The 72,089-nt window shown below is 33.0% G+C and overlaps 4 protein-coding genes and 1 long non-coding RNA gene across 5 annotated transcripts; 2 read left to right on the top strand and 3 right to left on the bottom strand.

Moving 5' to 3' along the window:
• Positions 1-2,355: 2,355 nt before the first annotated feature.
• Positions 2,356-15,051, top strand: LOC121123510 (uncharacterized). Its single transcript, XM_040718637.2, is given in 6 exon segments — positions 2,356-3,005; positions 11,005-12,668; positions 12,738-13,035; positions 14,243-14,259; positions 14,261-14,368; positions 14,430-15,051. Coding segments are annotated over 6 exon segments (2,544 nt in total). The 5' UTR covers positions 2,356-2,719; the 3' UTR covers positions 14,601-15,051.
• On the bottom strand, positions 7,690-8,712 carry LOC121123512 (uncharacterized). Its single transcript, XR_005866019.2, has 3 exons — positions 8,582-8,712; positions 8,221-8,517; positions 7,690-8,151 (listed from the first exon to the last, which is right to left on the bottom strand). It is a non-coding gene; the product is annotated as an uncharacterized lncRNA (long non-coding RNA).
• An 8,026-nt stretch (positions 15,052-23,077) lies between the features above and the next one.
• On the bottom strand, positions 23,078-24,980 carry LOC121123511 (uncharacterized). The gene is made up of 2 exons (XM_040718638.2): positions 23,988-24,980; positions 23,078-23,932 (listed from the first exon to the last, which is right to left on the bottom strand). The coding sequence occupies exons 1-2, from the start codon at positions 24,973-24,975 to the stop codon at positions 23,178-23,180; spliced, it is 1,743 nt and encodes a 580-aa protein (XP_040574572.1). The 5' UTR covers positions 24,976-24,980; the 3' UTR covers positions 23,078-23,177.
• Positions 24,981-29,130: 4,150 nt separating this feature from the next.
• Positions 29,131-36,434, top strand: hob (bridge-like lipid transfer protein family member hobbit). Its single transcript, XM_040718419.2, has 10 exons — positions 29,131-31,624; positions 31,681-31,866; positions 31,917-32,059; positions 32,119-32,571; positions 32,636-32,924; positions 32,983-33,032; positions 33,097-33,524; positions 33,589-34,687; positions 34,761-34,997; positions 35,057-36,434. The coding sequence occupies exons 1-10, from the start codon at positions 29,276-29,278 to the stop codon at positions 35,940-35,942; spliced, it is 6,120 nt and encodes a 2,039-aa protein (XP_040574353.1). The 5' UTR covers positions 29,131-29,275; the 3' UTR covers positions 35,943-36,434.
• Positions 36,435-36,933: 499 nt separating this feature from the next.
• egl (Egl_like_exo domain-containing protein) lies at positions 36,934-56,452 on the bottom strand. The gene is made up of 6 exons (XM_040718420.2): positions 54,825-56,452; positions 54,555-54,635; positions 54,090-54,334; positions 39,600-39,797; positions 39,447-39,530; positions 36,934-37,568 (listed from the first exon to the last, which is right to left on the bottom strand). Exons 1-6 carry the CDS (start codon positions 56,073-56,075, stop codon positions 37,118-37,120), a joined length of 2,310 nt encoding a protein of 769 aa, XP_040574354.1. The 5' UTR covers positions 56,076-56,452; the 3' UTR covers positions 36,934-37,117.
• Positions 56,453-72,089: the final 15,637 nt, after the last annotated feature.

Here is a 72,089-nt window from a genome sequence, read left to right as displayed (position 1 = left end):
CTTAATATTAATACAAGGTTAGACCATCATACAATTGGCCTGGTTTGAATTTTCACGTTGATGTATCGTGCCGACTGCTAGGCAAGACAGACATATTTTGATAAAATCATAATCGACCAATCATAGCTATGACGTTACTATAAGTAGAATTTTCAATTTGATGCTTCATACCAACTGCATGGCAAGAAAGACCGATTTTGACAAAACAAGCAACCACTCATTGACTATGCCGTCAATATTAAAAAGCGTGGTGGAAGTCAAACATCAGTCGTACACGCGTTATGGTATAACCTTGTCTTCCTGTTAATTTTGCATATCCCCTTGATTATATTCCAATAGCACTGTTAATCATTGGCATCAAGTAGTATTTAATGGCGGTGTTAAGTCTTTTTGTTTATTTATAAAGTCATTTGATGGAGTTTAATCAAGGTTTATTGGAAATTTTGACCATTTTATGTATTTAAAAAATCAATTTTGAGTCCCTCAGGATAGCGAATCCTTCTCAATCATGATTTCAGTGAGGAGCTGTTTGATGTACAAGAATAGCCACAAGGGCGCCCTCTATACAATCAAAATCTGAGAGGATCTCAAATTTTAAAGTCGAGGTAGTCGAATTTCTCTACAAAAAAAAATTTAAATTACACCGTGGTATCATTTTCTAGTCATATAACCTTTGCTTTGAGCTTTGATTTTTCACATTTCATAATGATGTTTTCAATCATAATTATCGTTTAAAATCCTATTGAGTTTTGCTGCGATACTAGTAGTGGACAAGTCATGTCGGACGTTAAACAGACTCCTTTATATATTACACAGAACTTGTAGCAGCATGATTAAATTACGAAAAACCTGATTTTTATGGAATCAAGAAAAGACCAAATTCGGAGTAGTGCTACGGAAGAAGTTCTTCTCCAAAGACACCTCAAACTGCTTAGTCCATGGGCTTGATGTCAGGGCTGGAGAAGGGCCATATGGCTATAAGTTATTGTTACTCAAAAAGTTTTGGTTTTTCTTAGCTGTATATGACTTTAATGACTTCTAGTGTAGTATGCCAAAGGTCTCTGAAGTTCTTTCGGCACGGATACAGGCGCAGAGGAGATCGGATACACGTTGCATTTTTTTGTTGTTTCTCCGAGATTTGTACACTTAGAGACACGAGATTAAAACAAAACTTGTTTACTTTAGCTCAGCCATTGTTTGGGTGAGTATTGAAAAATCGTATAAAATACAAATAACAGGATAAAATTGTGATTAAATGCTACTCCAAATTTTGGATCCCCATTCTGTATGTTTCAATATAATGCAGATTTATACATTTTCTTTAATCTGATGGAACGTCCATGAAATTAAGGCCTGAATATATAAAACAATTTGAATTTATTTGTGTTTATGTACACCTTTGTTGTGTCTTTAGGGTAAACGGATTTGAGTATTTTATGCATTTTGTTAATATCTAGAACGGGCCGATTCTTCACAAAAAAAAAAAAGATGATATGCAAAGGGCACTTTTATATGGTCGAAGTACAAACATAAGTAAGCCTAAATAGGCATGAATGTACCTATCTAAATAATATTTACCGGCCGTAAATATGTAGACAGATTCTCATATTATTAAATATACCATTAGTCATGCAAAAACTTGTTAAATCATGGGGCTCATAAAAAAAACCAGGGTCTACTTTTTTTTATGGCTGGTATAATGAAATGTCTTTTAGTTTCATTCCATTTGTGACATTTTGTTTACTGCAGATGAACGGTGCTAGTATTGCAGGAAAACTCAAGAGGATTTTGAACAATAATTATGAAGCTGAAAACTTTATGAAATGTTAAGAATCCAAGCTCAAAGCATACAAATTTTAAAAAATTTAAAAATAAAATTTCATTTTTAAATATTTTTTTTCAAAAAATTTAATTTTTTGCGAAAAGTTATGCATTGTGTAATTTTTTGCTAGAAACTAAAATATTCAAAAAAGTTTCCAAAAAATTTAATTTTGACATTTTTTGTAGATTGCTTTTGTAAATCCAAAAACCAAACCCCTTCCCAAAATAACCCTGCAGACGCCTCTGATTTATCATAAAATTGGTCCATTGTAAAAAGTAAACATATCAACTTAAAGTCCTCAAGATGGCGTCTCCTTCAATTATGACGTAATTTATGACTTTGATATAACTTAGGGGTCAACCCACCTTGCACCATCCCCACTATGATCACTAATTACTGCACTACAACATACAAGTAAAGAAATTATTATTTAAGTCATATTAGGGATCTCAACCCAACCTTGTGGAACGAACCAACAAGTACTCCGGGTCTGCGTTTGACTCTTACAATAATAAAGATTATATTTATATATTACTGTGCGGTGAATGATGATGGTACAACCAAGAAGCAACACACAGGAACATCATTCTCGTCAACCCAGGCGCTTCTTCACCCAACACACACATACAGATTAATAATAATAAGAAAAATAAATGTACCATGGCTCGCCGACAGCAACACAAAGGTACACTGCTGATATTACCAACTAGGAACCAGTTTAAACTAAGTTATCGAATCGTGTACATGTCACACAAAATACTTACGATATCCAAATGGATTGAAGTTGTGAATTAAATAAGAAGTCCATGGATATATGCATACGTCATCCGCGTATCAACATAATTCATGAAAATACATTATTAAATATATATAACATCAGTGTCTGCTCCTCCCAAGATGCCGAAAATATTTCTGCTCCGGGATCAGATGCTGGAACAGCATCAGGAATTACTGGAATCCCATCAGGGGCGGAATAAGGGCTCTTCTTCCTTATGGCTCAATAAAGAGCCCCCCTTATTCCATTATTTCGGCGGGGAAAGGGCTTTGGATAAGGAAAAAGTGGAGGAAGTCAAGGAAGTAGAGGAACCTGAGGTACTGAGCGGTCCGGAGGACGAGCCTCAGGACTTTTTTGACACTCCGTGTTGTAGTCGCATCCTTCATCATGAACAACATCATCACATAGGTAAGTTCGTATATATATTGTAAGAGTTTGGGGGCTGGTAGAGTTAATGGTCCCCCATTGTAATAACGTGGGGACCATTAATTCCTGGGGAGGAAAAAGAGTGTTGCTCAGGTAGAAAGATAGAAATAGGTACTCCCGAGGAATTAAATAACAAGAATTATATATCTTATTATAATAGTGATAAAAATAGTTGAAGGTGAACGAACAAATGGTTTATGTGTAATAATGGTTGTGTAGTTATTTGGGAGCTTCTCTCTGAGTCTCTTAATCTCTCTATCTATAAATAGATAGAGAGAGAGAGAGATTTATAACCAATTTGCTCAAGTAAATATTATTCTAATTATAAATTGTTAAAAACTCCCTCCGTCCTCTTCCTACTTTGAAGGTTGAAATCCATCGTTTTTCAAGGTCATTTTGAAGGTGGAAATAAAAAATCAAATCAAATTTTGGTCAAGGTCAATAAGGCTTATAAATCTGCACATGTAGTTTTTATTGTGTTATTTTTGTAGCAGGGTTTGCTTTATATATATATATGAATCAGCAGATTAAATAATAGGATGGTTCCTAGGAAGAAGAAAAAGAGGAATAGGGAGGAGGGTAGGCATTCTTCTTCCTCTCTTGTATTTATAAGCCTAAATGTAGTCGTCAAAGCCTCTGGTTTACCGTTAAGTTTGAGATTAAATAAAATAAAAAAACGCGGAAGTTTTAAAAGTCATAGGGAGCGGCAAAAATAAATAAATACGTATAATTGTAGAAACATACCATACGTAATATTCATAGCCCATAGGACGTGTAGGAAGGGTCGGAATAAAAGGAGGAATTACATATTTTGTTTGTTGCCCTTAATAATATCAAAAGGGGAGTTGTCCCCTATGACCTCAATCAGGATTGATATTTGTGTCCTTTGACCGAAATGATGGGTTTGGATTGCTTCATAATTAATTAATCCAAAGGAATAATTGATCCTTGGAGGAATGGTAAACTAAATACGCATTTTGACGGATCAATTAAAAGTGTTCAAAATAACGAAATAGACTGCCGTTTTAGTCTGACTGTAGTGTTGGATCGTCGGTCCTAGAACAGTCCTAAGGACCTATATGTAGGTCTTTAAGTCCTAGCTATCTTTTTATTTTCTTCACTCCTATCTAGAATGTTCTAAATCCACACGTCTCCTACTTTAAACATGTCCCTCCGCAGAGGGGGGAGGAATGGAGTGACTGGTTTTTTTTTGCACTGTAGCAGGAATTTTTTTCGGCAGGATTAAAAAGTTTTATGCGAAAATAGGGGGCAAATTTTTTTAAAAGATTTATGTTCCAAAAAAAAGTCACTTGGCTAAATTATGTAATAGAGAAAAAATTTGAATTTTTCAAAAGGTCCAAAAACCAAGCCCCCCAAATATATGTATATATAATCCTGCGTACGCCCCTGTTAAACTTCATGTATTTCGTCTCTGAAAGAGATTATGATGAAACTTCAACGGCTGAAATGACGCAGTTAGTAACTAACTACGTCATTTAATCAGTTGTACGTAGTTATAATACCTGACCAATAAGGACCCGTCCTAGCACTGACAAAATTATTAATCAGGACCGGACTGAAGTGCCTTTTTTTATTTTTTACAGACCGACCCAACACTATCTGACAAATATATAAAGATTGAAGGAAGAGAGACAAACCTGTTCCTTTTATTATCGTTTACTTGTAGCAGCAGCAGCAGCAGCAAAATACTTCCTTGATTGACCTTCACGGCATTTATGAGAAACTGGGGAAGTTGCAGCAGACTCAAGCGTGTAAAATACTGTATTCTCAGAAATAAGTTTTTTTTCTGTGTAATTTGCTTCTTATTTTTTACACACCAAAAAACAGCCACATACAAATATGTGGTGGTTTTTAGTACCATTTTTAATTTATTTGTCCTTGAAAATGCGTCTGAAGGTTATCTGAGTCACTCATGTAGGAAGAGCGTTCCTTTTATTATTGTAGTTGTTGAATCAAAATAGTGTGTCCAATTCTTTTTCTCTTTCTGTTAATTTACGTCATGCAACTTGTGGAAAGGCCCTAAGTAAAAAAGAAATTTCTCTTATTCACCTGTTAAATTTCAGAGCAATAAGTACATTTTTGGCGGTTTGTTTAGCCATGTACAACATGGCTTCATACACCTCTATTTTTTTCATAATAAGTGGATATACAATATGACTTTAAATGGATTTAAAGAAGTAGACGGTGGGGAACAGGTTGTTTCGTGGTTAGACTCTATTTCCGGTTTTTTTTTTTTTTTTTCTTCTTTTTTTCTTCATTCAATCTACTACGTAACGTGAGTGTTTTTTATCAGCATCTGTTGGATCGCAAATGCTCCCTCCGTAGTTGTTGGCTTTTAATAATGAGAAAAAAGAAAAAAAAGAAGGGTTTTAAACATGACTTGGAATGTGAATTACATTTATTTAGAGTCGAATAATGATGATAATAAATGCATCACAACTTTCTCTGCCAAATGAATATCAATTATTTATTGATGTTGTTTGTTCGGTCGTTATTCAAGGCACATGGCGGCGTTCGTCAGCATCAAAATAATCTTTAAAAAATCAAGGAAAGGAAGAAATCCCCATTTACTCATAGATATATTTGAGTCAGTTATAGACTTATGAATCACATTTCTAGGATGATTTAAGATACTCAAGAATTGTAGCTATAATTTAGAGCCTTTATTTGCTTTAAAAGATTTACATTGCCCCGGATATGTTGTTACCTACTAAATAAAATAAGTTAATTTATCATTATGTTATTGTGACGATCCATTTTGGCTACTTTAAGAGTGTCATTTGCAGCATTCCCAAGGGTTTACGCAGAATAATTTGTTGATAGAAATGAGTGATAATTCGTATATCAAGGCATTAATTTGCTAACATAAAAATATAGAGTGTATCTAGTTGTCATCTGTGGCAGTGTCTGTTTCCCCCCCTCCTAATCCGTGTTCTGAACGTTGATCGGTTTAATTAGAATTAGGTCTTGTTAAGCCGTGTACAATTACTACGCCCAACTGATTTTGAGCATCTGTTTCATCTCATATGAAAGGTCGCGAGATATGATAAAGGTAACGACATAATCCACACTCAATATTGAGAAAAATCCCTCTAGCTTCCTTTCATGTTGACGAGCCACTTATATATCAATATACATGGATATATGTAACTGAAAGAAGGCCTCATCTCTCTTTTTCTTTTCATTTCATTTCCCACGACTTGAAAAAGAGGAAGGAACTTTAATTTACAATATATCTTTTAAAGTTCCTTCTGATTGGCTCATAGTCAGAGTACATACGTACTACAACATAGACAAGGTATGAAATAAAATACCAACAGCAACGACTAAGGGAAATACATGTCTTAAGTCATTCTTCCACCTACTTCTTGTACTCGTAAGTCGTTCATGTAACCATAATGCATGGAATTGATTCCCTCATATAATAATAAAAGTACTCAAGGGGCCCCTAGGTCAAACCCTTTAGGAACATTCACTAAATACACTCTTAAATGCCTATAAACTACCATGTTGTGAGCACTGGTACTAGGGGTGCCAACAGTATCAGCACGATATAAGTATATATATATATATATAAAGGGCCCCATTTCAGGGGAGTTTTGATTATTCATCATCGTGTGTATACTTATGTACTAAGAAGATAGGACGACGCTGATGCGTGCCATTTACGCATCTTTCATTCAAGGACAAATTGCGTCAACGCGTTTAACCTTCTATGGTATGTATGTTGTTAATAATACATTATTAGGTCTAACGAACAAACTAAATAGGCGAGTAGAACTCCCTTGAAACAATGACCAGATATAATCAATTTTGAATCCTGTGTACTCAACTGGGCCCTCATTACCGGGCTAGGCTCCGAATAATACTTTTCGTCTTTGAGGTTCCCTATAACATTTTTAATATCTTGCAGAATATAAAATATGCTCAACTAAATGTTTTGTATTGCAAGGCGTAGAACAAGGATTACAAGTAACATAGGCAAACAGTTCAGGAACCCACTTTTCAAAACCATAATATAGCCATTACTTTTACATATTACTATTTAACAATGGTCTATGGTGAGTCATCCATGGTCACTCTATATCATGACCTCTAGCCCCATTAAAAATCGTGATTAAGGCACTGTTTAATAGTAAAATAGCATGGAACCTCTCCAGGCCCTCTTCAAAATGATATTCAAAACGTCATTCATAAATACTAGTGTTGGTTTTCGATTTGAAAACTCTAGAGCGTTATAATTTTTAGTAAACCAAACTCATTCCGTCATTTAAAGAAGTTGGGATATCGATGCTTCTGAATGAAAAGTTTGGTATATATCCGACGGTGTTTCATTTGAAATTCAATTAGACGGATTCTATGTATAAATTTTGATCATGTCAAATGTGTTTCAAAATTGTGAATAATGTCATATGGAGATAAATTTGTTGGATAAATCCTTTTTGTACAACTCATAAATCCGTCCATAGATTGAGACCGAAAACAATCGGTCTACAATTACATTTCTTTATACGCTCTGAAATTGTTGTCTGTATCACTGAAATATCGATGCAAATCGGTCAATAAAAAATCCATTAAGACCAAAGTGAAAAAAATTTGTGTTGTACCGAGTCTCAACACAAAATAAATAGGTACATATCGAAGCAAAGTTCCTCAGATTCTTATAAGTGGAATTAATTCTTACTTTGTATATAATATGTGATTTATATGAACATTCAACGATGTAGTACAAAACCTTCCAAGTCTAACAGAGTGATGATTTATTTTCCTCTCTTTTATTGTTCGTAATTGGATTCACAATCCAGTCAACGACATTTCCGCCTTTGCATATTATGTAGGTAATATAATGGAGAAAATTGTTTTATTACCTGGGTCTCTTTTTGAAGAAACAATATGATCATGAAATAATATATATTATATTCTGTGTATTGATTTAACTTCTTCGCTGATGCCTCAGCTCTCCCCATTTTTATCTCACTGCATCAATTAGACATGATTATGAATCATGATGGATTAATATACTATGAAATACTCTTCACAATGTCCATTATCAGATAGCATCATGCCCATAACATCATAAATGTTTCTCCTTTAGTGCCTATATAGACTGGACAAAGAATACCACTAATTATAATTTGTAAGTGACGTCATCAAGTGAGCAACAGATGCTACGTACTTTTTATCAATAAATTATCTAGAATCGGATATCACGAAGTCTTTTCTCTTTATTCCATGCAGTCAGACACACACACACACACGCCTTTCGAAGATTCTACATGATTTCGGATTTAGAGCAAAGTGCTTTGCACTTTAATCACGCTGAATTCACTCAAAGTAAACCGATTGTAACAAAAGAGAGGCCGGGAGGAGTCTTCATATGAATAATCTCATAGGATGATGCATTTTTGATGAGTTAGAGATGTGATTTTCGTACTTTATCTGCTCCTACAGCAGGAGCCAGAATTCGCACGCTCTTAAAAGAACAAATATAATTATTTAATGTGGATTCCTTATCTTTTATTTTAATGATGATAAACCTAAAGTATGATGATAATGATGATAGTACGTAATACGCTCTTCCACCAGAGGAATACGGCTATAATTAGCAGGCGCCGTCAGGAAAAGAAAATGAATTCTTCTTCTTTTTCTTGTAGTCCCATCAACTACGTTGACTGGAGTTCACTGAACCATTCTTCTTGCTTCGCGTTCCTCTCTCTTTTCCAACAACTTAACTTATGTTATTATTACTTACATGGTCTTTTCGTACTTTATAAGATTTATTTTTGTTTGAACGGAGTAGTAGTCTATGACGAAATAGGAGTAGCTTTATACGATAATGGTATTCTGAATAATATATATTTATCGTACAATTAAAGGGCATGCTCCTTATGGACATAGCTGTTTAACGTCCGACTTGCGTTCAGATGCATGGCGCTAGTATCATAGCAAAACTCAATAGGATTATACCATGATAATTATGACTGAAAACATTATCAAATGTGAAAAATTCAAGCTCAAAACAAAGTTTATATCACTTAAAAATTAATGCCATGGACTCGTTCGATTTTGTATATAGAAATTTGACTTCTTCAAAGTTTTTAAAATTTGTAAACATGTGAGGTTTTGATTGGATATTATTGTTTATCAAAGAGTCACTATTATTTTCATAGTAAGCGGCATGATTGTTGATGACGAAAAAATAGATTCTTGATTTGCATCAGAGTCCCAAATTGTTGTTTTATAGCCTTTATTGAATGTATACATTCTTTTACAAAGATCTACTGAGGAATGTACATTGTAGCACACAGAATCCTTTCCAGATAGTAAGTACATTAATGAGTAGGGTTGTAAATCATAAGTATTTTTGGTATGTGAAAAAGAAATCCGAAAATGAATATGGTAACAACCCTTCATTTTAATTTGAAGAATGCTTGAGAGATGAGCAGCTTAATTGTCAAGTATATTTTAGCTCGGTCCTGTTTTTGGAGTTGACAACTTGAAGAGTGAATTTTATTTTCTTAAGCAGATTTTCATTATTATCTCATTCTTGAGGAGTGAATTTCCTTTTCTACTAAATGCAACAAAAAAACTATAATTGATATAAACGAAACGGTGTTGAACATTTGTAACAGTTCATAACAGAGGCAATGTAACCTTGAGGGTTTGTTGCGGAGTTGTAATGGGACATGAGTATTGTTTACTTATATTAGCTTCTAAACAAAGTAACAGAGAGTGGCACAGTCTTGCGACAAAATAATACAGCTCCCTGAATGATTATATTATTTAATACAAAATGTAGGAGTACATATGTTACTTAAAAGGAAGGCGCTGTTTAAACTCTCTTCATAGGCCATTTTTTTTAAACAACTAGTTTAACTAAGAGTTACAGACTGTGGATTGGTTGTTTTTAGTTTTCTCATGCCCTATTGTAAGTCCTTCTTGGACTCAGATTATCGGAGTAATCAGGGGCGTACGCAGGGGTTGGCTGGAGGGGATGTAGCCCCCCTAAACTAAGGATTTTTTGCTTTTTACAATGAATTTTTTTGGTTACGATGAAAAAAATTTATAGGAAAATAAGAGCAGAAATTTTTTCCCAAATTTTTTTTAAATTTTTGTGAATAGCTGTAGATTTAACAAGTTTTTTTTTTTTGCAAAACGTTATATTTGAAATTTCATTAATCAAATATTATTACAAAAAATTAAATTTTTTAAACAGCTGTGGAAAGTTTAATTTTTTGTTAATAACTATGGGTTTTTGAAAAAAAATTATAAAAATTAAGACCCTCCCCCTAAAATATAATCCTGCGGACGCCCCTGGTAATTCTTGTATATTTTCTTTTCTTCTCGTCACAGCTGCTTGTAGCTGATCTAACGCTCATACGTCATGGCAGTTAAGCTTCTCTTGTCCTCCAAAAATTCTCAAAATAGCCTTGTTGATTTGTAGTTTTTTTTCTTTGTTAATATTCCCAAAATCCTACTTTATTAGGATCTCTGGCCATGAAATTTGATTTGAGCATCTATAACATGAACGAATCAAACACAAGTTTGTTATTGTACATCGAGTCCAAGAGGGACTACCACTTAAAACTCCCCATCAAATAATCAGTGTTACTCTTTGTCAGGCATGATAATACTTAGATGTTCTCTCCTCGAAAAGGAAAGAATAATTAATGACAGATTAAAAAGTTTAAAAAACAATGCTCAGTTTGACTTCAATAACAAAGCTTACGCCCTAAACAAAATGCTTAGGATTTACAACTCTATAAATGATATTAATAAAAAAATGGAATTTCTTCAACTTTGCTCCTTAATTTACTTATCACCATGCTCTAGTCCCAAAAGTAAAGTAACTTACGCCTTCAAAATAAGACACATATTTAAACCCATGCATTTTGTATATAATCACCCATATAATTAAAGCTTAATAAATTTTTTTTCTTCTTGAAATAATTTATTCTAGATGAGGATCTCGATTCCTATGAAGTCTCAACGCAACCTCCTCAATATATGATGGACGGTGGAGAGAGCCTTAGTCCATCAGAAAAGTCACCATTCCACAAATCATCATTCAATTTTAAGAGATTCTTTGATTTTCTCGGATATAAACGAGACAAATATGAAGGAAATAAATATCGTCAGAATGATTTATATTCTCGCTCATGGATATACAGTCGAGCTGGGTTTTTTAACTATCGGAAATGGAATATAATAATATACTTTCGACTATCTCCCAAATGCGTTTATTCATCTGGACCTCCGCATAAATCCTCTTATTCAAGTATATGGGCTGGTGGATATGTTTTGGCAAATGGAAATGGAAGTTCCTCCACTGGGAACTATTTTCAATCCAACAATAATGTGAATAATGGGGGTGGAACAAATGGAACATCTAATAATGGCTACTACAATAAACAAAATGGTGGAATTTCCAACAATAACAATAATAATAATAATAATAACGGTATTTTGGATTTTGATAACTTTGATTATCCGGATTCCCCTACTCAAAAATGGTTAGCAGACAATGCGGATCTCTCCCCCCTTACAGTTCTGGATAACATCAATTTAAAAACAGAGTTTCCTTATGCTTCCAATCAAATCGACATCGATAAGCCTCCAGATATCCATCAACAAAATATGCCTATGGATGGAGCACCCATTGCAGAAAACTTGCTTCAATTTGCTGTATCCGTTCCTTCTGTTCCTCAACAGCCACAACAAACAAATTCATCCTCTTCATCATCACCTTCCACAGCTTCCTTTTTGGATATTGGAGGCGATTCTTTCACTCAGAGCCTTTATGATGACCTTGGGGATATCAGCCTCAATGAATTTGGAAACAATCCCAACCATCAGCTCCAAATACAGTCTCTCAATATGGTTCCACACAACAACAATCACCCAGAAAACATTTTATCTACGGCCACAAACTCTAAGCCCATCACCCTCGAAAAAATAGAGTCCAATGAATCTCCATTCCACAACTTTATCCATCTCACGGATTTAGCCAGAATAAAGTCAACTGCAGCAGCGGCGGCCGCTGCTGTAGCTGCTGCTGCAGCTCAGTCACCTGATCTAATTAACCCCATCCATCCTCACTCTCAAGGTCCACCAGTCCCTCAACCGTCACAATCACAGCAGCACTTGGACCTGGCTAATTTACTTTCTTCTGGTCCTCCTTCAGTTAACACAAATGATTCAGTACTAAAAGGCTTGATGGAACCTATACCCTCATCGGCATTAAAAGGTTTAATAAAGGTTGAACCCATTTCAGGTTCAGCCTCGCCTCCCAACATGAGTAATACTCAAGGTATTTTTGATCAGAGTTTCATTAAAATGGAAAATGTTGATTCCATTCATCAATCTTGCTCATCTTCCACAACTTCTTCGGGCAATGACTCCGCTTTCTCCCCTCTATCGATGGTCCACTCTCCTTCCTCCCCAACTCCATCAAATGCGGGAAAAGTGAAATCTCCCTCCAGAAAGAAATCATCTTCGTCTACATCCTCCTCCTCCTCAAGTTTCACAATCATGACAGCAGCTTCTGGTGGTCCAACAAATGAAGACGACGACATCAGTAATATACCATCTCTACAAATGCGAATTCAAATCATATCACAAAGGGTAATATTTCTATCATAGTTATTAACAATTATTTTATATTGAGGCTCATTTTAAATTTTCAAATGATAGTTGGGCATACCACCTAATTCTCCTATCGAACTCATTAATGGAGGACATGGTATTAAGAATCCCATGTCTTCAGGAGAGGTTCCCGAGAAGATCCCTGTGGACAAGTTACCTCCAGCTCGACCAGAGTCAGATCCCTCGAAGTTCCAATGTCGAATCTGCTCAAAAATATTTACCCTTCAGCGATTACTAAATCGGCACATGAAGTGTCATTCAGACACCAAGAGATATTTATGTACTTTTTGTGGTAAGGGATTCAATGACACTTTTGATCTGAAGAGACACACAAGAACGCATACAGGTGAGTTAGCATTCATTATTCGTGGGTTGAGGGCCAAATTGTCGTAACTCAAAAATTAAGAATCTTAGTTTTATTGCCTATATGTCATCCCGGGAGTCTAATATTCAATATTAATATTTAAATACACAGAAATTCAGAGAGTCAGATATATAGAGTTCGGCAGTAAAATGTGGACTCCAGAGGTTGTTTATAAATACGTAAAAAAAATTATTTTCAAAAATAACAAAAAAAAATCTTATTAAAAATTGTAAACAAGGCCTTTGCAAAAATTATCACTCAATATGGTCACCTTTAGCGTCAATCACAGCCTTTACATGTCATCGAAAGGCCTTTTTCAGGAGTTGATGAAAAACTCATATAAAAGTTGTCCCGTGCAGCCACTATGGGAGCCTTCAGTGAGTCCACATTTGGGGGTATAGTTTTGGTGTTTTCTCTCTCCAAAGTGCCCCACACAGCAAAGTTCAACAGCTTAAAATCTGCTCTGGAAGGGGTTCACATCTATTTGTCTATTTACCTCTCGAGCCTCTTGGCCTTCATAACCTCTATCAGAAGGTGGCATGGAGTACTCTTGTATGAGAACAATCCAAAGTTGCCTTTCAAGGCCCTCCTAATGGTCCTACCAGCCACGGAGACGTCGTTGGCGAGGTGATTCACCTATTCACGATTTTGTAGGGTACTCCTTCATCTTCTTCTACAAGCTGAACAGGAACTTCAGATCCTCTTTAAATTGTACCCTCCACTTCCTGCTTTTCTAGAAAGATCTTTTCCATCTTGCCTGCCTTGAAACCCCACCTCTTACAGCACTTCACCATGTCCATAATCCTCAACAACTTAACGTCAACATCTAGGAGATCTGAAATGTGCTGCCTTTTGGTTCTTTACTCACTCATGGTGACGATATGACAAAATGTTTATTACAGTTTGTTTATGCACAAAAGATGGCTGAACCAGAATGTCAAAAATAATGACTTGCCCCTCCTATATTAATGAAAAAATTAACATTAATTAATGGTCCACATTTTACTACCCAATTCTCTAAGGGATAAAATTTTAGAAAACACAATTATTTATAAATAAAAATTGAATTTCCAAGCTGAATTCTATTAACTGTAAATATAAAGGATTTGCGATAATTTACCCCTCACTCCATGTTTTATTGTTTCTCGTAATTATCATTTCATTGTATCTACATATTGTACTCTTAAAGGTGTTCGACCGTACAAGGTGTAATTTATGCGAAAAATCCTTTACTCAAAGATGCTCCCTGGAGTCTCATTGCCTCAAGGTACATGGAGTTGCTCATCAGTACGATTATAAACAGAGACGCTCAAAGGTATATTTGTCTGAATATAATCTACGTATAACAATACCCTTATGCTCTTTGTCTTTTACAGATGTACGTCTGTGAGGATTGCGGTCATACAACGCCAGAGCCAGAAGTCCATTACATTCATCTAAAAGAAAATCATCCATATAGTCCAGCTCTTCTTAAATTCTATGATAAAAGGCATTTCAAATTCTCTAATTCCAATTTTGCGAGCATGCTTTTACAAGTGAATTCGTAGATCCTCTATTTCATTTTTAATTTTTTGGTATTTTCTTTTTATATATACAATTTGTAAAGCTAAGGCAGAAATGATTATTTTTCGTTTATTTTTTGGGCATATTTAAAATAAAAACACATCTCTCTATTGTAATTATATTTATAAAAATAACAAATATTTATTATTCTGATGATTAAATTATTATTGCTCCTCGTAAATGTTGTATGAAATGGGTTTGTAAAGTTGGCATTAATTGAGATTCATTGGATTGTCTTTTTTTAGTTTTGTACAAAAGGTGTACCCCTTGGACGACGACAACGTTTGATAATTGTTTGTTTTTTCATGAAGATCATTATATGTACATATATATCATATCAACATCCTTAATATCAATAATTAATTAATTATCATACATAATTTTAAAGAAGTAAATTTAAAGGTTTCTTTGGAAATATATTTATTTATATAAGTATATTTTATTAATTATTCGCAAGGCCGGTTTAAGGGGCCTTGGGACAAAAAAAAATGTGTGGAGTCCTTGTTATATCTTTTTGAAAACATATTTGACTTACTTTTGATACAGTATCAAATTTATTTTGGTTATTTAAATGACCTTTTTTTCTTAGAAAAGTTCAATTAATTATCCCTTACTTTCATGCCCTTAAAAAAAAACTAAAAAAAAAACAGCATTGCTAAGGATATTAAGAAATTAAAATTAGAATAAAGGCCGTAAATTTTAAGAATTATTCTTGCTGCGACTTGTTAGGTATCTTTGCAACCTTTTTTTAAAGGTTTCGAGAAGAAAGTATAAGACAAAGTATTTTTGACCATAACATGTTCTACGGTCGTGTGATTGAATATTTGTTCTTCTCTAAACCTCTTTTTAAAAAAAAGTATACAAAGATACATACCAACATACAGTGAGAATAATCCTTAGAATTTGACGGTCAATATTTTTTGTTTGATATGTCGTAGGCGTTTGTTAGTGAAAAAAATCATTTTTATTTTAAGAATTTCATGGCCTTGAAGGCCAAAAAATTGTTACTAGAACCGTTTTTGGAGCCTTAAAAAGCTATATGAAAAATTTCAGGAAAATCCATTCATTGGTTTTGCCGTCATTCCTGGACACACAACCATACATTCGCATTTCATATATAAATAGTTTTATTTGTTTATATTTTAATCTATCCAGCGCCCCTAATAACAAGTGGACCCATTGTTCCCTATGCCCCCTTAAAACTGGTCATTTCCCTCTTTTTGAACAAAACACAACATTAATTGATTCAAGTGAATGTACTTATGCCTTTAAGAAATGTGAACCATTAAAGGAAATAAGATTTTGAAACATTTTATTTATTTTGTCAGGAATATGTGCAATTTTTTTTCATTTTTACTTTGCATTTTTTTTTCCCCATTAAGAAATTATTTTATATATATATATATATATTATTGTTGTCAAGCATTAACTACAAGATACCTACAAAGCAATGAAATACATGCACTCTGCCATGAATGAAATCCATATGTTTGTAACCAAATATTTTTTTTTTAAAAGATCAATTGTATATATGTATACCTAATTATGAATCATTTATCAATTTACACACAGATAATTATTATATTTATTAATTAGTTATAGTTTCTCTTCCCTTTTATCATTATTTTAATTACCCATATTTTTGTTTTGTTTTTCTATTTTACGAAAATCACTAAGAAACCTTTAAAGTTAGAGTCCAAGCTCGGTTGATTGATTCCCGGAATAACTCCAGTTCTTGTGTATACATATATGTATATTTATGTTCAAAAAACTTTTATAAAACATATTGTTGAAATATACATATATATATATTTATATAAAATACATTTTTGTACTATATGGCTATTAGAGTTGTAGAAAGTATTACTTTAGAGGAGCTCGATCCATTTTGTAGAGTCTGCGACCATATAACCTCCTTTTTCCGAAAGGTAATAAAACTAGTTTTATGAATCAAACAAGGTGCATTTTTTGTTTCATAGGGATAGTACACATTTAAAGTTTTGTTGTACACAGTTTTAAAAATCATATAAGATAACTGACGTCCTCCATTCTCCAAGCCCCGAACTTCGGTACTTTTAATACCCGATAATTTTTCTTTTTTTTCCGGTTCCAATTGCCTGATTTGAACCAACCGCGCCAATTTAAAAAAATTGCATAGCAACGGATCTGATGGCATCAATTTCCTCTCTAGCATTATTACCCATGGAGTTTGTAGAGGGATAGTTATTTTAAAACCAAAAGATTCAAAACTTATATGCCAACATATCTTATTTTATAGTTATGGGTTATTAGTTGGTTAGGTGACTAGTTATTCACGATCCACAAAGGTCTTTAGAATGTTGAGTTTTCCAGAATAAGTCCGGTTCCAATTACTTGATTTGAATAAACTGCACCAATTTAAAATTCTTGTATGACACAAAATCTGATGGCGTCAATTATAACTATCTGGCATTATTACCCGATGAGTCATTTGCGTTTTTACATTTTAGAAATTGAAGCAATGAACTGATTTTCATGAATCATACCAATACAAACTTAGGAGCTATATTATAATTAGATAAATTTGATAAAATAATTGGTCAAATCATTTGTTGGCAATATTTATTTTCGACGAGAAACACACTTTATTGCATCTAACAACTGACTGTATTTTCAAGAAAACTTAAAAATCTCCCCTTTAGAATATAAACTGCTTCTACAACCTGATGGACACTCATTATAAAAAAGGACGTTAGGTTATCGCACCCTGTAGTTGTAAACTGTATTTTATTTTCTAAAGCTGTTATCGTTGTATTCTTATTCTTGAGGAGAGAACACACAGGGGTTGAGTCCCCCCCCAAAAAAAAAAAAAATTAAGGAACTTTTACTTTTTACTGGAAAATTTAATTTAATTTTCAAAAAATTTATTCCAAAAAATTTTTTGAATTTAATTTTCTGTAAAAGACTATAGATTTTTGAAAAAATTAAAAAAAAAAAAAATAATATTCGATATTTTTTATCAAAAATTTAATTTCTTTTGAACAGCTGTGGTTTTTTGAAATTTTTGAGAATAGTTATGGATTGTTGAATTTTTTTGTGAATAGCTGTGGATTTTTGAATGTTTTTTTTTTCAAAAAAAAGGTAATATTTGAAATTTTTTCAAAATATTCCAAAAACCAAGCCCTTTTCCCCCCTAAAAAATCCTGCGGGCGCCCTTGGAGCATATAAGTATAAAATGTAGCCATGAATATTTGTCCTCATGAATAATGAGGATTTGTTGCAGAATTACAAATGTTAGTGCCTGTTGGACTTAGAGTAGAATTGGGGATCGACATTGGAGTAATTCCAGCCTATATTATTGGTAGATACAGAGTGGGACTTGGGTATATTTCCTTCATCTAATGGCGACTTCAGCTAATATAATATAATGTCATGACGTCTAATCTACTCTCCTCAAAAGCATTTTTCAAATCGTCATGGTTAATATGTCATTTTTCCATTTCTTTTATTTCAATATACCAGGAGGTCATTTATCATATGTGTAAGACCGAATTTATTACTAAACCTTAGACGATGGAAGAAGAAGAGAATGAAGAGTGTAATAATACTGTACAAAAAAAATAGCTGCAGAGCCAAACCTGAAATGAGAGAACGTCACATACAACAAATGGGGCAAGATGGTAAGAGCCCATCCCACGATGGGAAAACAAGGCTCAAAGAACCTCAAAACAAAAAAATAACAAATTTGGAGTCAAAAACCCTTGCTCCATGAAAAATAATAATCAGAAAGTGGTGGTTGAGTGACCAAATTATGGGAGGAAAAACAAAATTTAGTTCAAATTTTAAAATCTTGCCACAATTTTAAAAAAGAGAACTAAATATGACCAAATTAAAAAACGAATTTAGAATCTTTTTTTTTTTTTTCTTATATCTGTAAATTTATAATCTAAAATAGTAGCAAGAGAAAATATTATTGCAAATTTTAAGTTAAGTATAAAGGATAAATGAATAATAAATTATATTCAAACAGGAAATGTATTATACGGAATAAGAATTTCTTTAGTAAAAATCGAAAAAAATATCAATCAAAATCTCGAAATATTGATCAATTTAGCAAACAAAATAAATCCTCGAGGTTACATGTGGACTCAATTTAGCGCCATCTATTTTTTTTAAGTAAAAAGACCCACAAAATTCAAAAATGACTTTTCTTTTGACATCATTTACTTAATCCTTTGGTTAGAACATAATGGATTAAAATGGATTAATAAATAATCCCTTTTAGTACTGCGCGCAGGTTATACCTTTTCAAACTTACAAATTTAGATTGTATATGGTTGCATATTTCATCTTAAACCCTGACATTGTACTTTATAGCAGTCTATTATCGTCGAGCAGACAAACTTTGCCTAAAAAATATTGAAAACTAGAAAAGAGTTACCAGGTATTGCTCAGGCCAAGGAAAGAGAGGGAAATCACATTTCCAATGGTCACTATTATTTCCATACCAATAAAGAACACACACACACACTGTGATTCTCTTGTTGCTTAGCCCAGATTTTATAGTATTGGTCAATACTTTTACATACAATCTTATCAGTTGTACGGAGGAATGTAATTTTGGGTTCCTATGAGTTCCAAGATTCTTCTGGTATGTCCTCGACAATGTCAACAATCATCAGTTTTGTTCATATAGTTGAAAATTATTTTTTAAAGGGTGATTTAGTAGAGCTTGTAGGTTTTATCCATGCCCACAATCCTCCTTAAATAAAAAATATTCAATAATTTTTTAACGTATTCCTCTCCCTGAGCTGTCAAATTGAAATTTTGAAAATTTGAAAATGGCGCTCTTTTTGTAATTGCTACCTCAGAATAATTTTTTTGACAAGATTATTATTTTATTCATAAAGGGAGAAAAATAATTATAAAATAATCACAAGTTCGTAAAAGACGAAGATTTATTGTGAGTTATAAGTTTAAGTCCTTGTTGGACTCGGAGTACAATTGAGGATCGACATCACTGTAATTTCTGCATATATCATTGCTAGATACAGAGTGAAGCTAGAGTTTATTTCCTTAATCTCATAGTGGTTTGTAGCTATTTTAACGAAACCTCTCCCCCTAAAAATTATTCAAATGGCCAGAGTGACCACGTTAATTTTCGGTTTCTTTTTTTAAGATACCGACGTTTCATATTACTTGAATCTCTGATTAGACATATTGCAGTGAGATTTACCGGCCACTCTGTACTCTTTTTCTTAGACTCATCCTGTACAGAGTCTAATATTTAGGGATGCAAATCCTGTGAATTTTGGGCATGTTAAAAAAAAGAAGAAACCGAAAATCAATACTGTAACCCTGACAATTTGAAGAATGTTTCGGAGGAGAGCAGTTCAGCTGCTATTAAAAGCAGCTGTTGAGAGGGATGAGGGGACAAGGAAATGAACAAGAATGGCTCCGATGTCGATCTTCAATTATACTCTCAGTCCAATATGGACATATAATTATAATTCCGCAACAAGTCTTCAAGGTTACTCTCGTTCTATTATGAGTACACACGAATGTTCAACGAGGTTTTGAATATAATTGAATCTATTAGAAAAGGTATTTTAATACTCAGGAGTTAAATAATAGTGGAAAAAGTCATTCCGTATTTTTTGCTTTATTTAATGCCTTATAAGAAGTATTAAATAAATTATTATTATAATAGTTATATGTAAGTATACACACAAACAAAGCAGATTTATTAAGTTTCTTTCTATTTCTGGTGAAGAAATTAGGAACCTTGCTTGTGTAAATGTATTACATAAAAAGTAAAAAATACTCTTTAAAAGTTGTCAAAGAAGTAATTGCTGGATATTACACGCATTTAACAATATCCAACCTAATAACGATGAATTTATTAAAATTGAATATATCAATTAGTAAATAATTCCTTATTAAATACTCCTATTAAATCCCTAATTTATTAGGTATAATATTATCTTTCGCTATATGATTGATAAGTGATATTATATTACTGGTTCAAGCGGGTGATGGTGGTTGGTTTGAGTGAGTAACGTCACTATGGGTCCCCTCATGTAAGAGCAAAAGATTTGGGAATTGCTGAATTAACATTTGATAAATAAACTGGAATATCCACTATTAATGATGAAAATCCATTGTAGAATGAGCATGTTAAAAAAAAGAAACAGAAAATCAACATGGTAACCCTGATAGTTTGAAGAATGTTTGGAGGAGAGAAGGAATAATGATCATTACGTTTCATTAGATCATCTACAATCAGCTGTGACACGTGAAGAAGGAGAAAGGATGTATGAAAAATACATTTGCTTGAATGACTCCGATGTCGATCCCCAGCTGTACTCTGAGTCCAAAAAGGACTTACAACTATGCAACCAATACTCAGGGTTACGCTCCATCTTTTATGAGCACATTCGAATGCTCAATCCGGTTTTGAATATACCGGGAGTCCGGAAATTCCTGACTGATTTCTAACTTCCAACTTCATTAAAATCTACAAGGACTAAAAGTTGAGATACAGAGAAATGTTTTTAATAAAAAAACTTCGCTTGGTTATAATCTATAATATATTTTTAACAATTTGGCCTTTAGCTTCCATAACAGCCACAACACGGGGACGGAAGGAGGAGCAGGTGTTCTTGATATAGGTTGGGTCCATCTTGGCCCAGGCCTTGTTGATACTGGCCTTGAGAGCTTTGGTACTGCTGTGGCGTTTTTTGCAAGCCTGTCTCTTAATGTGCGCCAAGATGCTGAAATCCAAGGGGTTCAGGTCGGGGGAGGAGGGGGGCCAGAAGTCCTTAGGCCAGAATTCCACATTCTCCTTCAACCACTTCTGGGTGTTCTTGGCTGTGTGTGCGGGTGCCCCATCCTGCTGGAAACACACCCTCTTACCAGGATACTCCTTCCTGATCCATGGGACCACCTTGGTCTTGAGCACCTTGATGTAGTCCTCCGAGGTGAGCCTGTAGCCCTCTCGGAAGAAGACTGGAGGCATGGCTTTACCATCTGAGCCAACAACTCCAAGTATCATGATGCTGGCTGGGTGCTTGGTCATGGACACATATTTCTCAGATCCTATATAACCATTAAGGCTAATGTAGCGATCATTTTTGCGGTTGAAGACTGGATCCACTGTAAAAGTTTTCTCATCGGAAAAAAGGAGAATTCTGTCCCCATTACTTTTCATGTTGTTCAAAATCTTCTTGCATCGGATGTATCTGGCCTCCATATTGGCCATGGACAACATGGGACGAGTGGTGCGGACCAAGGACTTGCCCCCAATGTCCTTGACAATGTTGGCAGCAGTAGTCTTACCCATGTTGTTCTTCTTGGCAATTGTTCTGATACTCAGAACAGGGTTTATCTTGATCTGGGCCCTGATCTTCTTCTTAGTGGCCTTTAAGACAGGTGTCTTACTTCGAGGCTTGTCTTCAAGGCCTTCCGCCATGTCCAACCTCCTCTTGATCCTACCAATGGTGCTGGCGGCCTCAGAGATCTCCTTGTGGCTGATTCCTGCACGAAGCAGAGCAGCTACTTCATGTCTTTTAGCCTCCATGTCAAAAACAATTATGAATTTCGAAATGTTATTGAAACAAAACTTGTTAATCTGAAAACGGTCTTTAACTTTTATTTACGCAACATTTACGTAAAAAGTCTCTGAAACCTCGAGAAAAGCCATCGAAGGTGCCGGTCAAGACTTTCGGGACACCCGGTAATTGAATCTATTTAGGAAAGGATGTTTAGTCTAGTGTAGTGTCGGTCCTCATTTATGAACGAAGACCGCGGTCCAGTCTAGTCCCACTTGTTGGTCCTTAAGGAAGGTAAAATCCATCCCTCGTGACGTCAAAGAGGGTGTTTTTTCCTTTTTTTAATTATTCCGTTACATAATAGAATATATTATAGAGGCAAGTAATAATTTAATATGTCCGTATTATAATGAAGAAAATCATATTTTTTGTAAGATATGTGTGATGATCTTAATACATATTTCATATATCTTATTTGCTTAATAATCCATTGATAATTTTATGAAATATTCCAAGGACCGACGGTCCTACGAACCGGTGCCAATGATATACAGTCCTAAAGACCTATCCTAAGACTGGACTGAATAAATAAGGACCGACACAACACTAATGTTCACTACTTAGGAATGAAATAATTATGACAACTGCTAAGGAAAAGAAAATTCATTCTTCAGACTACCAATTACAAAAAAAACAGACCAGCCAAAAAATAAACCGGATTTTCATCACTGTATATTATCCTTAAATTTTCCAGATTTAAAGTCCCCATCCTTCAGAGTGTTGAGCCATTTCATTTCTGAATCAATTATAAATATACAAAATAGTCCCACCGGCCTAATTTATACATTTGTGCATATCCTTTTTTTAGTATTGTCAATATTTATATATTTTCAATTAATTTGAAATTAACTTTTTAGATTTCGTAATTATCATTATGTTTAAAGAAAATTAAGCTTTATTTTTTTTTAATCGTCTGATTAATTGAAAATCTTATTTTCACAAAATCGGAGAAGCTCAATTACATATACTCCTTCATAACTTCAAACGAGATTTTAAATTTGAGAAATAATGAGGAATTCCAGCAATGATACGCAGATCCTGTGAATGCCCTCCAACACCTGGAATGATCACTTCTCGAGCGTGAAGGGCAAGAGGAATGTCTCTTGACTTTGATAGACGAGTTTTTAATCGCAGGATTATCTCTCCGTTGACTTTTTGAGGCTTACCGATTCCTCTAATATTTGAATACTTATGATCCCCCAGAATCGGAGTTGAGAGACCAAAGCCTAGATGTGCACGAATTTGATGTTTAAAGCCAGTACATGCGTTCACTTCTAGAAGTGCTGCATTATAGTTGAAGTTAAGGACTTTATATTCCGATACAGCAGGCTGAGCGTGACCAGATGTAAATTGTCTTGTTCGGGATTTTAAAGGAATGTTGACTCGAGGTATGAGCATGGAGCGAAAATGACCGTTGATTTTTTCCTCACGGATGGGAATATCAATTATTCCTTCAGAGGGTTCGGGTACACCATTGGTTATTGCCCAGTAGATTTTAGTTATTTTACGTTGACGAAAATAATTTGTAAGGCGAGAGTGTGATTCTTCAGTTGAGGACAGAAGTAAAACACCAGTTGTTGTTTTATCAAGGCGATGGACATGAGTTAATGCACCACTAGGAATTTCTAAATAGTCTGATAACTTGGGTAGATATTTTAAAATGGAGTGAGGAAAGTTATCATCACTCATAGGAAGACCATAAGGTTTATTCAGCGCCACAATTCCGTCTAAAAAGAAATATTTGAATCAGAATTTATTCATTTCAATAACAATGACAAATACCTTTATTATAAATGATGGAGTTTTGAAGCATTTTTTCCATTTCCATTGAATTCATTTCATAAATGTTAATGGCCTTATACTTTGATTTAAGGCCTTTAACAGACGGCACAACATCCTCCTTTTCCCTTTCCACATTCTCAACAATGATTTTTTTATTCGATTGGGGCACTTCATAGATTTTATCATGGACTTTCATAAGTCTTTTTTGAAGCGAAGTTCCAATATCCTTGACTAGCTTTTCTTTGGAATGAATGGATGCATTCTCATATTTATCACCAGGAGAAACTGTTTTCATCCTATTCTTAATAAATTCCAAAGCAGTTTCTTTATTTTTGAGTAAAGGCATCTTTTCAGGTTTCTTTTTTATCGCAGGCTTTATTGGATTAAATATTTGAAAGTCAATGGCATTCAGTCCCTGAGTTGAGTCTCTTACAAGATCTCTTGTTTCCTTCAACGACTCTGAGCAATCAATGGAGGGTTCTTCAGTTACCACCATAGAGGAAGCCGCAGAAGGCAGAGATCCAAAATACTGTTCATCAATGAAACCAATGGAAGAATCGTTTAAATCCGGCTTTTTGATACCCTTTGCTGTATTTTGTGAGATATTAAAACCCTTTGAAGCACTCAAAGTATTATCCATCACATCTTCTTCAAAATATATGGACTCGCGCGACTCAGGGAAACTATTTTCAGGTGAGGAGGAGGATAGAGGATCCATGGTACTTGAATATGACATTGTATCGACACTAGTCAATGGCTTCTGCTTCGGAGAGTTCTGAGAATCCAGTCGAATCGACCCAAAGCGTGTGGAATGATGTATTTCAAATCCATCATTATCAGATTCCTTATTAACTTCCTCGAAGTCAATATTACTTCTAAAACGAGGATGGTGGGCGGAAACTCCGAGGTGGATATAGCGCCGTACTTGAAATTGGATCATTCGAATATTCAGCATGTTTATTGCTCCATTGTTATTGACAAATGACATCAACACAAGAAGAGAGATGAAACAGGGGAATTGAAATCACACAACCTCTTTTTTTTGTTGTTTCGGGGAATTAAACCTTTAATAAATAAATCTTATATATTTATTAATTGGCATGATTTGGAGACAAGCCAAGGAGCACAATGAAGTAACTTGATATACATGGAGACTATGTTCTTAGAACTAATATATGACTTCAACAAACCAACATCTAATTATATCTTATTTACAGAAGTGGAAATCTACTTCTGTAAATAATATATCAGTCCCTCTTTATATCTCATCCTGCCACCATACATAAGTCCGGTAAGGGGTCATAAAGGCTCTAAAACAAACGGCCTTTAATGGGCACTTTCGCAAATAAGAAAATCGTTGAAACAATGTCCTCTAAAGAGATGGTGACTTTATTAAAACGGGCAATGCCATCAAAATTTGTTAAGTTCTAAGATCTCAATAGTCTGGTGGACAATGATTTTTCCTCTCTGACCGTATGCAGTAGAGACAAGAAGGAAAACAAAAACTAAATAGATGTAATTGATTTAAACTGCCGGAGCTACACTAGACTAAAACTATCAATAGATCAATCAAAGTAATCATAACTTCAAACGAGGTAAAACCATTAGTAATCATTGACATAACAGTGAGTAAGTTTCAGACCCAATACTAAGCCCTTTTTACAACCTTTTTTCTTTAATAGAAAAAAAAATTACATAGATGCATATTCGACATTACATCAAAAATTAAGAAATTGGTCGGTACACATACAATATAATTGTTGTCAAGGTAGATAAGTTAAAAAAGATTGACAAAGGTGTGCCTCACTCACCAGATCCAAATCCCCGAATGAAAATGAATGAATTGAATTTGAGTATATTATGATATCTCTCTAGTAATATCATTTTCTACAAACTATAATTAGTTATTTTTTTAACTTGTTAGATTATAATATTTATACATAATACAATTAATGTACTGATATTTAAGAAACCCTATTTTTAAGAAGATAAGATTACAAATAGGTTTTCTTAAATATCAGTACATTAATTGTATTTTGTATAAATATTATAATCTAACAAGTTAAAAAATAACTAATATAGTATAATATAATATGGAAAAGGGTTTCTCTGTATGTCTGTTAACTCCTTGAGGCTGAGGCAGTAAAATTATTTGACCTTGGATTCTGTACACATACAAAATCTGAACGTAAAAAAAAAACTATGAAATTGTAATAATACATTTTTAAGAATACATTAGTTAAAATATTCAAAATGCCAAAAACATTTGATTTTTTTGAATAGTATACCCCAATCATCAACAACTCTTATAACCCCAGGTTATTATTTTAGTACTCTAGTTTCTGAACGCTCCCCATAAACTCTGCAATCTGTTTCAGTAGTATACATAAAGAAAAGAAAATTAATTCGATCAGATTACCAATTTTAAAAAAAGGTCCAACTGAAAAATACACATGATTTACAATTTTCATTGATAGTAAACCAACAGGAATTTCTTATAAAAAAAGATGCCCTCCCCCCATAACAGGCTGCGTGAATGAAGCTTCTCCATATAGTATTAATACTCATTTACTCAATGAACACAACATCACAAAGGTCAGAACAAAATATTTAAAATTCAGCTCTTTTTATTACAAAAACTTTCTCATAAGGAGAAATTATCAGCAGCAAGAACCTAATGTAATAATTAATTAATGTTTGTATACTTTTAATACTACTTTTTGATAATAAAAATGCATTTCTGTCACTATAAAGCCTTAAATTACCTACTTGCTATGGTGTGTACTCAATAAGTCCTCATCCAATATCTACTTAGTACTTTTTTGTGGATTATATATGAAGTGTTATAAATATGATTAAGATGAAGTCTAAATAGTATTCAATATAAATCAATCAAGGGCAGGGATATAAAAATCTATATCTGTGTGGTGTGTCAGCATAAAAACAATCTTAAACAAAAATCAACCGTTCAAAAACTCCCAATTAATTTTTTTACTTCATTTATATATACAGCTCAATATTTCATAGACATATTTGAGTCAATTATAAGCCTATTATTCAAATTTGTGAGATGAGTTAAGATACCCAGAAATTTAGCTATAGTTTAGAACTTTTATTTGATTTAAGATACATATATTATTGACCCTTATATTGTCCTTTTTAAATAAAATATTTTATTGGGATGATTAAATTTGTCTACTTTACTGGGACATTTGTAGGGGTTAGGCTGGAGGGGCTACATTTTTTGAATTTTTGCTTTTTACTAGAAAATTTGAAATTTAATTTATTTTTTCTAATATTTTTCCTAAAAGAGTAATTTTCTCTGAATATTTTTCTCCAAAAAATTTAATATTTGAAATTTAATATTATATGAAAAGCAATGGATTTTTTAAATTTTTCTCCAAAAAATTTAAGGTTTGAAATTTAACTTAATTTTTCTAATTTTTTTCCAAAAAAAATAATTTTTCTGTGAATATCTATGGATATTTTAAATTTTTCTCCAAAACAATTAATATTTGATGTTTAATTTATAAAAATTAAATTTTTTATGAATAACTGGATTTTCGAAATTCTTTCCCTATAAATTTAATTTTTTTGGAATTTTGAATATTTTAACTAGTGTATTTTTAAAAGTTAATGTGCTTGTCTGAATGTGGTCATTTATAAATTATAATTTCTTTAATGTGACACTGAAAATCCGGATTTTGAAATTGAAAAGTTATTGTTCTTGTTTTTTATTTATTTAATTTAAGGAACATTAAGAAGAAACCTTGGTTTAGAGGTCATTTACTTCAAACTCGAATAGTACATTACTTATCAGTTATATACATCCGTTCAAAATTTACACAACATCCTAATGATTTTTTTGTTCCAGTAAAAAAAAATATTTAAAAGAAGGTCAGAGATTGTAAATAATAATGTTCTATTGTATTCTAATTTTTTCTCAAAATCGAATATGTAAATATATGCTAATCAGGGTTTCCTATTATCTGATGATGACCAGAATTTGGCGTTTAAAGTAAATTAATTTAGAAGAAGAAAAAAAACACGCCCATAATAATTAATGAGTTTTTTTGATACATATTTATGTTCACAAAAATGAAGACAAATTATTGTAATGTTATAAAATAATTATGATTGAATACTTGTGATAAATAATACTAGGAACAATTTTCAGAGCCCTAAATATCACTAATTAGGGATGTCAAAGTTGTCTCAATCCTCGTGAGCATAGACTTTAAAACAGTATAGGTATATTGGTAACCTGTAAGATATTAGTGTTCTTATTAATAATTATGCAGCCCTATGTTGAAAATTCAATCGTATTAACGAGCAATTTGAAGGCCTGAATAACCAAGTTGTATAACAATAAAAACTCTCTTTTCATTAAGTTTAGGTAAAATAGTGAACTATTTGATGTCAAAATCGCACCAACAAATAGAAGGGCTTAAATCTTACTATCTATATTTTTTTCCCGCTCAATTGCCTTGTTTTATTATGTATATCTAACCCCAAAGAGTATGAAAATATGTTATTACATCGTTATATAATCTTATTTTCATGTGGTAGATAAAAATTAACTATTACAGTGTAAAGAATCATATATTTTTCTCTAATAGTCATACTTTTCTAGAACCTAATCGATCAAAAGAAAAAAAAAATATTACAAATCTAGCCATGCTTAGGTATTTTTAGTAAAGATCACTTTGATTATTTTCAAATTAAATATGACTGTTTATCATTGACATCAAGTAGTATTCAATACAAGTTTTAAGTCCAGGGGTGTTGCTAGCTTTCATCATTCGGAGGGGATTCGCTCCAAAAATTATCATATAATAATTACTTACATATAAAAATATTTATATGATTTTTTCTAGGGGGGAGCTAAAGAGTCTAGCGACACCCCTGGTTAAGTCTATTCATAAATCCATTTGATGGAGTTTTATCAAGGTTTATTAAAAGTTTATCCATTTTATATATAACAAGTATCGACTTTGAGCACCCAAAATGTATCTCCTTCAATTATAATGCAATTTTTCAGGGAAAAAGCTTTATACTTTTCTTTTTATTAACATTCACGAGGAATTGTACAATTTTCACATCCCTATAGTAAATAATATCACCGATGATAGCATATGATTGAAAGAGGTTGTGTGTGTATAATTAATATCAAGTCCTGCGATAAAAAATATATCAGTATAACGTCTGTCAATATTGGATGAGATGATCCGGAGTTTCAATTTTGAAAGGATTGTTTAAATGAATCATCTTGAAACGACTTCAAAAGGATGGATGGCTGGTCGTATTACTATATACGAATTGCATTGGCGATTCTTTTTTACATTTGTTTAGTTGAGCTGATTCCATTTTTTGTCTGTTCCCTCATCAAGTACTTGTTTCGCGCAAAGACTGTGGAATTTCACGTTGATTTGTTCCATGGACAAGTCAGAGATTTGGTCTACTCCACGGCTAAACATGAAATTAAAATTTCGATAATGAAAGTCGTCCCCAAATTTTCTTTTAAAAAACTATCTCTATGTATTGAGCTCTCGAAAGTAAGGATATACCTTGATGAAGGAAATAGTTGCATTAACGAGCACTCCACCGGGAGTTTGGAGCTCCTGAATCCCTCTCACAATCTCAACTTCTCATCTCATATTGAGTCCTTCAAAAGATTTTTTAGATTCTTTGCCATATCTTGCGACTCTTTGCAAGTGGAGATCAAAAAGAATGAAACGTCAAAATCCATGCTACTACTTAAATCATCTCTATCCTATGAGGAGTCATCTCAAATCATCATCTACACCTCTGATTCCCTACAACTCACTTGGAATCAAGGAGACAATGTCATTGAACTTGAATTGACTCTCATGCTCTACCTCAACAAAGGCCCACTTGTGGATGTTTCTCTTTTAAGAACTCGGATTTCCATTGAAAGTAACTCTCTTCTTTCCTCTTCTTCAAATTCATCCTCTTCTCCAGGAATCCTTCAAATGATTCCTTCTTTTCTTTCATTTCACATCAAGGCTGAGCTCATCACAATCAACTTTCCTGATTTAAATCTCAAATTGTCTCTTGCTCTATTGCAGCTTCGTAAAGAGGAGTCTTCCTCCTATAACATCACTTGTCTAAATTTCTGTTCTCACCGAGATGCACCACTACTCTCATTTGATGCTATAAACTTTCATACCTCTGTTGAAAAGACTCATGTGGCAAGCATTACCAAAGTTGATGTTCACGATTTGCCGTCTCTTACAGCTTTAGCTAAAGCCTTGGCTAGTAAGAAAAATAATAATTTGTCTTCATCTTCTCAAAGACAGAAACAGTCATCATCTTCCTCACGAAAATTCGAAGTTATGGTATCGGAAATCACAATAGCTCTTGAGGAAGAACTGAAAGTGCATCTACCTGCTTTGGCATGGAAGATGGATGATGAAGTCATTGGACATTGTGTTAATTTTGATTTATTATCTGTTTCCTGGCAGCAGAATAATTTCCTTATCGTTCAAGATGTTTTTGTACTATTTTGCGAAAAAAAACTAAGTATAGTCGTTAGTTCATCTTCATTTTTTGGAAACAGGGATACTCTTCTTAGTCTTGTTTCTAAAAGAAGACCCACGCCTAAAGGAACTTCCAATTCCGTGTCTTCTAATTTTTGTAAAGAAATACAATTTGAAATGGCGGATTTTACTATCAAATTCAAAATTTTACCTTCAGTTGACATACATTTTAACATTACAAATATAGTTTATTCCAAAAGATACTTGGAAGATTCCAATTATCTGGAAGAATGCTTTAAAATCATTTCATTACAAGCACTTTTATGTAAGCTGAGCAAAAAAGTAAAATTTATCAATGTAGAGAAGATATCAATATCAAGAGCTGAGGAAATCATTGTCTTTGAGCTTTGTAAGGAAACTTCAATTCTTTGGAAACCTGATATCCATTTATCCATGCATAAGCTTTCTCATATTATGCTTGAAGTTATTAATGAAAGGACTCGTCATATGGAGAATACATCAAATGGAGAGCGGAGTCCAAAGATCATTATAAAAGTCAACTCTTCAAACACTTGTGTAAAAATGCTCAAACATGAATTAAAGATAGCGACTCAAGATTGTGTTTTTGAGTTACAGCCCACCGATAAAGTCTTTAAATTTGCATTTCCTTCCATTTTCATAGATGCTGATGATAAGTTTAAGAAAATAATTAGTTTTGCAGGACTCATCATCAAGTTTTATGCACATCCTGTACGAAGTTATCATAGGAAAGATATTGAGGGAGTTATTGATGAAGAAAATCGTGCTCTAGAGCTATTTCTAACGCATCTTGAAATAAATATTCTACATGAGCTATATTTTCACGATATATTTTTTATTGAGTTCATGGGAATATACAAATGGCTCAAGAAGCTTCATGGTATCAGTGGTGGTTCTGGAGGAAGACTCCCCCCAGATGTTATTTTATATGTAAAACAAATACAAATCGACTTTCATGATGACCCATTTGAAGTACGGCTGAAAAAGAACTATGAACTCATGGAAGATGAACATTATGAGTCAGAAAAGAGAAAAAAAGTCCTGGAGTCGAAAATTGATAATTTTCGAAGAATGAATCTGATGCTACCTGTGAATAAAGTAATTATTCATTTTATTAATATTCTTTGTTCAAAGTATGGATATATTTGTTGCAGATTGAACAGATTTTCACGGATTTGTCAAGAAAGAACACAGACATATATATTAAGAGAGCACAAAATTACCATGCAAAATCCTCGAAAAAGGCTAAATTGTGGTCTTGGAGTATTTCATCAATGCAGTTGATGGTCTTGGCTGATTCATCAATGCATTCACCAGATGCAGTGATAGATTTCATACAGGTACATTTGCTTCAATTTCTGTTGCAAAATAATTTTTTACTTTTCTATAGAGTATAGATCAAGAAAGTCCCTGGTTGGAAAACATGGAATTTTTTACTCTCTTACTTCGTTGGATACGTTTTGAGTGCAAATTATCAACTATGTATTTGAAGGATTTTCCTCAGTATTTAGCTGATTTTAAACATGTGTTGCTGTGAGTATATGAACATACATTCGTTTCTGAGTGATTAAAGCTATGATTTTTGTCCTTAGATGGGGGAAAATTGCTTTAGCGGATGAAGCTCCTCCCGAACGAGCTCTAAAAGAGTTTGTTTTGAAGATAGATGAGCCTTTTGAGGATGCAAAGGTATTTAGAAATATGGTGTCTACGAAGATTTATCATGATATTGCTATGGATATGGAAACATTTGCAGCGGCGCACGGACCTTGTTGGGAACCTTGTCTTTCACACTTCTCTTTACTTTTAAACAATGTATTTGGCCCATCTTCAGATCCAAGTCCACCTTTACCTTGGTGGGACAAGATTCGCTACATTTTCCATGGGCGAATATTAATTTTCTGCAAAACATTTAAATGCATGCTTCATACTTCCCCAGACCCATATAATACCACGGAGGAAATTGAGGTTGATCTTTTTGATGCTAATTTTCATTGGTCAAATGGAGGTTTTTTAAAGTGCTCCGGAGATCTGGATTGTTTTATTAGGTTACCTTCTTACTATTGTTGGCAATAATTACATATTATCTTGATTTTTATTTGTTATTTTTAGAAATGAAACTAAATATGATGATTGTCAGCTATTGCACTTTCCAGGACTTCAGTTTTCAATTAAGTTTGATTGGGTATGCATTGGAAATCCCTTTGATCATCATTCTGTGATTCCTTGTGCCCCAAATAAAGTGCCTGAATATTCTCATAATTTTGAACACGATTCATATAGAGCTTTTCGCTCACAAAATTTAAATACAAGAATATCCATAGAAGGGAAATCCAGCTTAAAGAATCGTCCACATATTCATATGTACAGTTCAACCATTCGGTGGATGGAGAGTATAAAGGTTCAAAGTTATTAATAAGTTTATTTTGAAATTGATATATTTATTACAATTATTTCAGTGGTTGTTCAGTGGAGCAAGTAGGCCCATTCGAAGAGGCAAAGTGTTCATGTGAGGAATCTTTTATAGTTACTATCTATCTTTCGTGTATTTCATATCAATTTTTCAACTTTAGGGAGCATAGTCCTCCTCGAAAACCCAGTATTTTTCGACATTTAAAAAGGATTCAGATATCTCTTGCGCTGAAACAATTGCAATTGACTTATTGGATGTCTGCATCTATGAATAAAGGAGTGCTCTTTAATTTGGCACATGGCCTGTCTCTATCTGCTGAGTGTAACCTTAAACTTGTGAGCATCAATGATAGACTTATCCATCGCAAACGAAGTGAGTGGTCAACTTTGTTCATAAATTGCGAATTTTCCACTGCGGATATTTGGTTTCAATGCACGACCCAAAATGCGGAGGAGAAGCGTTTCTTGGAGCGAAGTTTTTTTTTCTCTGTTGAAAATGTAAAATATAGTCGTGAGATGGGTGAAAAAGCACCTGTTCCAGAAGAGGATCTTCTACAAATATTCCCGTCTCACTCAATTGTTGTTTTAGGTACAAATCAGTTCATATTTTAATGGATTTATTTAATATATATATATATATATTTACTCCAAAGGTGCACGTGGAGCATGGACAGAGTCCAATCGAGATATGTGTTTTTGCTTGTACGAAAGTTGGAAAAGAGCACATGTTCTTAGACAACAAATATCCCTGGATTACTTAAAACGGATTAAAGTTCCACATACAAAAGAGTCAAACGAAGATAGTGATGAGGAGGACTGTGCTTCTTCTTCAGCCATTATTAACGTTGCTAAAAAATCTAAAAATGAAGGCGAATTGAGCCTCTCAAACATTGCTACATGGAAAACGGGGGCGGACACAGTTGAAAAGCTTTTATACGATACCTCTGAATGTACAAATCATACTCCCATAGTGTATAGTGAGGACCAAAGCTCGGATACGAAGAAAAAGGACATGGAAGCTATGTTAGCCTGTAGTCAAAATGATACCTATCACAGACGTTGGAATATTAAGTTTATCAATAGTCAGATGTTACTGAAGGGTATCGAAACAGAGGGGCATGTCATTCTGAGTGCTTCAAAGGCTGAAATTGTTCAAAATTTCCATATACCTGTTTGGAGAGACAGAACTCTTTTGAGTAAAAAGAGTTGGTCTGGCTGCTTGGAGAGCATGCAGTGTTTTGCAACCGTTTCTCCGAACGAAGATGGATCCAAATTGAAGGAGGATCAAATTTCTTGGTTAACTCAAAACATTATTGAGGAAAGAGAGGCTCCAGTCACAATGGTATCTGAGTTAGTTGGAAGTGGACAGTCTGTTGGGGGTGTCATTAGTAAAATCGTGGGCTCCAAAGATGAACAACTGCAACGAATTATTTCGAGGTGTAAGTGTGAGTTCTTTTATGTGGACTATGATGATTGTGAGGGTCTTCTCAAGAAAATACCTCGTCCAAGTGATTTTCAACAATCCAATGATAATGTTGTAAATTCCTTTTCTTTGATTCACCATGACTTGAATATTTGTACAAATAGTTTACAATACTCGGTAGTACTGGATGTGCTTAACAATCTTATGCTCTATACAGAGCCAGTTGCAAAAAGCCGCTCTGAAAACTATTTGAGAATGAAATATAGACTTCTTTTATATAATTTAGAAGATCAATGGAAACCCATAACGCAGTTACAAAATGAAGTAGGGTAAGGTTATTACCGAATATGTATGAGATATCAATTTTTATTTGTATATATTTTGTTCTTTTTACGAGTATAGACATCTTGTTTGCTTACTAAGACGAAAAGAAAAAGATATTTATAGTGCTCAAAGTTCTGGAAATGAAGATTTGAGGTCAGAATATGAGAGTTTAGAAAATGAAGCTCAAATGCTCAAAGATAAAATCAATTCCAAGAGTGAGGAATTAGAGATTCGTTTGAGATGTCTTCGAGAACACAGAGTATTTTCACGTCAAAAACAAGCCAGAAACTATGAAGATGCCCAACAATTGATACGGTAAATTTTAATTTAATTGTTCTAAGAGCTCTAAATTTGATTTGAAGTCATTAAAATAGCCGAAAAGCTGAGATTTTTTTCTCTCGCGCACAATGGAGATTAACTGAAAATGATGGTCAACTAGGGATACTTGATGCCTCTATTTCGAACTTTTTTTACACTAAAACACTCATGCCTGATGATACGACTGAGCATTCCTTGGAGATGGGATATATATATCTCAAAAACCTCCTTCCAAACCAAAAATATGAAGATGTACTTTATCCTACAGAACTTCAAAGGGATGCGCCGCTGGACAGACATCCAACTCTTCGAATTTTCTGCAGAGAAAAAGCCCCAGTTGGGGGGATTTCCGTCAAGGAGCACTTTGAAATCAATCTCTCCCCACTCACCATATGTTTAACCCATGCCCTATACTATAAAATCATGCATTTCTGCTTTCCCGAGAAGCCAGAGTATGAGGAAATGGACAAACGACCTCATAAAAAGAAGGGCTCAAAGGAAAAAGCCACCAAGTCCAACTTTTATCTCACACCACCCTTAAATAAAGATGACATAGAAATGATGAAGGACCGAGCCCAGCAAAATAAACTCTTTGTCTACATTAAAATTCCCGAAGTGCCTATTTGCGTATCATACAAAGGAGAAAAAGAGAAGAATCGCATCTCTGATTTGACGAACTTTGTACTTCATGTTCCAAATATAGAGTATCACAATGTGACTTGGACCTGGCTTGATCTCTTCCTTGCTATAAAGAGTCAAAGTAAGGAGTCCCTCATATCCCAATTGATTAAAGAGAAGTTAAAATTGAGACAGAGAGTGGGCGGGAGCGTGGGTGGTGTTGCAGGAGCAAGTCATGACGATGGTCAGGATAATGATGACGAAAAAGCTAAACTTCTCCTGGGAATCAGAACGAATCCATCCAAAACATTTGTCAAACGATAAATAAAGATACATTCCATTATGCATTTTAATAGCGTTATACATATAATTACTAGAATATTTATTTATTAAAAAAAAGAGAGAAAAAACGATAATAATGAAGGTGTTTATTTTAGTTAATCAAGACCAAGGTTAATAGAAATACATTTATTAACCTTGATAAAAATTACTACTCCAAAAATCAAAGGGATGATAACAAGATTCATTGATATAATAGACTTGTATTATATATTGTAGGGGCGTCCACAGGATTATATATATATATTTATTTTTTTATGGGGGGGGGGAATGTTTCTGGGAAAAAAATTAAAAATTAAATTTTTACAAAAAAAAAATATCAAAAATCTACAGCTATTCACAAAAAAAATTTAAAAATTATTTCCGATATTAAATTTTTTGGAAAAAAATTTCAAAAACCCACAGCTGTTCCCAAAATATTAAATTCTTTGAAGAAAAATTCAAAAATCCATTGCTTTTCACCAAAAATTAAACTTTTTTGAAAAAAAATTAAAATAATAATTTTTTTGAATAAAAATTTTAAAAATTATATTCTTTCGAAAAAAAAAATCATAGCTATTAGCAGAAAAATTATATTTGTACAACGTTTTTGCATAATTATTCTTCATCCTGACCAAAAAAAAAAAACACTCTAAATAGAAAGAATTTCATGATGGGGGGCGGAATTACAGCCTGCAGACACCCCAGTAATATGACACCTTTTCACTTGGTTTTATTTTTTCATATATTTATATATTTTGTTCAGATTTTTCATTCTTTCTTATTATGATTATATATAATTAATGATGTTCTTTATATTTAATTAAAATGTTTAAATAGTATCCTTTATTGGGTTATATAAGTATATATTAATAAATATTATTATATACTTATATCATTCATTTATGTATAACCGGAAGATAAATTAATATATTTTATTTACCGTGTAAGATATTTTTTTCTCTTGTTACTGAATGTATGCATAAAATTCATCTAATTGCCCGAGTGATGTTTAATTAATAATAATTTAGGTTCACAATAACTTCAAATTGGTATCACAGTGTAAAAAAAAACAAAAAAGTAGAAATAATTGTCGTTAAAAAGTTGACAGCAGGCGTCTTTGTCACATAAAATAACAATAAGACAAAACAAATCCATAATTATGCAATAATAAAATTTAATCAACTCTCAGGTGTGAAGACTTTAGTCATAACAATATCCCCCGTAGAAAGAGTTTGAGTCTCAACGTCTTTTTTTAATGTGATTTCTCTTAGGGGCGGCGGGGATGGTGAACGTGAGGAAGAAATGCCATTGGGGAAATAATGATAGTGATCTCTGTTAGAATGTAGAGAAGAGGAGGGGTCACCCCCTCCTCCTCCACTCTGACTAAAAAGCATGGCGCGGGATAGAATTCTTTCGAGTTTATCAATGCGTTCAACTCGATCCATAGAATCGTCAGCTAGGATGTCTTCGACCATATCCATTGCCTCTGTGATGGATTTTAATTCGACGGTAGGGGACTTGCAGTCTCGAGGAGAGAGGGAGGATTCGGGAGACTCTGCATTGTTTGACTCTACAGAGTCAAGGCTCATGAAATTTTCTTCATCGTCATCGTAGGGTGATCGAGATTCTCTGTAATTAATTAAAAGAAGAAATGATTAAAAAACACTTCTATAATAAACTAATTATTTATATAATTAATGGCAGGGCCCGTTGCGAGGCGGACAAAATAGGATGTCAGTCGGAAAGGCAAGATTCTCAAGTTTTTTGGAAATACAATAAGTCTCTATCATGCGTTGGAGTAGTGAGGAACGTGGGTTTGCCGTCGAAAATAAATACTGCCCCAAAAATGGTCTGTCATAAATCACACCAATACAAACTCAGGATCTAAATTACTTTAATTTACTAAAATATTATGTCAATCAGTTCATTGCTTCAATTTCTAATAAACAAAATACGATTTTTTCAATTTATTTTCCTATTTTGAAATTTGCAAAATTCTTTAGCATCATTATCTGTGGAGTTACGTATGTTCAAAAAGCTAAAATGAGTCCTGTCAAATTTAGTGTTATGCAATAACTCTACATTTGTATAATCAAATCGGGTATTCAACCCGGATTTATGCCGAAGACCCAACATTTTTAAGACCTTTGCAAAATTGTCAATAACTAATTAATAATCAACTAATCATTCACAAAAATTGAATAAGACATGTGACCAATTAAAATTTGTATATTTTTTAAATTATAAAATTACTATTCTTTGAAACTTCTCAATGAAAATTTATTTAAAGAGAAACAAAAAAAGTGAAAAAATCACAGGGTATTAAAATAAACTAAGTTTTGTTTCTGAACAATGGAGGACGTCAGTTATCTGAACTATGTAAAGTAAAAGTTTAAATGTGTAAACTATCATTAGGAAGCCAAAATAAAACTTATTTTATTACCTTTTGGATAAAGGAAATTATAAAAAACCTAAATATCGACACAGTCTAGAAAAAAGGATTCAAAAAGGTCATTAAACAATTATTTATCAAAAAGGTCTTATATTACAGGGTTGATCTTATCTAGTGGTACACTTAATTTAAATTTTAATAGATCGGAAATTTATTCGTAGATTGTCTTCAAACTCAGTTTTGTGACTCAAGATTCCATATGTAAAGTTTCGAATCAATTAAAAACAAAACAAACGAGAACGAGTAAAATACAGGAATAAAGTAGTTAAATTTTGAAGCTTCTCTCACACGGCATGTCCTCCATAGTCATATCCAATGAGCTCGGGTACAGCTTCAGTGAGCCATGTCTTCAGAACAAAAAATCCAGCCGGAACAATGCTTTTGGACGTTGTGGCCAGCACAGGCCCTCCCATTTTTGTGGAGAGTAAGGAGCAGCTCAATGCAAATGCTAATATCAATCTTCTTGATAAGTAAGTGCTACCTTGGCGGATTAAAGACTTTGTTTACAGTCATGACGAAGCTCCATGTCATTGCACCGCTAAGACCCAGGTCTTCCTGAGAGACAACTTTCAGGACTTTTCAACATGTGGCCGCCCCTCTCTCCAGACACAAACTCCTTGGACTACTCTATCTATACGCGTATAGAGGAGAGGGCGTGTGCTACTTCTCAGAAGAATTTCCAGTCTCTAGAGGCTTCCATCACGAAGGAGTGGACCAAGCTCGAGTCGGACTACATAGTCAGGGTCTGCAAGGGATTTCGGTCTCGTATTGAGGCAATTACTAGAGCTGCGGGCTCACATATTGAATATAATTAAAAGTTATGCAGAGCACGATTTTCAGATGATTTTGTTAAATACAACCTCTCGTTTCAATTTTACTATTAAAAATAATAAAATGTGTACCGCTACCCTCTACTTTTAGGGGAAATTAAAAAGGCCAAATCTTCATAAGTCAGCTCATATCAGAGTCACAAAATTTGAAAAATATATATTCTAAAGAACAATCCTAGGACCGGGTCTGTCTATAATAACTATTTAAGTCATTAATAATAATACCTTTGTTCAATTTTTTCCAATTTCTTAGCCACTTTGAGAGAGCCTTTTAGTTTCTCTTTATCCTCCTTTGTTAGATCCAAGTACCTATTAGTATGTATATATATTGGAAGATAAGTAACAAAACTTTTTTTGTATAAGATATAATCTTCTCACCTGAGTAATCGGATTTCTCTATTTGATAGAACAATATTTTTATTGTCGGATGTAGCAAATTTAAGTTTGAGATCCGAGACTTCATTCTCAATTTTCCGTTGTTTCTTTCGAATTTTGACATCGTCGGTATTGATATACAGCATGACTTGCTCTTCACATAATTCCGAAAATAATTGTCGATATTCAGATCGAATTGCTCTGAAAAAAATAAAAGTAAGGCAAATTAAAGCATTAACTAGGTATACGTAGTAAATACAATACAATTATATGACTCATTGTGTTCCTAAGTGAGTTAAAACTTGGGAAAAAAGTTGCGATATTTACATATACATACAATAAAAACTAACTTTGACCAAGTCCGAGTCTTATCAGGTCATTCAAAGCATGGTACAAACAAGGCCGTCCGAAGAATTATATATATATTTTTTATTTGTGAGTTGGAATTTTTTTTAAATAAAAATTCCTAAATAAAAAAAATTTGGAAAAAAAATTTAATTTCGCATATTACATTTTTCGGAACAAAAAATGAAAAATCCACTGCTTTTGACAAAAAATCAAATTTTTTTTTACAAAAATCCATAGATGTTCAAAAAAATACTCTAAAACGATATTTGAAAGATGGAGAGTAACAATGAGAGTTTGCTCGGGAGTTATAAGTGTAAGTCCTTCTTGGACTCTGAGTATATCGACTTAATTACCTACAGGGTGGACCACATAAATTGGGAAAACCTTTAAAGGCTTATAGCGAACGAACAAGATGAGGTAGAACCATAAATTATGAATCATTTGAAAGCTACATTTAACGAAATTCAATTATTTATAATGAGATCCGCCTTCTTTGATAACCTCGGCCACACAGCGCCAGAAAATTTGGCATACTCGGGCGACCTCGTGCGGATCCATTTTTGATATTTTAATAGTTCTGCTTTTGAACTTTTAATTGACTGAAATGGCAGGATGGAATGGAGTAGCACAGGGAAAAAATTACACCTTCCAACAACGCCAAAAAATTCCAGGATGTCTTGTCCAGAAAATATCCCAAACCACACGGCCTGGACCCAAATATCGGTTCAGATCAGTCTTACAAAAAAATTATTTAAGACCGACCAGGGTACATTGGACCAAGTATCAACACTACTAGTATATGTTCATACAACCATATTTTGACGAAATTTTTTTGTTCATGCCATGACTGATAGGAAGAGTTATGTTGTGGTTATTTATGACCAAAAAGTGCAATTCAAATAGGTCTTAATTACCTATGTTGGTATCTGACTACTACAAATTTTATAATTAGAACACTTCCTAGGCTTTTATCTATGCAGGCAAAAGAATACATTATGAATCTCAAATTATAATTAGGGTTTTAAATCGTTGGCATTTTCAGTATGTAAAAATAAAATAAAACGAAAATCAATATGATAACCCTGCCAATTTGAAGGAGAGCAGTTTACCAGTCCTGATTTTTATTAGGCCAGCTGTGAGATGAAGGAAATAAACACAAATCGAACTCCCTATCAGCAAGGTCATAGTCAAGAATCAACGAGTGGTCCATTAAAATCTGAACCCTTGGAATTTTAAACTTCAACAAGATATTATTTATTAATTAACGATAGAATTTCAACAAAATTAATGATATAAGTAGATGGATGTCTGAGCTCTCTTAATGATTAATGTAGCCATCCCTAGCGGCAATAATAACTTCCAGGCGGCGGCAAAAGGCCTTGCATCCACTACGGATGCAGTCCTCTGACGTGGCGTCCGAGTCCTGGCGGACAGTGGCTTTGAAGACCTCGATATTTGCATGAGAGAAACTGCAGGCCTTCCCCTCCCTCGACAGGCACCCAGAAGGTGCATGTCGAGGGACTTGGAATCAGGGCTGTAGGGGGGCCAAATGTTTGGGCCAGAAGTGAATGTTGTTGGCCAAACATTCCTGTACCTTTTTGAAGTTTGTGCAGGCAGCCCATCCTACTCGAAAACCATATTTTCTTCAGGATAGTTTGCCAATTCCACGGCAAAAGGTTCTTTTCCAAGCCAGTCACATAGTTAGACTCTGTGATACCACACCAAAGGGACTACCTTGCCGTCAGAGGCTACAAAGCCCAAGATATGGCAAAGGCATGGTGGTTTATGGTACTAAGTGACCTCATTGATTTATCAATACCCCCAAAGCTTACTTACCTGTGACTATGCCTGTTCCTCACGGGGTAGACGATCCAGATCTTCTTGTCGTTGAACATGACGCCCTGTTTGGCTTTGCCCTTCTTGAAGTCATTCAGAAGAGTCTTACAACGGAGGATATGGGTTTCTTTCATTACTGGTGTCAAAAATGGACTCTCCAACCTTACAAAGATCTTTCCACCCATTATTCGATAGCTCTTTGGACAGTCTTGTGTAAAATTAAGAGATCTCTTGTATGGGCCCTCATGGATTTGAGGGGATTGGACTGGGCGTTTTTCTAAAATCCCTCGGAGTACAGTTTGGTATTTTTGAAAAAGCCTTTCTTCCTCTGCAACGTTTCAGACTTACTGACGGCGTATACGGTGGTCCTGAAGACACAAAACTACTTGGAGTGCGCGAATGGAAATTCGTCGATCACGTTCAAGCGACATTGTTTTCTCGATTTATACGTAAGCTGGAGAGCTCAAATTTTTTTTTGTTTTGTAAGTAATTGTTTATGCTTTAATATATCGGGATATTAACTAATTTCAGTCACTCAACCTTTTTTATTCATTAAATTAGTAAGTGTTCACATTTCACAGTACTTCTTTATGGATCATTAATTCTCATCTGAGTCCAACATGGACTTAAACTACTCGCCGTTACCCTCCGCCATTCATGATCATAAACTCGTGGTTATAAATCATATTTATACCTAGGAGTGTAAATCTTAAGAATTTTTTGGGTGCGAGTTTTCGTTGGTGTTGGCAACCTTTGTTTTATAAAGCTGTTATCATTAATATTTCTATTCTTGATGAGATCTCATCTACAGGGTGAAGACTCAAAAACTAGTAGCATCTTCGAGGCTGTCTAGCGTCAGTTCTATAAGTCTGAAAGTACTTGGCGCCATTCGAAATAGCTGACAAAAACTACAATTGGATGCTTGTTCTGTTTTTGTGCGATCAAAAGTGTTCACAATCAAAATGGGAGAGGGTGTGCGATCTCCTCCTCGCACAAGTTGCAGAATGGACGTTATCAATTCCCGCCTTTATTATTCAATATTAATATAATATTAGATGCTGATAGTCGATAGAGAACTGAATTAAATGCCTAAAATAACGTCGTCTTCTGTCTCGATTTCTGGAAATGGAGGCACATGAATTTGGAAATACTTACTAGACGAGAAACAGATGGCTTGTCGGATTTATCGATATAAATGTGCCTTTAAGTTCCCTGTCTAGAATTACACGCCACTCATTATCCTCATCTCATATCAAAAGCATGGATATTCATCTTTAAAATCAAGTTAACGATGAATACTTCAAGTAAGACTTCAACTTTTTGATCTCACAAAGATGCTTATTACATGGAATATACCCTTATCCATTGTTTATCATCCTACGTTCAAAAAAATTATGGAGAAATACACGGGTAAACCCTTCCCTTCCCGTGGAACCATCATTAAATTAATGGAGGATGTTGGTAATGATGGCATCTCCAAAATCAAAGAAAACGTCGAAGGGAAGGATATTTATTATCTAACAGTAAGTATTCATTTTTTTCATGAAGTATGATCATTAGGTTTTCCTATATTACACAGTCAATAAATATTATTTTTTGTCACTTAAGGATTAACTATGGTTTATAAGCTCCAAGAACTTGTTTTCATAAAACTCATAAAAGGCAAAAACAACTACTTAAATGGTCACAACAACGGGGGTAGTTGCATTGTGTGTATCCTTTATGATAATAGTATTTAATAAAAGCGGTAGAGATATATCTATCCTGTGCACAATTGTATTTAGCAACTTCCACATGAAGAAAAAGGGAAAAATGTTTTTGATTCAACTCCAAGTCTGGCTTGTGTTTTGCAACCTAAAATTATGACATATTAACTGAATTCCAATGTCAGAACAAGAAAATACTATTTGGATCAATCTATTATTTCAATATTCTGTATTTATAATTCATTGTTATTATTAGTTATATGATTACAATTGTTTAATTTCGTATATTTAACATAAATGTATGATGGTTTATTTTTTAGTATGTAGATTATTATACTTAGTTGAAGCCTTCTTTTTAAACTTGGAACTTCAAATATATATTTCGAGATACTCTACTTTGTCGTTTTATTAGTTATTATTCTGAGAATATGGTTCATAATCAATTACAATTTCATGGAGTGTGACATTTTCAAATCTACTGTTACGGATAAAAAACGTCTAAGTCAATTATCCGTAGTATATCTTTATTAAACATTTTGCTAATAAATACTTTTGTTATACCCTCAAAAATCATAATAAAGCAGGCAGTATTTTAAACAACGATAGCATCACCCTCCCCCTCCTTGCACGCGTTTACCTTAACTGGATTATCAACTTTAGCTATAAGTATCAGGAGTGTCCGCAGGAGCGGGCTGGAGTGGCTGTAGTCCCCTAAATTAAGGAATGTTAAAAAAATTATTGCTACATAAGGAAAAAAAATATATGAGAAACAAGGGACAGATTTTTTTCCATGATTCTAAAATGGAAAGTCATTCTATAAAATAGTGCTGTGAAGTAAAAATTTATTTTTTTTCCAAAAAATTCGAAAACCAATTTTGCTGAAATTCTATTGTTAATTAATAAATTATATCTTGTTGAAGTTTAAAATTCAGTGTTTAGATTTTAATAAACCACTCGGTACACTAGGTTTAATTATTGAATGAGATGTTTTTGTGACAAGAGTAAGGGCTATTGAGCCCAGATTGGTTTTTTGAATTAAATTTTTGTAAAAAAATTTGAAAAAGTAACAGCTGTTCAAAAAAAAAGTTATTTTTTAAAGAAAAGTTCAAATATTTAAATTTTTGTAAAAAAATTTAAAAAATCCATAGCTATTCACTGAGAATTAATTTTTTTGGAAGATAATTTGAAGAATAAATATAGGCATTCACAAAATAATTGATAAGTCTACAGCTGTGAATTTTTTTTTTTTTTTTGTAAAAAAATATTCAAATATTAAATTATTAGTAAAAAAATTCAAAAATGAAATGACACAAAAAATTTATAGTTAAAACCAAAAATTCCTTTTTTGGGGGGGGGGAGCTACAGCCCAGCTCTGTGGACACCCCTACAGTTATATATTATCTCCTCAAGAGTGAAATAGCAATAAATAAAAACCACAGTTAAGATTGCCCTCTACACAATAAATTCGCAAGCTAAATAATACTTATATTATTATTTATTAATGACGGAGATGCAGCCTACAGGATTCAAACTAAAGGGAGCTTTCTCCTGCCCTTCTATTCATTCTTCCTTCAAACAAATTATCATTCAATGCAGCTGACTAACTAAGAAAGAGAGAGGGAGAGCAAAGTTCAAGACGGAATTCATTAATTATAATATTTAATGATTTTATAAATATTTAAAAAGATTAAAAGGGACAGGGGACTCACACCTGCTCTCCCCTCTAATGATATTCATCAGAGAGGAGAGTCCTTTTTCAAATCATAATTATCCATATAATATACAGATGTGACAAGGTAATTCATAATTGTATAATACATATACGAGTATATATATTTGACATTTAGAGTTGTTCGTATTTCCGTGAGACAAAAAGATTCGTTTTTTATTTTATGTTTTAAAGGCAATCCTGGAATAGGTGTATGTTACACATATGTGGTTAGTTAACATGAACGCAATCTTGAATATGAATCAAGATATTGTAAATTACATAATTATTTTTTTTAACATCATATATACCAAGGTTAATAGAAATACAAGGTTAGACCATCATGCAATTGGGCTTGCTAAAATTTTCAATTTGATGTATCGTAGCGACTCCTGGGGAAGACAAACAGATTTTGACAAAACACGCAACTAATCATTGTCCATGAAGCAATATTGCTAAAATGTTCAATTTGATGTATCCTTCCGACTGCTCGGGGAAAAAGACAGATTTTGACAAAAACGCAACCATTCATACACTATGACGTCAATATTAAAAAGCGTGGTGGAAGTTAAACATCAGCCGTAGACGCATTATGGTATAACCTTGTATTCATATTAATCTTGATAAATACATTAAAGCAAAAATGAGGGTACACGTACCCCTTAGGGTAATTGGAGGCACTAGAGTTTTCAAAAATAGCATCAATTCAATAGTCTTCCTGCCAGAGGATCTGACTCTCCCACCATCTATTTTATAAAAAAATATAATAATGAGTATGACTACAGTTGAAAATCGTGTGAATTTTGGGTATGATACAAAAATAAACTGAAAATGAACATGGTTGTTACCATGATAATTTGAAGAATGTTTTGGAGGAGTGCAGCTTAGCTTTCAAAACATCTACTAAAGGCAGCTGTGACAATCGAGAATGAAATGAGGACGTACATTCTCCATATTTTATGAGCACACTATCATGTAGTCACTCAATACTTTGATTTTCTCTCTTTCAAGAATCAAAGAATAATAGTAACCCCTTGACATATTTTTTTAATATGACATGATGGGCCAGAGAGTACTTTAATCTCTAGAGCTCTACCTGGATGAGCTTAAGCTACACATGCGTGTTGTTAGAAAATGAGTCCTCAAATCATATTTTTTTCTTTGATCAAGTATCTACGCAGTCCTAAAATGCTCAAAAATGACATTACGGAAAGTGTGCATACATACACACAAACTTTGCTTTATTTTTATAGATTTTCTCCCCTATTCTGATTTAAGCAAGACATTCAACTTCATATGACTATATTGTAGATCAATTTTCACAATTAAAACACAACTAAAGTTATTAACAATTAATGTATACAGGGTGAGAAATCAAAAATTAGAACCTCTTCGAGACCGTCTAGTCTCAGTTCTAAAAGTCTGACAATTTTGAACTTGACGCCATTCGAAAGAACTGACAAAAAGCTACAATTTAAAGTTGATTTTGTTTTTGTGCAATCAAAAATATTCGAACAGAAGCAAAACGGTAGAGGGTGTACGATCTCCTCCGTGTACAAGTCGATTCCAAGGAATTCTATGAACAGAAGAAATGATAGCATCTTGACTTAATCAAGAGCTCAGGCCTAGGGAACCTTCAGGAGCAAAAATCCAGATCAGGTCATGTTCCTTGGTGGCGCAGCGTCCAACGGTACCAAGATGCCTCTCTACTTCTTCAACCCCAACGAGAAAGTCAATACGGACGTTAACTACAAGGTTCTCAGGTACCATTTCTTGACCCGGTTGAAGAGCACTTACCCCAGGTACAACTATGTGTTTATCCAAGAAGGTTCAGCATTTCTGCAGGGAGAACATGACTGCCTTCTATCCTTTGTCCTCACTGTACTTCTGTTAGTACCTGTACTGAAGCCAGCATTCAGAATGGAGAGACACATAATGAATACAATTGTAGAAAATTGTCTAATTACCAACTTTTGCTACAAAAGTTTACCATGAAAAAACATTTCAACTTTTTTCCCCAAAATTTAATTTTTTGATTTTTTTTTTTTAAATATAACTTTTTTAGAATAGCTTTGAATTTTTTTTCCGAAACATTTAATGTTTTTTAATCTGTGTTTTTTGATTTTTCTCACCTAAAAATTTAACATTTGAACTTTTTTCCCCAAAAATTTAATATTCAGAATTTTTTTTTGAAAAAATATAATTTTTTGAGAATAGCATAGAATTTTTTCCCCCAAAAATTTAATATTCGGATTTTTTTTTTTTTTTAAATGTAATTTTTTTTTAATCACTAAATTTTTGAATTTTTTTTGGAAACTTTAACGTTATAAATCTTTTTTGAAAAAAAAAAAAAAAAAAAATTCTGAATAGCTTTGGATCTTTGATTTTTTTCCAAAATTTTTTAACTATTTCCCCCAAAAAAAAAAAAAATAATAATAATCCTGCAGCCCCCCCCCCTGCATAAATCAGGAGTACCAAAATATTAATTCAAATTTCTCTATAAAAAATAACGGAAGACCGAACCGAGTTGGACCGACTCTCAACAACACTAGTCGATTTCTTAGAGATGGAATATCAAATATTTTCATTTTTGTGGCTAAACAAAACACAAATAACTGTAAAAAAACTGTTCCATTGATATAATATACACTATTTATATACAATATGTATCAACCAAGATGAGTCATGTCTTGCTACGCGTCAATACCAAAACACTCTCCAAGATTGCGTACCTTATATTCAACAATAAGAGGAAGAGAAGATCTATTCATGTGTATTTAATAATTTTGATATTTTCATAAGATTCTGTATCAATCTTTTCTTTTACTAATAATTATATTACAATATATATGTGGCACGTAAACATACAAACAATCTTGAACAAAAATAAAGGAATGGAGAAAATCCCGATTATTTCTTATTAATTCATAGCCCAATATTTCATAGAGATATTTGGGCAAATTATAGCCTTTGTATTTAAATCTGTGGGATGAATTGAGATAACCAAGAATTATAGCCATAGTTAAAAACCTTTATTATATTTCTATGGCTTAAATTAGTCCAGATGTGCGTCCTTTCAACACTAAAATATTTTAATTTCTCATTATTTTATCGTGAGGATCAATTTTGACTACTTTAAGTGGTTCATTTGCTACACACCAAAGGGGTGAATAGATGAGGAGAGCAATCCCAACTAACTTATATTAGAGTCAATCATAGGGTTATTATTCAATTTTGTGGGATGAGTGAAGATACCCACGAAAGTGAACTATAGTTTTGAACCTTTATTTGATTTAAGACAATATATTAGCCTCGATATGGCCCTTTTCAACATGAAATATGTCAATATCTCCTTCTTTATTTGTGATGATTAATAATTCTGCCTACTTTTTATGTGCATTTGCGACACACCCAAAGAGTAAGTAAGAAGTATTTGCTGATAGAAATTGACAATAATTATTCTTTGAATAATACAAATATAATCCACACTCCATTTTGAGAAAAATCATTCTATCTTGCTTTTGCGTTGATTGACAACATTTTTTTATTCTTCAAGAAAATATCATCCTCAATTTCTACCAACAAATTATTAAAATATTATTGAAATAATTAAAAATTGATATATTATATTTTAAAGGAGTCATATCGGTGAAGTCTCCTCACAAATCAAATAAATTTAAACTATAGTTAAGATATTTGGGTATCTCCACTCATCCCTGAAATTTGTAATACTAAGTATATAAAGGGTATGCAAGCTATCAATCTCGCGAATATGATTTGATTTCAAACACAATTTTCTCTCCAACCAGTAATCAAATTAAAAAAATAAAAACAGATTATGAAAGCTGGATTGATTCAAATCTGTTTTATTCAATAACAGCACCTCCACCCTCAATTACAGTCTCTATAAGAAGCTGAAAGCACGAGCAAGCCTTTGCCACTTGGTCCCTTGACAAATCTTGGAATTCTTTTTTGATCTGACTGATAAGTTCGTCTTTGGTGTTGTAGGGAGTTTGGTTAGGGAACTGAGTCCTTTAGAGGCCTCAAATTCCCTCTTCACCAAGTACCAGAGTTCGAGGAATTACAATTTTGTCACTCCCGGTGCGGATTCCAAGTAGGAATCCGTGTCCTTTCCAAATATTTAGAACATTTAACTCGTCCATTGATTCCATTTTTTTTTCAACTGGTGCAGGTTTGAGCTAGCTATCTAACAACCAAAAATCAGTTCCCTTAGTGCCTGCGTTTGACCTAATATAGCACACCAAAATGGCGGCATAGATATCTTGTACACCCTGTAATTGACTGAAATATCTTAATGGCATATTGAGTTTTATTTGAATTGGTCGTTTAAACAAAATTTAAGTGAATAATCCTTCTTGATAGAAATTGACAATAACACTATTCGTATACGAATACAAATGTATTCCAGACTCTTTTTATATAAAAATAATTCTAGCTTGCTGGTGTGTTGACATGTATATACATACGAATTTAATTAATTGCTATTGTTTTTCTTTTCTTTTATTTTTTTACTATGTAAAAAAAACTTTAATTAGAATTTTAGCAGACATAAATCAATCAAGAAAAAAGAAAGAAAAAATGTAGACCCCCCTGATGCCTGCATCTTACAATTTAAATGTGCACAAAAAAATGTATTTTTAACCCTTTACACCACCCTGTATTAAATTTTAAATAATTTTTTTTTTTTAAATTATTGCAACATGAATATTAGGGTGTGTATAGTTAATATTGTACTTTTTCCCCCGTTTTTTTGACAGTCTGGAAAAATTTACATCTATAAAAGTAAAAATTGTCAGTCGGTGCCCCAAATATGATAAAAAGTCCCACCAATAAAAACTATTGTAATGTGTTTTAGTGGCATAATTGGTACACTCATAAACGTATATGATTGATTACAACTACTAAGCGTACCGGGAATTTTTTCTATCCAGTAGAATGAACCGGATGTGAAGGAGAACTGAAATGCACCGTCAAAGTTATTGTTTTGACTGAAGAGTGGTGCGCTTTTTCTGATGCAACAACACTAACTTAAAACGTAAACATAACCTTTTCTCTCTATCAGCAGCCTCGTTATGTTTCTAATATCTACTTCTTTATTTATTCTTGATATATGTATTTTTTATAGTGTGACAAATTAGTCACATTCGGGAGTAAAGGGATAAGTCGTTTCACAATTGGCAACAGAGCTGACCTGAGGTCACTGCGTTAGCACTGGGCCCCACACTTCCAATAAGCATCGTACTTGATTGAAAAAATAAATTTCAGTTTATTTTCTCTTCAAAAAAAGTCATTAAATGAAATATAGAACATTATTCATTAAAAAAAGGCTTGGCCTTTCCCAAAAGAAAGGTCATTCTACAAATAAAATAAAACAAATTCCTTTCTACTAAAAAAAAAGTTCTTCTGTAAATATTATTAAAGAGAAAGGGGTCCTGTTTTATGTTTGAAAAAACACTCTAAAACAGTCTCAATTCTTAATTTTATTAGGATTGTAAATCCTAAGCATTTATTAGCGAGTGAGTTTTGTTGTTACCAACTTTAAACAGTGCCTTTTTATATATAGTAGGTAAACATTTCTTCATCAGACTAAGCCTTACAGACATGAATATTCATAAATCCAATTTAAAAAACATTAGCATCTCAACAACAAAATATGCATAAAATAATAGTTGATGATACGTCGACAGCTAAGCCTCTCAAAGACTCTGAGAATTCTCATTCTGAGAATTTTCAAAATTAGTTATTTTCAAAAAATAAGAAAAAATATGGAAAACAAATTCAAAAATCCACAGATGTTCACAAAAAATTAAATTTTTGGAAAAAAATTCAAAAATTAAATTTTTTGGGGAAAAAAAATTCAAAAATATCAGCTTTTCAAAAGAAATTAAATTTATTTGAGAAAAATTTCTAAAATCCATAGTTATTCTGAAAAAATAACAAAAAATATGGAAAACAAATTCAAAAATCCAGATGTTAACAAAAAATTAAATTTTTTTGGAAAAAAATTTTAAAAAAAATTCAAAAATTAAATTTTTGGGGAAAAAAAAATTCAAAAATATCAGCTTTTCAAAAGAAATTAAATTTATTTGAGAAAAATTTCTAAAATCCATAGTTATTCTGAAAAAATAACAAAAAATATGGAAAACAAATTCAAAAATCCACAGATGTTCACAAAAAAATAAATTTTTGAAAAAAAGATTCAAAAATCACAGCTATTCACAAAAAAATTAAATTAATCTGAAGAAAATTTCAAAAATCCATAATTGTTCTCAAAAAATAAAAACTTAATGGAAAACAAATTTAAAAATCCACAACTGTTGAGAAAAAACTTATTTCATTCATTTAAAAAATCCACAGTCATTCACAAGAAATTAAATTTATTTGAAAAATCCATAGCTATTCTCAAAAAATAAAAACTTAATGGAAAAAAAATTCAAAAATTTGGAAAAAAATTTGGAAAAAAATTAATTATTCAGAATTTTTTTGGAAAAATGGTTATAAAACCCCTGACTCAACAATAGCCAGCAAAGCAAGATGAATATTATTTCGATTCATAATTATTTTCTCTTCGTCTTAGCATTAAATTCAATCCATGAAGAACGAATAATATTTATGTAAGGAATAATAAATCATTAAAAACGGAATTAATTTAATACAACACAAAATAGTTTGTGGTTAAATAAGAAGACACATATTGATATTACGAATAAATTATAATATCTATGTGTACTGTACATACTTTATGATTTTCACCACTTGGTGTCTTGATATGTAATTTTCATTAAATTATGGTTTATTTATATATTATAAATATACTTATTACTAAATGAACAAAGGATGGATGAATTGATTTTTTGAATATATGAGTATATTAAAATATTAGCAAAAATACTTTAAATAAATAAATTTATTGTTAAATAGGAAAAAAATATATATATTTGTATGTTGCTATTTATTTATCTATATGTTCCGTTAACACAAAATCGAGATAGAATGATTTTTCTCAAACTGAGTGTGGATTACATTTGTATTATTCGACGAATAATTATCGTCAATTTCTATCAGCAAATACTTCTTACTAACTCTTTGGGTGTGTCGCAAATTGTACATAAAAGTAGCCAAAATTAATCATCACAAATAAAGAAGGAGATATTGACATATTTCATGTTGAAAAAGCCCATATCGAGGCTAATATAGTGTCTTAAATAGAATAAAGGGCCTAAACTATAGTTCACTTTCATGGGTATCTTCACTTATCCCACAAAATTGAATAATAGGCCTATAATTAACTTAAATATATTTTGGGCTGTATGTACTTATATATTAAGTAAAAAAGGCATAAACTAGGATTTTCTGAGTTTCTTGATTTGTGTTCAAGATTGTTTTTATATTGACGCAACACATTACATGTATGACTTTATAAAGGTATATTAATCATATCTCAACGCATGGTAGTGAATATCAACATTTGAAATTTGCAGAAGCAAATATGCATAAAAATACAGTTAATTATCTAAAAATGCCGTACTTAAGTTCTTGCTGATTAACAAAATTGAATAACTATCTTATTGGTGTTTTAGGCAAGAGAAGGCCTAGTTTGTGCTAGACGCAAGTTGCACTCTTTTTTACGTGTTGTGCACTATTAGTGCTTAAAGTAGCTAAATTCGAACGACGGAGCTCAATGGAGAACGCGATTGGTACAAATTATTCTCTTGAACGCTTTGTGCGTAGGTTTGCGCCCCAGTCGTTCCTAGAGAAGGAAATAAACTTCATTTATATGGACTTAAAAGAAGAATGCCTAGCATAGATGGAACAATTGTAATACTATAATATTTACTTATACTTAATGAGGGCAACTCCATCTGACAAATTAAAGGAACATTAAAAATAAATTAAACGGTACAATTAAACAATGATAAATTGATATATTTTATTTAAAAGGGGCCCTTAGGGACCAATTTAAGCCCCATAAATCAAATACAGGTTCTAAACTATAGCTAACATTATTGGGTATCTTAATTTATCCCACAAAATTAAATAAAAACCCTATAATTGACTCAAATATGTCTATGAAATATTGGGTATAAATTAGGTAGAAAATAAATTAAGGATTGTCTTCTTTTTGTTTATTTGTGTTCAAGATTGTTTTTATCTTGACAAGCCACAAACATAAGATCAGGTTCAGAGAAAGAGAGAAAAAGTCACAAATATAGTAACAGGTATAAAAATGGAAATAACAGGAATGAAAGTAATATTTCTAAAAATAAAATAAAAAATATAATGGAATACAAGTTCAAAGATATACCTTAAAGGCAATATTTTATTGTTTATTAACTGAGTGATTGATTCTCAACTATCTTTCCTAGCGTAAAAGCAGTATTATTCATTTATTAAAGAAAGTGAATTTATTTGAATGGAAATCAAGAGCATTTACAAATTATAATGGACTCAGAGCAGGAGTTTGAAGTGCCGGATAATAATGCACATAGATTAATATTTACAGATTTTTGTTAAAATCTAATAAAACTGATGCGATCATAATCTACAATCAATAACTCTATTCATCCGTAACATATTTTTTAAGCCTGCAGGAAAAATATATATTCGCTAAGCACACAATCCTTATACATTGAAAAAGGATGTGTGTGATCAACAAAGATTCTCACTTATATGCAAATACACTATTTCACACAATAATAAATAGATTAATAGTCATAATTGGTCATTGTTACATTTGAGAGATAAATAAGGCTCTAGCGCCCTTCCTCTCATAATTATCGTTTTTATAAAAATATTATGCCTAGAGCAAGGCCAGTGCCACAATTTGTGAAAAGCCAAGGGTACATTCTTTTCATAAATAACCGTTCATCTTACCCGTTCATTTCATCGTAGATTTTAGGAACCAAGGAGAGAACATCCGCTGCAGCATAGGCAATCATATCTTTTGAAAGAGGTCGACGCGCCCAATATTTCTGATCCCTTCGATATACATTTTTTATCTGATCTTTGAGAGAATTAATTCTACACCCGTACATTTCACATAGATTATTTAATGATACATTTTTCACTTTATAAACGGGTTTCCCCGTTTCTTGAAATTGGAGAACGGCATACGCGGCCTGTAAGAAGATAATAAACAGGAGATAATTTAATGAAACATTCTAAAGTAATCATCTTAACTATATTTCCGTATATATTAAAGAGTTTTCTCTTAATATACGCATTAGGAATAGAGGCAGATGACGTTTCTTTGATACATTCATGTAGAATGTAAATGGCTATTTTTAAATGTTTTTACACGATGACTAGTTACTAAGAATTCAAATAGATCCTTCTTACCTGAGTATCAAACACATTTTTCAAGTGCACTCCGTGTTGAAATAACAAAACAGCTGAGTCGTTCCGACAATCATGGACAACCTAGTTTGTATGATACAATTATTAACCGTCTTTCTTATTAACTTTCCAAAAAAATAAACAAGACAGGGGATATAAAATAAGCACCTAATAATCATAATATTGATTTAACACATAGACGAGAGAAAATTAGGTCATTTGAGCTGAAGAAGTGAAGTAGCAACAACAAAAAATATAATTAATTAGGTATACCTTGACTATGGACTCATGCTCAAGCAGGTATTTGAGCTTCCCATCAAACATGATATTAGGACATGTTTGCAGATCTAGAATAAACACTTCTCCATTGTAGTTACTTAATTGCACCATAGTTAATTGCCCCTTAGGACCTAAATTGACTCCCTCTCCATCGAATCCCACGGGTTTACCCAAGGAAATGAAATTGTCGACGAGTTGAGCAGATTCTCGAACAGACACAACCACTTTACACTTTTGAATGGATTCATATTTTAAACTCTCTCTTCCGTCATAATCGTTGAGGCCATTGGAGACACTATGGCTATAGCCCTTGTCCTTCTCAGTATTTTCCGCAATCATTTTCATGACAACCTTATTAATCCGTTGCTTAAGGGTTTGGTTGTTATTAAGGTTGTTATGATAATTGACAGAGTTGTTACTTGGTGGCGGAGTGGATAAGGAAGAGGACTCTGGTATAGGTGTTTTCATAATGGAAATGGGAGAAGGCTTGGGAGAGACACTATGGACGGCATGAGGACTCACATGGAAATTGTGGGGATAGATTTTGAGAAAGGTGATAAAGTCTTGTTCAGTTCGGAAGAGTGTGGACCATTTCTCTTTTGGGAAATGGTCCCTAAAGAGGGAAAAGAGGTCTTCTATGGGAATGGGTGAGTTTTCCTCCACTTTTTCCTTGAGGAAATGAATAAACTGATTTGTAGCACACTGATCAATTTTAACTTCCGACTCTTCCGAATATCGAGACGTGATGTTTCCTTCATACTCCTTGAGATAAATGACCTCATCTTTGACAACAAACTCCTCTGGATATTTAGAGAGAAAGTCTTTAAATTCCTTAACATGCTGACCCGAGATATGCCTCACTTCGGGTGGCGCCTGAGAGCGATGTCCTAGCAGACTTTTAATAGGAACTTCCGTTCCTACACCGTACTGCCTGAGTTTATGTTTAAAGTAATTAATTGCTTCTTGGGCGTAGTCCCTGGAAGGCTCACTATGCTTATCCGAAACAGTAGCTTGAGTTATTGTCACTGAGTCTCCTTCTAGAGAGAAAAGCGATGGATACTGCGATAGGAATTTTCTAAGGCCGGATTGGGACCCACCGGCAATTTGGCGCATTTCTTTACTGAATCCCTTTGTGCCAAATTGACAGCTCAGATCATGGAGACTCCTTGGTTTTTTCTCAAAGAGCTTTTCGAGGAAGAACATGAGGGTTAGGTTGCGGTAGTATTCATAGTCGACGGAGTCCATGGTGGAACCCGCGAGTTGGAAAGAGGAGGGACGGGAACTAAGGTATGCAATTGGAATGAAGGAGTGAACTGAAGAAGAAGAAAAAAAAAAGTGAAAAAGAGAGCGGACCTGTGCTAGAATACCAACAGAAGGGGGGAGGGAGAGCGAGTAAATGAACGAGCGAGAAAAATAAAAAAAACAGAGCTACTACTCCAAAGGAAGACAGGCGGAGGAGAAGGAGCGAGGGAGCAGGAACATTGGAGTAAGTGAGCAACTCACTTACTCTTCATGAGGGAGAAGAAAAAGGAAAAAAAAGGAGGGCGAGAGTTAGTTCATACCAAGTACATACTGACAAAACTTGCAATTTTCAATTCATACCGGATGTGTCATTGAAAACTACACATTTTGAATGATGAACTTTAGTCAGTTAGATTTCGGAAAATAGGAAAGCTACTTTAACTGAATTTTGGGTCAGTTTTTGGCTCATGTGTCGTACCCATTTCAAATCTTCAACGTAGCCTCCATCGACTTTGATAATGGCATGCTGGGGGAAGGCGTGGTAAAACATTTTTTTTGTTTTTTACCATAATTTTTTTCGGGAAGAGGAAAAAATTTGACGAGAAAATAGGGGTAAAAATTCAGAGGAAAAGTTATAACTTTTGAAAAAAAAATTCCGAAAATCCAAAAATCCCCCTCCAAAATATAATCTTGCGGATCCCTCCTGATGCGCCACTGGTAGCTCTGACATGAAGTAATAAAGTAATTGGGACTCATGGAGTTCCAATACTCCTCAGCTGAAGCCTTGAAAACTTCGAGACTCGGTGCTTTGACAAGCAGTCAGAAGTAAAAGTCGAGTGCGTTGGCATATTGCGGGTATGGTGGCTAGAATGGATTGTTGGTCTTCAAAAAGGACTGTGTAACCTTTGTTGGTTGTGCCAGCTTTTTGTTGAAGCTAGTATATATGCCAATACCGTGATTCTTGACATTGTAAACAGTCTGCCTGTTTGACTAAGTCAAGTTTCCGATACCTTTTAGGGGAGTTTGTATGATTTTATTTTGGAAGTGGCTTGGTTTTACAATTTTTTGGAAAAAACTTGAAAAATTAACTTTTTTCTGAAAAACAAATTGAAAAAGTTTCAAATATTAATTTTTCGGAGAAAAATTTCAGAAATCCATAGGTATTCACAAAAAAAATACAATTTCTATGAAAAAAATATGTTAAAATTAAATTCAAATATTAAATTTTCAAGTAAAAATAAAAATTCCTTAATTTGGGGGAATAGGGTGCAATACACAGAGTTTGTCAGCTGGTGGTAGTGTTGTGTCAGTCCTTGCTAATTTAGTCCAGTCTTAGGACAGGTTCTATCAGTCCTTGGGTCCGGCCCGTGAGAGTGTCAATACTACTAGAACTGATTTAAAGAAGAATAATTAAAGTTGAGAACGTCATTAAGGAGTAAGCCTTTTAAGTTTTAGAATTGATATGCAGGACTGAACTGTACCTAAATAAGGACTCACACAACAGCAGCAGGGTGTTTGCGGGGGCTGTGACCCATCCCCCCCAACTAAGGAATTTTAATTTAGTATTTCTTGTTTTTTTTTACAAAAAATTTAATTTTCTGTAAATAGGTATAGGTTTTTGAAATTTTTTGTGAACACATGTGGATTTTGGAAAAAAAAATTCCAAAAAATGTAATATTTGAAGATTTTTTCCCAAAAAATTAATTTTTTGTAAATAGCTTATAATTTTTGAAATTTTTTGCAAAATTTTTGAATTTTTTATCAACAGCCCTGGATTTTGGAATTTTTTTTCCAAAATATTTAATATTTTGTTGATAGTTTTTAACTTTTGATTTTTTTCCCCAAAAACCAATCATCAATCCCTGGCATGTATTTGCCTTATTCCTCTCTTTTTAGATGTTCCAATATCCACTACGCACCCCGTACACCAATATTTAGTACATAAAAAATTACTTATCACTAATAACTAGTATAAGCTATTAGTTAGGTACATATTACTAATATATTTTTATAATATGTTTTAAAGGCGGGAGGCAATCACATTAATGAAAACGAGGGAGAGCAGGTAAGATTACTACTATGAATCGAATAATAATACCACCTCGACAACATCACTCCGTCGGTTCTTGGAGTTATGGTATTTTATCTCTCTTTCCTCTCCTCTCCTCACTAGCTAACAATATATATATATATATATATACCTTTCGTTCACAGTTTCTTGAATCCAGGTTATTATTTCTTATTCATAGATAAACTTACCAGGACAAATTAGTTACCTTCTCTGGGGGGGAATGGATGTCGTTAGTCCATTGTCTAGTAGTCGTTTTTAACAAATATTATATAATAATGAAAATTTGCAATTCCATCCTTCAAGTTCGTGAACAAAATATATAATAAATAATAATATACTTTACTAGTATGATGATGGCCGCCTTTGAGAGAAAGTTTGTTCTGTACACGCCCAAAAACATATTAAAATACAAACATAAAGCGTTAAATGTCAGAACCTCCTCATTCTCTTCATAAAATAAATAGGTGGTGTCCTTTGGGCGATGACTATTATAATTTATAATTAATCAAATATATCATTATAGATATAGAATATAGGTTGGGGCTCAAAGTGAATATTTTTACTACATAAAGTCTACAAATTTGTAATACATTTTGCTAAAACTTCATCAAATGGCTTTAAGAATAAGAAATACTTGACTACTGCATTGAATAATACTTGATCCCAATGATAAAGAGTGATATTTGAATTTAATTAAAGTAACATGATCTGAAGTCCCTATAATACGTCTAAATTTGTACAATTATTTGACCGATAGAGAGCGACAAAAGTAAGATGATTAGCAGGGGCGTCCGCAGGGGGGGAGGCTGGTAGGACTGTAGACCTCCCAAATTAAGAAATTTTGGATTCTTACTAGAAAAGTTAATATTTGAAAGTTAACTAAACTTTTCAAATTTTTTCAAAAAAATGTATATTTGAAATTTAATTTTAGAAATGTTTTTCCAAAAAATTTCAGTTTTTTCTGAACAACACTGTATTATTGAAATTTATGTGCAAAAAATTTAATTTTTTGAGAATAGCTATAGATTTTTGAAAAATTTTTGCGCAAAATTTCATATTTGAAATTTAATTTTAGAAATATTTTTCCAAAAAATTTCAGTTTTTGCGAAAAGCTCTGGATTTCTGAGATTTTTTTCAAAAGAAATTTAATTTTTTGTGAATAACTGTGGAGTTTTGACTTTTTTTTTCTAAAAGATTAATTTTTGAATTTTTTTCCAAAAAATTCCAAAACCAAACCCCCCTTCCCAAAAAAGAAAAATATATATATATTTATATAATTCTGCGGATGCCCCTGATTATACAAAATATTTCTTTCTTTCCGAAGAATTAGTCAATCACTATCTATAATATAGAAATAAGATTCTATAACGATGTAATAACATATTCTTACTAAATTTTAGTATCAGATATATAATAAAATTAGGGCATAGAGAGATGGATTTTGGATAGCCCGTAAGGTTCAAGTTATTTTATTTGTTAAAAACATTTTTACATTCAATAATCAACTATTTTCCTTAATATGAAATAAAAAAAAGAGTTTTTATTATTTAAAATTAGATTGTTTATGCCTTTCCCAAAATAGCCTACTTCAACAATTTTGACGTCATGTGAAAACACTCTATTGGAGCCAATAACCCTCAAGATAACCACCATATTCTTTTGATGTAATATCATATATTTTTTGGCCAAGCGAATCCTTGTAAAAGAAAACTCCGAGACGAAGAGGCCCCCCTTTAGTAAGAGGTCATGAGAGGGGTTTTGTATGAGTCATGCAGAGAACCTAAAAGGAGGTCTTCAAAGTACTATTATTTTACTTGCGTTCTATCAGTATAACAGCTGCACACTAGGCCAACAGCATTCTTGTCTTATTTTCAAGTGTATTAAATCGAGGGCAATGATGATTTTTTTTTCTTTTCGCTATTTTTTTTTTGGCAAAATGCTACTACAAACGTCATAACTCTTTTTTTAAGTCGTAAAATATATTTGTAATAGATAATACGATATATATACATATTATTATGGTGATGTCAAATACTCAACATTGGTTTGACGTAAGAAAACTTTATTGTTGATCTGATCATTTATTCATTGTATGATGATTCATACTAGTGATGGGGCTCGATCTAAGACCGTTATCATTTTTAGTGGACAGACACGTCGTTATCTCACATTAAAAAAGCAATACCATATACCATCCAACTATACTTCAACTAATAAAAATGTTTATGGGATCACTATTTAAAAAAATAACAATAACGAAATAGTTCAATACACAAATTTCAAATTTCTTTATAAATCACAGTAGAGATTGAAATCCAGTAGAATCGTTAATTCTCCTAGGAGAGATCATGATCGTAGTCTGTCCTAGGACAGATTATGACCATGATCTCTCCTATGAGAATCAATAATTCTACCTATTTTCTCCTAGGACAAATTACAATTTTACTGAGGGAGTTAGTAGCATTGAATATTTGAAGAGGTTGCGTTTTTCAAAATATGACGCATATATGACGCAAAATATATCCTGCTACAAACGGGATAGAAGAACTGAGGAATTACTACAATGGTATAACATAAGCTATAAGACCCTTTGTCATATTTTAGTGGGGAAAAAAGTCCATTTATTTGATTTAAATAGTCGAATGTAGGTATACTTATATCGAAAAAAGAGGCTTGTGATTGGTTTGATTTTGAATTCAATAATTTCATAAAAAATGTAATTTATGAATTTCACTCGCCTGAGTAGGTAGCTATATTTTAGAATATTTAAATCTAAATGTACATACTTTTTTCCCATACAAATATGACAAATGGACGACAAATGTCATTGGGTCAACTACCAATTGTTTTTTTCTTGGCCTTTTTTCCATTTCTCTTCGGAGGAGAGGTTGTGAGATACAATAAAGGTAAGGACGCAAGGGGAGAAAAAATTGGTCCACAGTTTAAAGACGATTGTATTTAAGTCTACAATCGTGGACTGGATCCTAATAGCTGTTCAAATCCGTGTAAAAAAATCCCTTAAGAACGAACCGGAAGCATAATTATGTCTTGGCCAAGTCTCATCACTAATTTATACATCATAATATGCGTAATCCGATTTGAAGGGTATTATTATGTGATATACGACTTTAACAATAATATTAAATACAAATCATTTGAATCCCTTTAATATCAATTATAATTCATGATGACTATCGTATCTATTTTTTAGATTACTCGTTTTTGTTTTGTTTTTTAGAGTTGGTAATCTAAAGAATAAATCATCTTTTCCTGAACAGTTGTCATTATAATTTAACTCCTGAGCAGTGAACATCCTTTTCTACTACATTCAATTATATTCAAAACGTGATTGAACATTCGTTTGTGCTCATAAAAGACGTAGAGTAACCTTGAAAATTTGTTGTGGAGTTATAGTTGTAAGTAAGTCCTTGTTAGACTCAGAGTAGAATTAAGGATTGACATTAGAGTAATGTCTTTGTTTAGTTCCTTCCCACCCACTCCTACAACACCACAGCTGGTTGTAGCTGCTCTATCTCAAAACATTCTTCAAATTTTGTGGATTACGATGCTGATTTTCATTTTAATTCTTCTAAAATAAGATATTTACATGGTGCTATTTTGAAGAAGAGATATAATTGTCATGATGACCATTTCGATAATCGGTTTCTTTTTTATAACATGCCTAAAATACATTCAATTTTCATCACTAGTTATAATTGTAAGCCCTTGTTGGACTCGGACTATAATTGAGGATAATTGACGTCATGATACCTAAGTTGCTCTCATCAAAATCATTTTTCAAATTATTAGGCTGACAATATTGATTTTTTGATTCTTTTTTTTTTTGTAACATGTACAAAATACACACGATTTTCATCACTACTTAGTCCTTGTTGGACTGGGAGTAGAAATGAGGATCGACATCGGAGTAATTATAGCAAATGTCCTTATTTATTTCCTTCTCCCCCTCCTCCCTCGTCACAGCTGATTGTAGCTGATCGAATGAAACGTCATGACAGCTAAGCTGCTCTCTCCCAAAAACATTCTTCAAATTGGAGACCATTTTGAATTTGGTTTCATTTTCTTAACATGCCTAAAATACACAGGATTCCCATAACTAATTTTAATATCTGAATTGATTTTTTTTTTGGCTAAGAAGTTCTTGCAGTTGGTCTGACTGTGTTCTTCCCCTTCCTCCTTTTTTTCTTTTTTTTTTAAATAATAGGAGAGAATGGAAGTTGAATGACCCAATTTGTATACATACATACTAAGTATTATGTATTTTATGATATAACATAATTATTATTTGTCCCTATTACTAAGCTAACGCAAAAAAAAAAAAAAATATATATATATTCATATAAATAGAGTATATTGTATTTTACGCACTCATGAAACTTTCAAAGTCTTTGTTATTTTATGATTCTGCTTCATGGTCACTTCACCATCATTATACATGCATGTTTGTTTGGGAAAAGTCTCATACATCTACACCATAAGTAAAGGAATGTTTGTCTGGATGGACTTATGTGCATCTCAGTTGGTCATAGCTCATTTAATGAAACATAGCTGTTCTCTTTAATAGCATTCTTTAAATTGTCAGAGATAGAGTATTGATATTCATTTAATGCCTTCAAAAATAAGACATTTAGATCGGTTCTATGACACCGGTTACAGAAAATCTTATTGTCGACTTATTTTAATAATGAAATGAATCAATTATTAATCAATTCACACTTAGTCATCCCAATGCGTGTCAAATAATTAAACATTTTATCTTTTAAAATTGAGCAACAGAATCGGGAATCATAATTACATATTATTAGAGCATGAATGATCATCAAATGTATATACACATATATTACAGATCGCGACAGGGAAATTTTCCACGATCAAAAAGCAAAATCAAATCTTAATAACTTTTTATTAGCAAAATATAATGAAAAATATTATTGAAAAAAACTTTTAGCAACCAATCTCGGCAAGAATTATTCAATATGGCCGCCTCCAGCCTCTATCACAACCTCCACACAAGGTCAGAACATGGCGCAGGGTTGCCACAATACAATTGGCGTACATGTTGGCTATTGCTTCTTGTTGCTGGCCTTGAGCTTCTGCACATTTCTGTGTGATATCTCCCCAACCTTTCTCTCTAAGATGCTCCACACACCGAAGTCGAGGGATTCAGATCAGGACTGGAAGAGGGCAAGAAGGTCCTGCCCTAGAAGTTAGCAAAGTGCTCCTTGCAGAAGCTCAGTGTCTTCAAGGCCATTTGGCTGGGGTACCATCATAAGTCCACAAATGGATGTTCTCAGGATAGTTAACCTTCATCCAGGGTAAGATTTTCCACCTCAAGACCTTATAGTAGACCTCAGCCCCGATTTTCTCATTGGACTTGAAGGAGAAGGGATCCATTTTCTTTTCATCAGAGGCCACGACTCCCAAGCACATTGTTTGGGACGGATGTTCTGTCCTGAAGTTGACCTGGATTTCCTGAGTTTATGCTACTATAAATATATCCTTTCTGCAATTAAAGGCCTAGTTGACTGTGAAGAGCTACTTGTATGGAAATATTTTCACAGTTTACGAATGACTCTTCAATTGATTAAGGACTTTTTTGCTTTTCTCAAGCCTTAAGATCTTCCTGCTATCTGTGAAGAGATTTATTGGATCCCTGAAAAAGCTCTGAAGACTGAGGCCATCCTAAACTGCCCTCCTGATAGTAATCTTGCCAAGTTGAACTCGTCAGCCAAGTGGCGCATTGTTGCTATTGGATCTACCTTGATCTTGGCCTCCAGGGACTTGAGAAATGTTTCATCTCCCTTCAAACCATTTCTTCCACTTCCTGCCTTACTTTTGACTCCTTTCCCATTCTCCTTGCCCCCCTCCCTTATGTTCTGGAATGTCCTCACGGTAACGCCGTCAATGTCTGAAATTCTTTTTGGATCAACATCTGCGTTAAGAAGATCCGAAACCCTTTGCCTTTTTCATTCCTGTTTACTCATTGTTTGTCCAATTTTGATCAAATTAAAAGAATGCACAAGAAAAACAATTCTTGTATCGGTACATTGTTTGAGATGCCATATAAATCCTTAATTAGCCTAGATAATTAATTTTAATGATGCAGAACATTTCCCTGTCGCACTCTATATTTTTTTTCTGGGAAAGTGCTCATTCGGCAAAGTGTCTTTCAGGAATAAGTGTACGCAAATAGATTAAATTGTACTATTTTGACAAAGCCAACAGAGTTAAATTTAATTTATTTAATTTTTTTTTGAAAAATCCAAATTTTTATAGAAAATTTACATTTTTGGGGAAAAAAATTTGAAAAATGAAATTTTGTGAAAAAAAATTACAAATACCAAATTTTTGGCAAAATATTACTTGTGGATTGAAGAGTATATATGTTGACCAAACATGTATGTATATATGCCTGGTCAACACAAAAGCAACCTAGAACGATTTTTCAGAAAAATTTAGTGTGGATTACATTTTTTATTCTTCCACGTATTATCTTCAGTTTCTATAATCAATATATTCTTATTAAACCTTTGGATGCGTCTCAAATTACACTACTTTAAATAGGCAAAATTCACCATCACAATAGCTGAATGATAAATTAATGTATTTTAGGAGACGTATTGGGGCCAATATAAGAGTCTTAAAATCAAAATAAAGGTTCTAAACAATAGCTTAAATTCTTAAGTATTTTTACTCATCCCAGTAATTTGAATAATCAGCTTATAATCAGAAGTGTCCGCCGGATTAAATTTTTGGAAGGTCAGTTTTTTTTAAATCCAATTATTTATTTATTTTAAATTCGAAAATCCATAGCTATTCACAGAAAATTTTGGAAATAAATTAGAAAAATAAATTTTTTGAAAAGAAAATCTATAGATATTCCCAAAAAAAAAAAATTTTTAGAAAAAATTTTGGAAAATTAAATTTAATATTTAAAAAAAAAATCCAAAACATTTTATAGAAAATTAATCTTTTTGGTAAAAAAAATTTGAAAAATTAAATTGTGTGGAAAAAAATTACAAATAGCAAATTTTACCCAAAAACAATTCAAAATTACATTTCTTATATTAATTTTTTTGCTCTTCTGCATAATTTACCCGAATGATGAAAAAAATTTCTAGTAAAAAACAAATAATCCTCAATTTTTTGATGGTGGAGGTCTACAGCCCCTTCACTCCACTCCTTTTTGACGCCCCTGATAATGAACTCCAACAAGTGAAACATATTAAATATTCCCATGTATGTTATTTTTATGAAGTAAAAAAAAAATAATTGGGAATTTTTTCCTTTTCTTGATTTCATTCAAGATTGTTTTGATTTGAACTCATTGCAATTATATTTATAAGGCAATGGATGTGGGCTGATTGAAAATAGGACACGAAGTGCACAGATGGAAAAAAATCAATAAATTATATTTTGTTACGTGTGCAATATAGTATTTTTCCTTTTCATCAGCCATGAACCCATTGATGCCTTCTTTGTCATAATATTGAAGTACTTTTTATGCTTCCATTCTCCTCGTTTCATATAAGGCATTTCATGAGGTTTCTGATATTTAGTATAATAATTATACATACTGATAATGGATATTCCTATTCAACTTAATAATTATAGGTATATATTTGAAAAAGTGCACAAAAATAATTAAAATTTCTCAATCAAGCGGATCCTTTTTCCATTGAATTATCATCCTCCTGGTTTGTTTTCTCCATTTTCCTAGTCATGGTTGTGCAGCTAGTCATTGTCTTCTTAGATTACTTCTCCAAGAAGTCTTTGAACTCCCTCTTTTTGATCTTAGAAGGAGGGATATTAGCAGAGACCAAGGCCTATCCTAAGTTATTATTGAAAACACCATCGCTGTTATAATTGGAGGGGATGACATTGAGCACCTTTTGTGGGGCTTTGTCTCCATTATAGTTTTAATATACATTCTATTTTTACCCGGTGCACTGCCCATGCTGTTCTAAGACACATTTCTTCTTGGCTTTAGAGCTAAAGTTGCAAAGCTTGCATAGAAAACCCATTTTACAAATCTTGGTGCCTCCGAGATCCTTAATGAGCACTGTGGAGTCCACGATCTTAGGCAGAGTCATTTTAAAAAGATGGTCTTTCACTTCGAATCTAAATATATTGAAAATAAATTCTACTGGATGCCCGTTTATATTTATAGAGAAAAAATTGTTTGTAAAAGATATAAATAGCAATGACAAGATAGATATAGTATATTTATGAATATCCGAACACTTTGCCCGATATAATTCATGGCGCCAAAGGATTCATCCTTTCCTTTTCTTCTTCTTATGCAAATAAATCTTATTTGCATAATTAGAACATCGCTAATTATGTATTATATAGACAAAAATTTATTAATTATAATATACATTGAGTTGATAATCTTATCAATGACTGAGTATCAAACAATATGATGGTTTAATGGCGGTTCGAGACAACAGTTGAAGTATCCTCATAATAAAATAATTAGTTAATCGACATTTGTTCAGTGTAATTCGTGGTATTTAATTAAACCCTTCATCCTTTAAAATAAGAGTAACATAAATTGGAAAAAATATTACAAGTATTGCAGTATGAATCATCCTAAAATTTTTTTTTCCGCCAAAGTGTCCGTTAGACCGGTTTGATTTTCAACTTTTTTCGAATTTTGGTAACGGGTAGTGCGGGAAAAGTTGTCATATGGTATGAAAATAACCTATGTAAAATGACATTGTACTAGGAGGTAATCTTTAATTCGCAAATCTTTATCAAATTATGAAAAATGGCAAAAACTCTTTACTTAGTCAATATAGATACTATGAGGACACTTTTAGTTATTTTTCTTTTAATAATTTGGATAAACATTTTTTTAACCTATAAAAAGAGTTTATAAAAGTTTTTTTTTTAATTGCCCTATGGAAAGATAAAAAACATAGGAAAATTTGATGATCTGCGTTTAGGGCGCATCTTTTTTTTTACAATTTCAAAAAGATAAGATCTTAAAAATTTCATATGTTCAGTGGGGTCCGCAGGATTATATATATCCCTATTTTTTATCTGTGGGGGAGGGGGCTTGGTTTTTGGATTTTTTTTTCCGAAAAAATTTACAAAAATTAAACTTTAAAATATAAAACCTTTTTTGAAAAAAATAAATAAAAAATTCATAGCTATTGAAAGAAAATAATAAACATTTCAAAAATGAACTTTAAAATGGTAAACTTTAAAAAAAAAATCAAAAACTAATACCTTTCACGGAAAATTAATTTTTTTGTGAAAAAAAATTAGAAAAATTAAATTTCAAATAATAAATTTTTTGGAATAAAGATTGAAAAATCCTTACTTATTGACAAAAAATCCATAGCTATTGACAAAAAATTATAGTAAAAGATAAAAATTCCTTAATGTAAGGGGAGGGGGGGGCTACAGCCCTCCGGACGCCCCCTGATGTTATTATCACATTTTTTTATAGGATAGCTTTAGAAAAAAAAACTTTATTGATGTTTTTTATTGCTAGAGTAATTTGTAGAATAATTAATTCCCACAAAATGTAATCCTTTTTTGGTGAAATAAATAACTCTTGTTTCTTTTGAAGCTTTGAACAAGATGCACTACCTAAAGATGACATCGGAGGAAAATGAAATTTTGCATAGGTACTTTGTTTTCTTATCAATCGAAAAAATTTCGGCACTAACCGTAACCGAAATTCAAAAAAAGTTGAAAATCAAATCGATCTAGTGTCCGTGCTCGTAATTTAAAAATGCATTTTAATACGAAGGAATTGCAACTTGTACAATTTTGCTCATACAAGTAGTAACTTGTACAGACATTGATACTTCTACCCAACATATATAATAATTAACAGTTGGCAGGAAAAAAAAGGAAAATACTATATGTTTTTTTTTCAAATTTATCCACTCGGTTTTTGACAATCAAAGTTGAAGGAAGATAAAAAAGTTAGTCGTATATTGTAGTTCTCGACCCCATTAATTTTTTTACTCCTTTTTTTTATTTATAATAACCGAAAAAAAATGATATTTTGCATTACAATTGCCAAATGCAAATAATATATAAAGTATTATGAAATTCCTTTTTAGTAAAATGGAGATGTCTGCATAATATATATTCAATTGTATATTTCACAGTCATAAATTGATATACCCATATTACCGAGTGTTCCATTGAAATCGTCAAACTTACTAATCCAATAATTAATGAAGGTTGAGTGATTGAAATTAATTCATATTTGAATATATCGAAGCATAAATAATTAGTTACAAGACAAAACAAACTTGGGCTCTCTAGCTTACTAATAGTTGACGAAATAATGCTACTTGAATTTGATCAGCGAATTTCCATTCCTGCACTCCATGCAGTTGGGTGTCTCCAGGACCACCACCCATGCTATCAGCATGTACAAAACGTTGGACAGGAAGAACAGGTCTGCAAAAAAGGTCCAACTGGATCCGAAGGAGTTAAGGAAGGTCCATGAGGCCCATGCCAGAAATCTCGGGGGTTCACACCAGACTGTCAAGAGTTCTATAAAAAAAAAGTGGTGGAAAAAGCCTTGTGAGTGTGAAGAGGCCCCTTTTGACAACAGCAATGGAAAGCTTCTAGACTCTTTTGTGTTCTTTTGAACTCTTTTTTGACACTTTTGGCCTCCCTACAGCCTTGATGTAAACTTCCTCCACGACTCCTTTTGGGTCCATGTCGAGGGAAAGGCTTGCAGTGTCCGTCATCCAAACAATGTTGCCCTCAAGATCGCTGTCAGCAAGCATTGGGGCGCCATGATAGATGAGTACATCTGCAGTGGGTGTCAGGCCTATCACCGCTGTATGGAAGCTAAGGTCGACTACATTAATGATTAAAAGAGCTCTGAGACAACACGTCTATTAATAGAATTAATATTGTTGAAATTCTAATGTTAATTAATAAATTACATCTTGTTGAAGTTTAAGATTCAAAGTGTTTAGATTTGAATGGAACACTTGGTTACCAATTATTCTTTTTAACCCTTTGGATATACCCAAAATTGAACAGCTTAAATTATCCAAAATTGATCGTCACAGTAAAAGAATAATAAATTATCAGATTGCAAGGACATATTGGGTCCAATATAAAAATATATTATTAGGATTTTCTCCTTTTCTTGAATTTTGTTCAAGACTATTTTTATGTTTACACACTATATATATCTATATATATTATATTATGTACTAGTGAAAGTACACGGCAACAGTAGGGGTTGTTAGGCGCTGACAAACAGACAAACTTTGTTTGAAACACATAGAAGATAATCCCTAAATAAATCATCTGAGTTACTCTACATTTTTCTTGAGAATATTCAGACGTAGTTACTCAATACTTAAATGTTCTCTCCTCAAGAAGGAAAAAATAATAATAATAGGCTGATAATTTATTTGAGAGGATGTGATGTGCCAGTTTTAGTCTACATAGCACTACCTGTCTGAGCTTAAGCTACACACCTCGTCGCTAAACTTATATAAAGTTATATTCATTAATTTTATATTATACTAGCAAAGGGTTATCCCGCGTTGCTTAGGTCAAGGAGGGAGTATGAAATCACATTGACAATGGTCAATACTATTTCTTCTTAATGCCTAGAACCCTTCGATGCAGGCGAGCATTATAATAAATAACACAGGGGTAAATTAGGAGGAAAATTTTGTACAAATGAATTGAAGGCAATAATCGAATTTATCTATTAGCACAGAATCCAAATCTGATCTCAGCTCTAATAATTGCATCAATACTATACATAAATCTATTACAGGTCTGGACTATGTGGTCAGACTCGAGCTTGGTCCACTCCTTCTTGATGGAAGCCTCTAGAGACTGGACACTCCAGTGAGGGGTAGAGCACACCCTCTTCTCCAGAGGTTGAGTTGTCCAAGAGGCTCGCGTCTGGAGGAGAGACATGTTGAGGTACGAAAAGTTCAGAAAGTTGTCATTCAGGAAGGCTTGTGTCTTAGCGGTGCAATGATTTGGAGCTCCGTCTTGAGTGAAAACAAAGTTGTCCCCCAAACTTTTTCTCTGGCCGAAGGTAGCACTTTCTTATGTAGAAGTTGGATCTAAGCATTGAGCCGCTCCTTCCTTTCCATAAAAATGGAAGAGAAGACATTGGCTATTCTGGCCACTGGATTTTTTGTCTTGAAGACATGTCTCACTGAAGCAGAAACATTATCTGGATGTTTGGTTGTGATGTAAAGATTGTTCTGATTATTCACAGTGGCAATAAAAGAGCAATACTTTGCCCGAATGTTTGTTGGTCTTGTGAAAATTTAGAATCTTTTTTGCACTGTTCAAAGATAAGATCTCTTGTTGTCCTCCTTCGTGATTTTGCACCAATTTCATTCCAGATTGAAAATAATAAAATGTGGACCACTTGATAAGATCAACCCTGTTTAATCAGAGGTGTATACAATATATCCTAGAAAGCAGGAGTGGTTCTTTCTCGTTGGCAATCTAAACAGGCTTTTTTATTTTCCAAAGCTGTTATCATTATTAGTTCATTCTTGAAGACAGATGAATAACTAGTGCGTGTTCTTAAGAAAGACGGAGAGTAACAATGAGGGGTTTCTCATCCGGAGTTATAATTATGAGTACTTGTTGGACTCGGAGTTGAATTGAGGATCCACATCGAAGTCCATGTTATATAAGGAGTGGGTTTTGTGTTTATTTCCTTTTGCTCACGACTGATTGCAGCTGATATAATAAAATGTCATGACAGCTAAGCTGCTTTTCTTGAAAGAGTCAGGGTTACCATGACATTTTTCAGCTTCTTTTATTTTTACATACCGGCTGGCCATATTTTATACAGCTATAGGTAATTATGTTTATTTTTTAGATGACTTTTTTTTTTTTAAATTGGTAATCAGAAGAAATAATTTTCTTTTCCTTAGCAGTTGTCATTATTATTTAATTCCCGATTAGTAAACTTCCTTTCCTAGGAGATTCAATTATGTTCAAAACTTGAATGAATATTTGTATGTGCTCATAAAAGACGGAGAGAACCCTTGAGGATTTTTTGTGAAGCTATAATTTTATGTCCTTGTTGAACTCAGAGTAGAATTGGGAATCGACATCGGAGTAATTCTTTGACAATGCCCTTGTTTATTTCGTTCTTCCCCTCCTCCCTTGTCACAGCTGATTGTAGCTTCTCTCCTCTAAAACATTCTTCAAATTGTCAGGGTGTCCATGTTGATTTTCGCTTTCTTTTTAACATGCTGATTATAGACACGATTTATCACTGGCTATAGACTTGTCTCTCCTCCCGAACGTCTCACATTGTAGATGCAATGTAAAACTATATTTATAAAGTTGGAGAAGTTTTCATTTTCTATGAAGATGTTTGCTCTTGATTACTTTTTCCTGACGCATCACTTACTCACACTTGAATAAGTGGGATCGGAATAGAATTTTGCCTTATGATTACTTTAGGATGAATACATCTCTATTGTATTTTCTTCAAGGGCTCTCATAGCAGGGATTCTACATAAGCTACATGATTGTCATCAATAATTGTCTATGATGCAAAGAGATAAATGCATTAACATAATAATAATAGATTACATGCATAACGTTGAACATATTATTATTTATTTATTTTAATATCCTATGCAGCAGTTCGTGGATTTTTAATTTAAATAAACTAAGTAAGTCCTACTAGTGTTGATACAGCAAGTCCAAAACGTTGGAGAGGAAGAAGGGTTTTGTCAAAAAGGCCAAACTGGAGCCGTAGGAGTTAAAGAAAACACACCAGTCAAATTCCTGGAAGGAATCTCTTCCGCTTACGGCGGCTACATTAATGATTAAGAGAGTTCAGACACACATCTATTTATAGTATTAATTTTTTTGAAATTATATTGTTAATTTATTTATAATATCTTGTTAAAGTTAAAAATTAAAAATGTTTA

Source organism: Lepeophtheirus salmonis, chromosome 8 (genome assembly GCF_016086655.4).
Source record: "Lepeophtheirus salmonis chromosome 8, UVic_Lsal_1.4, whole genome shotgun sequence".
Classification (NCBI taxonomy): domain Eukaryota; kingdom Metazoa; phylum Arthropoda; class Copepoda; order Siphonostomatoida; family Caligidae; genus Lepeophtheirus; species Lepeophtheirus salmonis.
The sequence above is the reverse complement of the archived record's forward strand: the minus strand, read 5'-3'. Positions and strand labels throughout refer to the sequence as shown.

Excerpts from the sequence above, each read along its gene's own strand:
- hob (XM_040718419.2), top strand. The coding sequence starts at position 29,276 with ATGGATGGCTGGTCGTATTACTATATACGAATTGCATTGGCGATTCTT. Across the intron at positions 32,572-32,635 it reads GATCTGGATTGTTTTATTAG|AAATGAAACTAAATATGATG; the intron begins GTTACCTTCTTA and ends TGTTATTTTTAG. Across the intron at positions 34,688-34,760 it reads CAGTTACAAAATGAAGTAGG|ACATCTTGTTTGCTTACTAA; the intron begins GTAAGGTTATTA and ends TTACGAGTATAG.
- LOC121123511 (XM_040718638.2), bottom strand. The coding sequence starts at position 24,975 with ATGTCATTTGTCAATAACAATGGAGCAATAAACATGCTGAATATTCGA. Across the intron at positions 23,933-23,987 it reads CTCCATCATTTATAATAAAG|ACGGAATTGTGGCGCTGAAT; the intron begins GTATTTGTCATT and ends ATTTCTTTTTAG.
- egl (XM_040718420.2), bottom strand. The coding sequence starts at position 56,075 with ATGGACTCCGTCGACTATGAATACTACCGCAACCTAACCCTCATGTTC. Across the intron at positions 39,798-54,089 it reads ATCTACGATGAAATGAACGG|AGCAATTCGATCTGAATATC; the intron begins GTAAGATGAACG and ends TATTTTTTTCAG. Across the intron at positions 37,569-39,446 it reads TTGGAAAAAATTGAACAAAG|AGAATCTCGATCACCCTACG; the intron begins GTATTATTATTA and ends AATTAATTACAG.